Genomic DNA, 72,089 nt, shown 5'->3' on the forward strand with positions numbered 1-72,089 from the left:
GCCTCTTGGACCAGTGTTATTTGCCTCGTAGCGAGCATAGAAGTAGTTCAGCTCGTCTGGTAGGCTCTTGTCACTGGGCAGCTTTCGGCTGGGCTTCCCTTTGTAGTCTGTAATGGTTTGCAAGCCCTGCCACATCCGACGAGCGTCTGAACCAGTGTAGTACAACTCGATCTTCGTCCTGTATTGATGCTCTGCCTGTTTGATGGTTCGTCGGAGGGCATAGCGGGATTTCTTATAAGCTTCCAGGTTAGAGTCCCGCTCCTTGAAAGCGGCAGCTCTAGCCTTTAGCTCAGTGCGGATGCTTCCTGTAATCTATGGCTTCTGGTTGGGGTATGTACAGTTGAAGTCGGAAGTTTACATACACCTTAGCCAAATACATTTCAACTCAGTTTTTCACAATTCCTGACATTTAATTCTAGTAAAAATTCCCTGTCTAAGGTCAGTTAGGATCACCACTTTATTTTAAGAATGTGAAATGTCAGAATAATAGTAGAGAGAATGATTTATTTTAGCTTATATTTCTTTCATCACATTCCCAGTGGGTCAGAAGTTTACATACACTCAATTAGTACTTGGTAGCATTGCCTTTCTGCCTGCAGCTATGGAACCCTGACCTGTTCACCGGACGTGCTACCTGTTACAGACCTGCTGTCCCAGACCTGTTCACCGGACGTGCTACCTGTCCCAGACCTGCTGTTTTCAACTCTCTAGAGACAGCAGGAACTCTCCTGCTGTCTCTAGAGAGTTGAAAACAGCAGATACTCTCAAAGATCGGCTATGAAAAAGCCAACTGACACTTACTCTTGTGTTACTGACTTGTTGCACCCTCGACAACTACTATGATTATTATTATTTGACCATGCTGGTCATTTATGAACATTTGAACATCTTGGCCATGTGCTGTTATAATCTCCACCCGGCACAGCCAGAAGAGGACTGGCCACCCCTCATAGCCTGGTTCCTCTCTAGGTTTCTTCCTAGGTTTTGGCCTTTCTAGGGAGTTTTTCCTAGCCACCGTGCTTCTACACCTGCATTGCTTGCTGTTTGGGGTTTTAGGCTGGGTTTCTGTACAGCACTTTGAGATATCAGCTGATGTAAGAAGGGCTATATAAATAAATTTGATTTGAAATAAATCCCTACTAATAAATCCCCCCCCAAAAAAGAAACATCCCAAGCCCCCCAACCCATTAAACTTTATATCATGCTGAAACAACCCACCCTTGGGATTACTCAGCATGTCCACAACCATTTCAACAGTAACATCTGTTACCCCCAATAACTATTTGGCTGTATCCCCAATAACCTTCAACCTGGAATTTATGCTTTACACAACCCAAGTCATGTTAACCTTTACAATGAAAGCTACGAAGTTAACTTTATTCACTATTAAAGTATCCTTTGTCTCAGCACCTTCATGAGCGCAAGACTTCTGAACAGGTCTCGAAACCATGCAAGGACCAGCAGAAGCACCAACACTGACATTAAGTCCACTTAGTACAGGAGCAGCCATGGAAGCGCCATCATTCCAAACTGTAGTTCCACCAATCTTTTTTACATCCCTTGCATACGATATAGAATCAGTCATGATGTATCTCTGAGCCTCTCTCTGCACGTGGCATCCACTAAATGTTGCACTATGTTCCCCCATCACAATAACAAGACTTAACCTCCACATTGCTCCCACATTCACAGAGAGTTCTATATGAAAGTCACATTAGCGGTTAATTAGCGGTACATTTTTTAGGGTTAATTATAGGAGAATATATTGATAAAAGTTACCGTGTCCCATAGAGATTTGCACGGTTATCAAAACGTCACGTCTGGGTAAACCTACACGAAACACAGACCTTGCATGAGGTAGTTCTAAAATCCCCTACGGAAAAATGAATGGTGCAAAAACGATTGGAACCATTTTCGGGTTTTACCGCTAGGTTTTATGGGTATTATGACGCGTCCACTGTGCCGGACTATAGACAGTACTTTAATTAGCATAGCAACGCCCGAGATATGTAACCACGACACAAGTCTTTGCCAAACGAAATAGCTACATTCGGTAAGATAAACATCAAACACTGCAGGGTTTTGTTTTCTAATCGGTTGAATCGTGTATTAATAGCTAGCTATAGCGTCCTTCAACCTACTCATTCGGCTAGCTAACAGTCAGTAGTAGCTAGCTTGCCAGCCAGCTCTTCTAGCCAGCTAAAGTACTGTTATTCTCTGTTTTTGGCAATTGGCAAGAATCCCAAGATGGTACATGTTAACAGTATAAGTTATATAGTTAGCTGGCTAGTTGTGCATTCACAAGTAGCTTGCTATACGACCAAATTGACAGTAACGTTCTGGCGCGTATTTGATCTAGCAACTGTAACGAGCTAACATGGTGGTGCCAGTGAATCAGTCAGTAAGCTAAAATATGCGATTCATTGTTCGCTAGCTAGCTAACGTTAGCAACTTTGGGAAACAGGAGTATATTGCTGCACTGTCCAGTTTGTTAGACGCCAAAATGCTTGTGCAATGCATTCACCAGGGCCCGGTTTCCCAAAAGTATCTTAAGTTAAAGCTAAGTTCGTCGTTGGGAAACCGGGCCCAGTTCTCTCGAAACATAGTGCTGATATTAACTTACTTCCACTTTCAAGATTTTGTCATATCAGAAGTTATTCCTATGATACCTGCTCTTAAACATGTTCTCTGTCTTATCACCTTGCTAGATATGGCTGAGCCGGAGCTTCTGCTGGATTCCAATATCAGACTTTGGGTGGTCTTGCCCATTGTCTTCATCACTTTTCTTGTTGGGGTGATTCGACATTATGTCTCCATTTTGCTTCAGAGTGACAAAAAGCTGACATTAGAGCAGGTATCAGACAGGTAAGGGTATTGTAAGCATGTAGCCCTGCCTAGATGGTCTGTGCATTGACCGTTTATGAAAAAGTATTTCAGTAGGGTAGGGTTAAAGTAGAAATGTCTTACCGTAAGTTTGTTTTTGACATATTCCTCTCCAATATTCAGCCAGGTTCTCATCAGGAGCAGAATTCTCAGAGAGAATGGGAAGTACATTCCAAAACAGGTGAGATCAATGTTGACCATAAAACACTGACATGCACTGTTTGACTCTTCAAGTGTAGGCTAGTTGCACTCAGACTTTGAGAATTCTCTCTTTTACTTCAGTCATTTTTGATGAGGAAGTTTTACTTCAATAATCAAGAAGATGGATTCTTCAAAAATACCAAAAGAAAGGTTGTTCCTCCCTCCCCAATGACAGGTGAGCATAAGAGAATCACATCATTCCTTCTCATAAAATCCTATTCTCATACCATGATAGGCAGGTATTGGGCCGTGTATCTCTATTAAACCCTGACACATGATATGGAGCATATTATTAGCGCACCAATTACAACTCAGTTTGTTTGCGATTGTACTCTGTAAAGCTACACTAACTGTTTCTTTGTCCAGACCCCAGCATGCTGACAGACATGATGAAGGGCAACGTGACCAATGTTCTTCCCATGATCCTCATCGGAGGCTGGATTAACTGGACCTTCTCAGGGTTTGTCACAAGTAAGTAACATCCTCCTCGCTCACTGCACTGAGACTGGGTTGTTTGGATGATGATTGTCACTAGAGTGCTTCGATATCAACTTTATTTTATGGTACAGAAATTTCCAGGTATTTACTAAGAAATTGCATGGTAAAATTGTTATTACATAGAAATAACCTATAAATAACAGTAGTATATAATTAAGTTAGTTTCTTTGCTATAAGCAGTTTATTCAACATTTGCACAGACTGTGGTTTTATGTAAATTGCCAAACTTACAATGTTCTCTAACTATTTTCTTGTTCCTCACAGCCAAGGTTCCTTTTCCTCTCACCCTGCGCTTCAAGCCCATGTTGCAACAAGGAATCGAGCTACTCTCACTTGATGCATCCTGGTTAGTTGAGGAAATACATACTTGTTAAATTATCTGAGTTCCGTGAAGTTAATATGGTAATATTGCCTCTGAGTCCTTTTGCTAGTGTAAGTATTGATGAAGTATAACCCCACCCTCATTTATGTTTTAAGGGTGAGCTCAGCGTCGTGGTATTTCCTGAACGTGTTTGGGCTGCGAAGCATGTACTCCTTAATTCTAGGACAAGATAATGGTAATTTTCATCCAACTTCATAATTCAGTTTAGTTTTTCCTGCAAAGGTTATTGATGCATGTGTTTCTGTAAACTAGATGTGACATTACATTTTACATTTACATTTGTCATTTAGCAGACGCTCTTATCCAGAGCGACTTACAGTAGTGAATACATACATTTCATTTTCATTTCATGCATTTAAAAAAAAAAAAAATTTGGAATCATAGTTTACAGAATCAAATACTTAAATACTTACAGCAGTATTTGTTATCAAAAGCAATAGACAGAAGGTCATTGACCTGATTTGAGGCAACAACAAATCATTTGGAGAATTGCGACTTCTAGTAGGCAAGCTGTCTTGCCTTGATTTGATAATAGGCATGTTTGCAACCATTCAGTGTCATGTCAGCAGCAAGGCTGGTTATAAATGGAACATGATTCCATAATGTAAACTATGTTGAAGTGGCAGGCCTCCAATTCTTCACAGTCCTGGTTTTGTCACTCTAAAGTGATATGAAATAACAAGAGTGTTGATGCTGGTGTAATGTGACACATGCAGGTGCAGACCAGTCCAGGATCATGCAGGAGCAGATGAGTGGTGCTGCCATGGCCATGCCTGCAGACACCAACAAAGCCTTCAAGGTAGAGTTGTCTACTCTTGATAACATTGACTTACTCTCCATGGTGAATTAAATTCCTACAGGTCCCAGCAGAATCATCTGACAGACAGATGTTTATTTCCCCTTTTTAGGCAGAATGGGAAGCACTTGAGCTAACTGACCACCAGTGGGCACTGGAGAATATTGAGGAGGAGTTGATGAGTAGGGAACTGGATCTGGATGGAATGTTCAGTAAGGAGTTACCAACGGGTATCTTCTGATTGCCAGTTCATTACTGCAGGGAACCTGCCACTGGACAACATTTTAGTTTTACTTAAAGTGGCTGACTTTGAGTTTTTATAGGAAATGACATAGAGAATGATGTCTACATTAATTTCAGTGCCATCATTGTCCATTTAACTTTAATTGGAGATTAGTAGTAGACTAATTAACAGAAAACATTATAGTACCAAGTTCAATTAATACTTTTAACTATTTGGAAGATTCAGTGTCAGCTATGTAAAACTCATTACAAAAAAGGATTATAGTAATGGAAAAACTTAGAAATAATGTATTGTCAAAAACAAAACATTTAAAAGGTGAATGAAAATGTGTTGTATCACCACTTTGAATTATGTTTGACCTTGTAGTCTGATTCTACCTATCTGCGATTTGTTTGGTCATACTTGTTGGTTATTTGTGAGCTTGTCGTAAAAAAAAAAAAGAAGAAGAAAAAAAGGTTTTAATATTATTAGTAACTCAACTCATTTGTAAGAGTTGGCTCTTAGCAACATAAGACAACTAGGCATTGAAGTAAAAACAACAACAATTAAACATGGTCATTGCTGATGATTAAATTCCAGTTAACAATCTTTTATCATTCCTCTTTGAGTTTGTTTGCAGCATCCTGTCATGGCTGACATGAGGCAAATCTAGACATTGGGTGCTGGAAAACTACTGTTTGTGATAGTTTTATGCAATGTGTTATTTTTAATATTTATTTCTCCAATTTATTTTTAACATTTCCCTTGTGCTTTTGTATAAAGACTGTTTTGACTAAATCGCAGTGGAGTTTTATTCCCTCTTAATTGCAAAGAGACACACGGAACCCAGTTGTCATGGCAACGGCTTGGCACCTTTCTGATGACAGCAAACACTGAAGGCATCATTTAGCTATCTGACTGTCGTGAACTTTTAATCTAAGAAAATTAGAAGCAAAGTATTTGCCCTCTACCGTCGAGCTCCAGCAACTTTCTGCGGTTTCTACGAGATATCACAGCCACAAAGTCAAAATTGGTTAGGGTTAGGTTTAAATATGAATTTTAAGAAAATTTATTTAGAAAATAGGGGGGTTAATGACTTTGTGGCTGTGGTAACTAGTGATGACCCCCCCCAGATCACGGAAACAGCAAGTCTCACCAACATTGTGGTGCTCGTGCATCCGCGGTTCTTCTACTGCGCGTTCACGACTCCGGCTCACTCACTGCATGATGGCGGAGGGAGGCGGACCCGAGTCGGGTAGCGCGGCAGACCCCGACCCCGAGTCTGTAGCCACTCAAATACCGACACCTTCAACCGAGAGTCAAAAACAGAGTATCGGAACACTTCTCAAAACAACTCTACGAAAGAGCGACGAGTGGTAAGGAAGTGTTTTGAATGTAACTTTAGCAGCTAGACAATAGCTACGGTAATGTTAGCTAGGCTAGCTACTTTTCAGTTCATGGGAACTAACGTTAGCCAGCTAGCTAGCGAGTAGCATAGGCCTGTCAGAGACGGGTAAACCGGTTCCTATTGCATTGAACGGGAAATCGTTTGATTTGTGGAGTTAGTTGGGCCAGAGTAGACATGTGACTAACATTAACAAATTTACCTTTCTTCTCACCCGATAGTTACTGTAGCTAGTTAACTAGCTAGTTGTACTTAGTTAATAACTAAGGTTAGCTAGCCGGCAAACTATCCAAGCGAAGACATTGCGCAAGTTAACTCTGTCTACTCACATTAGCTTGCTAGCCGGCTAACTAGTTACGACATGACGAGGTGTAGTCAAAAGGCCCCTGTTCAATGCGATAACGAGTGACTGCGAAGTAATGTTATCTAGCTAACGTTAGCTATTTTACAAGCTAGCTAATGCTTTGTCATTGAAACGGGATAACACCCAGCGACTGGCCCTCTCAGATGTTCAGTTGCCAAGGCCACAGGTTTCCAGTTAAGATCTTTGCAAGGTTTTAACTTTAACTAGCCATATCCATACTGAACAACAAGGGACGGGAAACAACCAATGTGGGCTTAGTAGAGCTAGGCTAACCAGACGGGCACTACCAGTACATGCGACTATTAAACACTGAATCCCTGAACACGTTGTCATGAGACAGCAAGCTGCCGGGTCATAACGTTGTGTTTGTTATGGTACATGCATCTAGATAGCTAAATTCACAACATGTGTATTTAGGTTAAGTGAGCAATCGTTTTAGTTGGGATCGATGGCAAGTTTGATATGCTTTTGGGGCAAGGCTACAGACAACTTCGATTGTTTTGGCCTCCGAGTCTTTCTAAACAGGGTAATGTCAGCAGGGTAGGTGTTTTTAGCAACGCAGGTGTACAGTGCCTTCAGAAAGTATTCACACCCCTTTACGTTTCCCACATTTTGTTGTTACAGCCTGAGTTTAAAATTGATTACATTTAGATTTTGTCTCATTGATCTACACAACACCCAATGATGTCAGTGAAATTTTGTTTGTATAATTTAAAAATAATAATACAAAATGAAAAGCTGAAATGTCATGGATGAATAAAGTATTCTACCCCTTTGTTATGGTAAAATTGTATCATATGTTGCATGGACTCATTCTGAGTTGAATAATAGTGGTTAACATGATTTTCGATTAACTAATCCATCTCTGTACTCCACACAAACAATTATCTGTAAGGTCCCTCAACCGAGTAGGGAATTACATTTTAGTCATTTAGCAGACGCTCTTATCCAGAGCGACTTACAATACTGAGTGCATACATTTCATGAAAAATTTTTTGTACTGGCCCTCTGTGGGAATCGAACCCACAACCCTGGCATTGCACACACCATGCTGGCGTTGCAAACACCATGCTCTACCAACTGAGCCACAGGGAAGGCACAGATCCAATCACAGGGAAATGCACAGATTGAACCACAAAGACCACAAAGCACAGATTCAACCACAAAGACCAGGGAGTTTTTTTTCAATGCCTTGCAAAGAAGGGTTATAAACAAAATAAAAAATAGATGCTGAACATCCCTTTGAGCATTGCAAAGTTATCAATTTCACTTTGGATGGTCTATCAATACACCCAGTCACTACAAAGAAACTCAGTTGCCAGAGAGGAAGGAAACTACTCATGGATTTCACCATGAGGACAATGGTGACTTTATAACAGTTAGTTTAATGACTATGATAGGAGAAAACATTGTGGATGGATCAACAACATTGTAATTACTCCACAATGCTAACCAAATTGACAGAGTGAAAATAAGGAAGCCTGTACAGAAGAAAACATTCCAAAACATGCATCCTGTTTGTAACAAGGCGCTTAAGTAACACTGCAATGAATGTGGCAAATAAATGTACTTTTTGTCCTGAATACAAAGCGTTATGTTTGGGGCAAACAACACATCTCTGAGTACCACTCTTCATAATTTCAAGCATGGTGGTGGCTGCATCATGTTATGGGTATGCTTGTCATCAGCAAGGACTAGGGTGTTTTTGGGGGGGAGATAAAAAAGAAACGGAATAAAGCTAAGCACAGGCAAAATCCTAGAGGAAAACTTGGTTCAGTCTGCTTAATGCTTTCCAACACACACTGGGAGACATTCACCTTTCAGCAGGACAATAACCGAAAACGCAAGGCCAAATATTCACTGGAGTTGCTTACCAAGACGACTTTGAATGTTCCTGAATGGCGTAGTTACAGTTTTGACTTATCTGCTTAAATCTATGACAAGACTTAAATGCCTGTCTAACAATGATTAATAATCAACTTGACAGAGCTTGAAGAATTTAAAAAAATAATTATGGGCCTATATTGAACAATCTAGGTGTCTGTTCACATTAGCTTGCTAGCCGGCTAACTTGTTACGACATAACGAGGTGTAGTCAAAAAGCCCCTGTTCAATGTGATAACGAGTGACTGCGAACTAAAGTTAATTAGTTAGCTATTTTACATGCTAGCTAATGCTTTGCCATTTGAACTGGATACCCTAAAAGACTCAGCTCTAATCGCCACTAAAGTTGCTTCGACAAAGTATTGAATACTCTACGTAGTGAATACTAATACAAATGAGATTTATGTATTTAATTTTCAATACATTTGCATACATTTTTAAAACATGTTTTTACTTTGATTATGGGGTATTGTGTGTAGATGGGTGAAAACCTCAAACGATTTCATCCATTTTGTAACACAAAATGTGTAAGTATATGAATACTTTCTAAAGTCACTGTATTTACATACACTAGCATTGGTTTAAACTGTATTGGGTTGCACAAAAACAGTTAGTGGGAAGCGAGAAGTTAAATACAACTCCATTTCAACTTACTGTGCCGGTGGGCAGGATTGTTGGGAATTTGAGGCAAAATATCTAAAGGATGGTATTCATAAACATACTTTCCAGACGTTGGTGTGTTGTAGACCCACTCCCTCTGCTTACCTCATGAGCTCCCAAGTGGCACAGTGGTCTTAGACACTGCAGTACCTGTTTTGAATCCAGGCTGCATCACATCTGGCCGTGATTGGGAGTCCCATAGGTTGGCACACAATTGGCCCAGCATCGTCCGGCGTAGGCCATCATTGTAAATAAGAATTTGTTCTTAACTGACTTGCCTAGTTAAATATAAAAACATGTAAAAAATAAGTCCCCCACAAGTTGTTCCTTTTTTGTATTCATATGATCTACGTGCAGGACTTTTATTTTGACATGAGGTAAGCAGAGTCAACAGACCCACGTTTGGAAAATCTGTTAATACGATCCTTTAGATATTTTGTCTGAAATTCCCCCATTATAATGAACAACTCTTCTGCCCACTGGCACAGTAAATTGAAATGGAATTCAATTTAACTTCTGGCTTCCCATTGGATGTCTTTGTGCAACTCAATACAATTGAAAGCAACGCTAGTGTATGTAAATATACTGCGTTGCTAAATGCACCTAGCCCATAGCTGCCCAGCTGATATCTGACAGACTATGGCTGCATTTACACAGGCAGCCCAATTCTGAATGTATTTTTTTTTTGCCACCAATTGGTCTTTTGACCAAAAAGATCTGGTGTTTTGTCAATAATTGCACAAAAGATCAAAATTGGCCTGGCTGTGTAAACAGAGCCTAGTATGCTGACTCCTGACCTCATTTTAAACACAGCTGAGATGGGCATTGTAAAGGCTTTAGTTGCATTACCATGTGTCTCATTTAAAGTACACCTAGCTAATTTAATCACTAAGTTCTCAATTCTAATAAGGGTTCTTTAGAAATAGTGTCCCTTGCCTGGACTTTGGACCATGTGTAATCCTGCTAACAAGCTTATGCGTTGGAAGGGATTCTTACTTGAGATTAAAGACATCCTAGCTCACTGTTACTATATGTGAATGTGACTTAGAGCGCAAGACAGTTTGTTTTGGAATTGCATAATATGTTGACAGATGAATACTAACCAGGTTTCCATTCAACCTTTTTATGCAAGTAAAGTACATGTCGGATAAATGTCATGACGGGCCTGATGGAAAAATAACGTTTTTTGGTAAACTTTCCAAATGCCGAAAAAACTAAATACGCTAGACAAGGTGGCATCCTTTTTGTGTCAGTAAACTCAATGATGCAAGAAATGTTGGTGTAAAGGTTTTTTTAATGCACAAATATTGACATAACATTCATATCGAAGTAAACTTTGAGTCACACGATGACGTGTGGTCCTCCCACTAAGATGAAATAAGTTATGATCAACTTCAGGGTGGTGAAAGTGCAACGTGTAGAGCTTGATGCTCCTTTCCAATAAATATTGACGGTCTTATTCTGGTGACATGATGCTTTTCTGCCGTTTGAAGAAAAAAACCATCTTGCTCTTTTGTCAATAAAAGTCTCATGTAGGCTTTACGTGAGTTTTAGCCATTGGCACGCACAAAGAGCTGTTGGCTAGAGCGCATGTGCCAATACCAGAGTGGGCACACTCGCTATATAAAGCAAACATTTTTGTGAGAAAACCATCGGAGTTGAAAATGCGATGGAAACCCATTTTAACTACACTGAACAAAAATATAAACGCAACATATTTGGGTTCATGAGCTGAAATAAAAGAACTCGGAAATGTTCTATACGCACAAAAAGCTTCTCTCATGTTGTGCACAAATTTGTTTACATCCCTGTTAGTGAGCATCTCTCATTTGCCAAGATAATCCATCCACCTGACAGGTGTGGCATATCAAGAAGCTGATTAAACAGCATGATCATTACACAGGTGCCCCTTGTGCTGGGGACAATAACACAATGCCACAGATGTGGCAAGTTTTGAGGGAGTGTGCAATTGGCATGTTGACTGCAGGGATGTCCACCAGAGCTGTTGTCGGGATTGAATGTAATTTCTCTACCATAAGCCGCCTCCAACGTCGTTTTAAAGAATTTGGCAGTACGTCTAACCGGCCTCAACCACAGACCACACGTATGGCTTCATGTGGGCGAGCAGTTTGCTGATGTCAACGTTGTGAACAGAGTGCCTCATGGTGGCGGTGGAGTTATGGTATGGGCAGGCATACGCTACTGACAAAAACACAATTGCATTTTATCGATGACAATTTGAATGCACAGAAATACCTTGACGGTATCTGACCAACCGATGCATACAGTGCATTCGGAAAGTATTCAGACCCCTTCACCTTTAACACATTTTGTTACGTTATAGCCTTATTCTAAAATAAAGAAAAAAACGATTTAATCTATCTACACACACTACCCCATAATGACAAAGCAAAACAGACATTTTGGCAAATTTATTAAATAAACTGAAATCACATTTACAAAAGTATTCAGACCATTTACTCAGTGCTTTATTGAAGCACCTTTGGCAGTGATTACAGCCTCAAGTCTTCTTGGGTATGACGCTACAAGCTTGGCACACCTGTATTTGGGGAGTTTCTCCCATTCTTCTCTGCAGATCCTCTCAAGCTCTGTCAGGTTGGATGAGGAGCTTCGCTGCACAGCGATTTTCAAATCAAATTTTATTGGTCACATACACAAGTTTAGCAGATGATTTTTACGGGTGTAGCGAAATATTAGTGTTTCTAGCTCTAACAGTGCTGTATTATCTAACGAGTAATATCTAACAATTTCACAACATATACCCAATACACACACATTTAAGTAAAGGAATGGAATTAAGAATATATAAAATATGTGGATGAGCATTATCAGAGCGGCATAGACACAATAGAATAGAATACAGTAAATACATACGAGATGAGTAATGCAAAATATGTAAACATTAAAGTGACTAATGTTCCATTTATTAAAGTGGCCAGTGACATAGACTTTATATATATATATATATATATATATATATATATATATATATATATATATAGCAGCAGCCTCTGTGCTAGTGATGGCTATTTTAACAGTCTAATGACCTTGAGTTAGAAGCTGTTGTTCAGTCTCTCGCTTCCAGCTTTGATGCACCTGTACTGACCTCACCTTCTGGATGTTAATGGGATGAACAGGCAGTGGATCGGGTGGTTGTTGTCCTTGATGATCTTTTTGGCCTTCCTGTGACATCGTGTGCTGTAGGTGTCCTGGAGGGCAGGTAGTTTGTCCCCCGTTATGCGTTGGGCATACCACACCACCCTCTGTGCGTCTGTAAAAGTTGGTGAGGGTTTTAGGTGACAAACCATTTTTTTTCAGCCTCCTGAGGTTGAAGAGGCTCTGTTGCGCCTTCACCACACTGTCTGTGTGGGTGGACCGTTTCAGTTTGTCAGTGATGTGTATGCCGAGGAACTTGAAGCTTTCCACCTTCTCCACTGCAGTCCCATTGATGTAGATAGGGGGGTGCTCCCTCTGCTGTTTCCTGAAGTTCCACGATCATCTCCTTTGATTTGTTGACGTTGAGTGTAGAGGTCGACCGATTAATCGGAATGGCCGATTTAATTAGGGCCGATTTCAAGTTTTCATAACAATCGGAAATCAGTATTTTATATATATATATATTATTTTAGAACTTTATTTAACTAGGCAAGTCGGTTAAGAACACATTCTTATTTTCAATGACGGCCTAGGAACGGTGGGTTAACTGCCTTGTTCAGGGGCAGAACGACAGACTTTTACCTTGTCAGCTCAGGGATTCAATCTTGCAACCTTACGGTTAACTAGTCCAACGCTCTAACCACCTGCTTTACATTACACTCCACAAGGTTACGCGAATGCAGTAAGAAGCTACGGTAAGTTGCTAGCTAGCATTAAACTTATCTTATAAAAAACAATCAATCAATCATAATCACTAGTTAACTACACATGGTTGATGATATTACTAGTTTATCTAGCCTGTCCTGCGTTGCATATAATCGCTTAGGTACACGTTGATCCAACCATAAACACCAATGCCTTTCTTAAAATCAATACACAAGTATATATTTTTAAACCTGCATATTTAGTTAATATTGCCTGCTAACATTAATTTATTTTAACTAGGGAAAATGTGTCACTTCTCTTGCAAACAGAGTCAGGGTATATGCAGCAGTTTGGGCCGCCTGGCTCGTTGCGAACTGTGAAGACTATTTCTTCCTAACAAGACAGCCGACTTCGCCAAACGGGGATGATTTAACAAAAGCGCATTTGCGAAAAAAGCACAATCGTTGCACGACTGTACCTAACCATAAACATCAATGCCTTTCTTAAAATCAATACACAGAAGTATATATTTTTAAACCTGCATATTTAGCTAAAAGAAATCCAGGTTAGCAGGCAACATTAACCAGGTGAAATTGTGTCATTTTGCGTTCATTGCACGCAGTCAGGGTATATGCAACATTTTGGGCCGCCTGGCTCGTTGCGAACTAATTTGCCAGAATTTTACGTAATTATGACATAACATTGAAGGTTGTGCAATGTAACAGGAATAACGTTTTGTTTTCGAGATGATAGTTTCCGGATTCGACCATATTAATGACCTAAGGCTCGTATTTCTGTGTGTTATTATATTATAATTAAGTCTATGATTTGATAGAGCAGTCTGACTGAGCGATGGTAGGCAGCAGCAGGCTCGTAAGCATTCATTCAAAATAGCACTTTCGTGCGTTTTGCCAGCAGCCCTTTGCAATGCATTGCGCTGTTTATGACTTCAAGCCTGTCAACTCCCGAGATTAGGCTGGTGTAACCCATGTGAAATGGCTTGCTAGTTAGCCGGGTGCGCGCTAATAGCGTTTCAAACGTCACTCGCTCTGAGACTTGGAGTAGTTTTTTCCCTTCCTCTACATGGGTAAAGCTGCTTCGAGGGTGGCTGTTGTCGATGTGTTCCTGGTTCGAGCCCAGGTAGGAGCGAGGAGAGGGACGGAAGCTATACTGTTACACTGGCAATACTAAAGTGCCTATAAGAACATCCAATAGTCAAAGGTATATGAAATACAAATCGTATAGAGAGAAATAGTCCTATAATAACTACAACCTAAAACATCTTACCTGGGAATATTGAAGACTCATGTTAAAAGGAACCACCAGCTTTCATATGTTCTCATGTTCTGAGCAAGGAACTTAAACGTTAGCTTTTTTACATGGCACATATTGCACTTTTACTTTTTTCTCCAACACTTTGTTTTTGCATTATTTAAACCAAATTGAACATGTTTCATTATTTATTTGAGGCTAAATTGATTTTATTGATGTATTATATTAAGTTAAAGTAAGTGTTCATTCAGTATCGTTGTAATTGTCATTATTACAAATAAATAAATAAAATGGTGGGGAAATCGGCCGATTAATCGGTATCGGCCCTTTTGGGGTTTTTGGGCCCTCCAATAATCGGTATCGGTGTTGAAAAATCATAATCGGTCGACCTCTAGTTGAGTGAGAGGTTATTTACCTGGCACCACGCTCCAAGAGCCCTCACCACCTTCCTATATGCTGTCATTGTTGGTCATCAAGCCTACTACTTACTATTGTGTAGTCTGCGAACTTGATGATTGAGTTGGTGGCGTGCTTGGCCACGCAGTCATTGGAGTACAGGGCGTACAGGAGGGGGCTGAGCACGCACCCTTGTGGAGCCCCAGTGTTGAGGATTATCGTAGTGGAGGTCTGGTTTCCCATCTTTCAGGTCTCTCCAGAGATGTTCGATCTGGTTCAAGTCCGGGCTCTGGCTGGGACATTCAGAGACTTGTCCCAAAGCCACTCCTGCGTTGTCTTGGCTGTATGCTTAGGGTCAATGTCCTGTTGGAAGGTGAACCTTTGCCCCAGCCTGAGGTCCTGAGTGCTCTGTAGCAGGTTTTCGTCAAGGATCTTTCTGTACTTTGCTCCGTTCATCTTTCCCTCGATCCTGACTCGTCTCCCAGTCCCCGCTGAAAAACATCCCCACAGCATGATACTGCCACCACCATGCGTCACCGTCGGGATGGTATTGGCCAGGTGATGAGCGATGCCTGGTTTCCTCCAGACGTGACGCTTGGCATTCAGGCCAAGGAGTTCAATCTTGGTTTTATCAGACCAGAGAATCTTGTTTTTCATGGTCTAAGAGTCCTTTAGGTGCCTTTTGGCAAACTCCAAGCGGGGGTGGCTGAGGAGTGGCTTCCGTCTGGCCACTCTACCGTAAAGGCCTGATTTGGTGGAGTGCTGCAGAGATGGTTGTCCTTCTGGAAGGTTCTCCTATCTCCACAGAGGAACTCTGGAGCTTTGTCAGTGACCATCAGGTTCTTGGTCACCTCCCTGACCAAGGCCCTTCTCCCACGATTGCTCAGTTTGGCCGGGCGGCCAGCTCTAGGAAGAGTCTAGGTTCCTAACTTCTTCCATTTAAGAATGATGGAGGCCACTGTGGTTTGGGGACCTTCAATGCTGCAGACATTGTTTTGTGCCCTTCCCCAGATCTGTGCCTCAACACAATCGTGTCTTGGAGCAACGTGGACAATTCCTTTGGCCTCGTGGCTTGGTTTTTGCTCTGTCATGCACTGTCAACTGTGGGACCTTAAATAGACTGGGGTGAGCTTTTCCAAAACATGACCAATTAATTGAATTGACCGGCGGTGGACGCCAATCAAGTTGTAGATACTTCTTCACACGGATGATCAATGGGAACAGGACACACCGGAGCTCAATTTCAAGTCTCCTAACAAAGGGTCTGAATAATTATGAAAATACAGTGTTTCTGTTCAAAAAAAATGTACGTCTAAATCTATTTTCGCTTTGTCGTTATGGGATATTCTGTGTAGATTGAGGAAAAACATGATTTAATCCATTTTAGAATAAGGCTGTTGCGTAACAATGTAGTAAAAGTGAAGGCGTCTGAGTACTTTCCGAATACAGTGTATCTATATTCCCAGTCATGCGAAATCCATAGCTTAGGGCCTAATAAATTTATTTCAATTGACTGATTTCCTCATATGAACTGTAACTCAGTAAAATCTTAGAAATTGTTGGATGTTTCCTTAAAATGTTTTTTTTAATTTTTATTCTGTGATATTTTTTTATTTGGTACATGGGAATTTAACAGCAAAATGTATTTTTACATGCACTACGTCATCATTCACAGACTTATCTGCAAGAAGTCAATTTGATTGAAACATCTCTGGTTTAAAAATGCGCATATTGTTTTTATGCAGATTTTGGAATATTCACTTGATAATCTGTCGCCAATTGGATTAAAACCTAGCAATTGTTAGACATAATTTAGAAACTAGTGGCACAGGTTGTCTGCATGCAAGGCAAGTTTATGTAAAACATTTGTTTTACCGTTATGTGATATACATTTTATCCTGCAAGTTATCATTCCACCCAATACAGTAGCACTTCTTTTTGCAGGTTTCTGATTGATAGTCGGTGGTTCAAGCAGTGGAAGAAATATGTGGGATTTGACAGTTGGGATATGTACAATGTTGGAGAGCACAGTCTCTATCCCGGCCCTGTTGACAACTCTGGCCTGTTCTCAGGTAATGCAGGCATCATATTCACTTCCACAAAATGTCACATTGTATTTTAATCTGTGTGTAGGCCTGTGTGTTTTCTTTTGTCTCTGCTGTGAGCATGATTCTAATAAGTGCAAAACTAGTTATAAACGAGCACTCTAAATACTTGATGTCATAAACTTACCTTGACACTCTCTTTCTTTCTCCTTAGACCATGAGACCCAGATCCTGAAGGAACACCTTATAGATGAGCTGGACTATGTCCTTGTGCCCACTGAGGCGTGGAACAAGTTTGTCAGCTGGTATGGTTGCCTTGAGGGCCAGCGTCCCATCGTCAGAAAGGTGATACCATTTAAAATGTATATTTTCACCCTTTTGCTTTAGTCTCTCTCTTTAACCTTGCTCTTTTTGTCTAGGTGGTTGAACACGGCATGTTTGTCAAGCACTGTAAAGTGGAGGTCTATCTGTTGGAGCTGAATTTGTGTGAGAATGACAACATGGACAATGTGGTCACACGTCATTTCAGCAAAGCTGACACTATAGGTGAGAGAGAACACTGTACTATGAGCCAGAGAACAAACTGACGTGTGAACTAACTAGATATGTATCATCTTCAGCCACTTCTGACTTTTAATTAACTAAATATTGTGTGTGCCCTGTCCAGACACCATAGAGAAGGAGATGCGGTCACTATTTGAGATCCCAACGGGGAAGGAGACTCGACTGTGGAACAAGTACATGAGCAACACGTACGAGCAGCTGAACAAGCCAGACAGCACCGTACAGGATGCTGGTCTCTTCCAGGGCCAGGTAGAGTACTGTCTCCACCCCAACACCCAAATCCACTCACTCACTACTAGGACACACACAGCTAGAACTAGACCCTTTGCCCACTGGCACTTTCTTCATTAGACACACCGCACACGTGAATATTTTTGAGGGGAAGCTGCAGTGGTGTCGTCACTTATAATCTCATTAACAGGGTTCGCTTGAGGTGCTTAACTTCTATGGGCTAGGTGGGACGCTAGCAGTGAAATATCAGGACGGCAAATTCAAAAACAACAAAATGTTATAATTCAACTTTCTCAAACATACAACTATTTTACAGTATTTTAAAGATGCACTTCTCCTTGATTTAACCACATTGTCCGATTTCAAAAAGGCTTTACAGCGAAAGCAAAACATTAGATTATGTTAGGAGAATACATAGACAAAAATAATCACACAGCCATTTTCCAAGCAAGGACATGTCAATAAAACCCAAAACACAGCTAAATGAAGCACTAACCTTTGACGATCTTCATCAGATGACACTCCTAGGACATTATGTTACACAATACATGTATGTTTTGTTTGATAAAGTTCATATTTATATCCAAAAACAGCATTTTACATTGGCGCGTGATGTTCAGAAAATGTATTCCCACCAAAACGTCCGGTCAATGTACATATCAATTGACAAAAATACTCATCATAAACGTTGACAAAATATATAATAATTATTTAAAGAATTATAGATAGACTACCCCTGGATGCAACCGCTGTGTCAGATTTTAAAATAGCTTTACGGAGAAAGCACATTTTTCAATATTCTGAGTACATAGCTCAGCCATCACGGTGAGCTATACAGACACCCGCCAAGTTCGGGGCAACCTAAACTCAGAATTAGTATTAGAAATATTCTCTTACCTTTGCTGATCTTCGTCAGAATGCACTCCCAGGACTGCTACTTCCACAAGAAATGTTGTTTTGTTCCAAATAATCCATATTTATGTCCAAATACCTCCGTTTTGTTCGTGCATACAGATCACTTATCCAAAGGCATAACGCGCGAGTGCGGAACCAGAGACGAAAAGTCAAAATGTTCCATTACTGTACTTAGAAGCATGTCAAACGCTGTTTAAAATCAATCTTTATGGTATTTTTAACGTAAAATTGCGATAATATTCCAACCGGGCAATAGCGTATTCATTCAAGGAGAAAAAGAAGGAACAGCGTGCTCGCGTGACTGCGCATGTCCTATCCCTTTGTTGCCAGGCAGTCCACTCAGAAACTGAGCTCCTATACTCTGCCCAGTGACAGGAGAATGCTCACACCACTTTCTGAAGGCTTTAGACAGCCAATGGAAGCCTTAGGAAGTGCAACGTAACCCCACGGATACTGTAGTTTCGAAAGAACTACAATTCTCAGATCCTCCACTTCCTGGTTGACTTTTTCTCAGGTTTTTGCCTGCCATATGAGTTCTGTTATACTCACAGACACCATTCAAACAGTTTTAGAAACTGCAGAGTGTTTTCTATCCAAATCTACTAATAATATGCATATTCTAGTTTCTGGGCCAGAGTAGTAACCTGTTTAAATTGGGTACGTTTTTCATCCGGCTGTGAAAATACTGCCCCCTAGCCCAGACAGGTTAAAGTACTTGAATTTGGCACTTTGAAATTAAAATACTGGAATACCTTGATACTTTAAAAGTACTTGAATTAAAATGAGAGAAGAACAGAAAATCATCTAATCTGAAAAATATTAGGAAAATGTATTGGTTTTACGAATACATTTCCAGGCAGACTGCCAAATTTGATTTCGTCAGGTGTTTTTCACGCTCTGCTTGTCAGGCTCATTCCACTGCCACTCAGTCAGGCAGGCAAATAACTGACTGACTACGTGCCCCCAAATGTCACATCATAGCTAAAATGCCGGTCAAATGTACATTCAATCCTGCCTTTTGCGCCTATGGGAAATTTCTGGGATCTTTTATTTCAGCTTATGAAACATGTGACAAACACTTTACATGTTGCTTTTTATACTTTAGTTCAGGATAGTTTACACCTTTTTTTTTTTACCACTACATCACTGGACCCAACCAACCCACACCGTGTAAGGTGCAAAAAATGCGTCAGACATTGCGAGCATAGGTGAATCGGCCCTGAAGGTGGAATGACACAGCGCTGCATCTTTCGTAGGCACCAGTTCTACATTGTGACATTGTACTTTTTCTCTACAGAGCTTTTTTGCCTCATTCAAAGGGCGCCCGCGACATTCCGCTTTATCAAGCAGCAGCCGTGCTCCTGCTGTTCTGGTGGCCGTTCACATGCCATTTTCCTCATACAGCCCACCCACCCTTCTCCTGACCGGCTACATTAAAGCTACCAGTCTGAAGCAAGATGGTTTTTCATTGCTATTATGTAGTATTTTCCCAAATTCCCAATGAAAATACAATAGTCATTAAGCTGGAATTGTGTAGAAATGCGAGTAGGAAATGTGTTTTCCCGTAGGCATGTCCCAAAACTCTGCTCGTCACTACTCAAATTACAACATCATCAGTACTGACTTACCACTCATGTATGTAGTGAAACACGTATTATTGAGTAGAACTTGTAAGGTAGTGATTAATAGTAAGTTATCATTTTTCATGAGTTTGTGGCGACATACTGACATTTGGTGGCGACTAGAAACAATTGCATAATAGGAACTATTACAAATTGATGGTCCTTGAAATTAATATTAGTGCTTGAAAAAGTACTTAAGTCCTTAAATTTGACTTGCAACTGTGTACGAACCGTGCATCAGTTTTTCCCTCCCAACAGTTGAAATTTCATCAAGAGGTTGTTTTGCTCTTGGTTATGTTATCCAGCAGCGATTAACTCTAATATTTGAGTATGTTATGACAGAGTTGTTGAAATCAGCTGGGTTCAGCACGGCTCTCACTGGTGTGATGCCCACACAGGTGCTCGTGATTGAATGCAAGAACGAGGACGGCACGTGGCCCAGACAAGCCTCCCATCCAAAGTAAGTCTATCGTTATATGGTTACCCATCCTCTATTCTAGGACTTTGACTAAGGTTGCAAAGCGACACTATATTACTGGATCTTTCGAAGTTTATCAGTAAACTACTAGAATTTTGTTATCTTTCAAGGATTTTATGTTATCTAGCACAAGACGTCTAGTGGCCATTTTGGGTACTTCAGATTATCACAGGGGTCTGTAATATTATCTTTAGCCTATTACATGTAAAATGTAAGAAATAATTACGATTTTTAAATAAAAAAAGAATAGAATGACAAAGCTGTAAACATTATCCTAAATATAAACCATCAACATAGTGAAACCCATTGGTGTTTTAATATGGGGGTTTCAGCATGAAATAACCTTGACATTTTTTTACACATACTGTTTTTACAATGTCAGTATGTATTTGTTTTCAATGTTTTGGCCCCAAACTGGTGACGGGTGTGAAAAGTGAATAGTTGCAGAGTTTATTGAAAATGATGCCATTGTTAATATTTTAATTATTAGGCTATTTTCTTTTGAACCATACTAGATACCGTCTTGAACCGTCTACTAGAAACTCATGGAAAATATCAGACAAAAAAAAGTAATACTATATATGAATACATTTTCAAAAAGTTTTCCAAGTATAAATTATGATAGATTGTCATAGATTTTCTGTTTATTACAAAAATTACAGAAGATTCCCGTAACTTTAGTAAATTACCGGTAGCTTTGCAACCCTACTTGTTGACTAAAATGGCTTAAATTGTCACATTTACTATTTTCTCTGTCTGGTAGGCTTGAGCAGTATACTGTATACCAGGGTATTTGGTAATAGCCACGAGATAGTTTCAACGGTATTGAAAAACCTTCTTTGAAGTGTTAATATTTGTAGCTACTTTTTGAAGTAAATACCTGTAGTCAACTTGTGCAATATGTTAGGAGATAAAGAAGATCATGTTCTTTATTTTATCTGTCACATTATTTTACATTTACATGAAGCTTGCCATAGTTCCCCAGAACAGTTGAGCCAGTCATGTTTGTTTGTAAATTGCACAGTGGGAAAAAGTGGGAGCAGGTGAGTCCAGCTGTGTATTGACAGAGGTTGCTATTTATATAGAAAGTAAAGTGTTTTATTTACTTCAATAGTCTAATCAGGGATGTGCAGCTATAGTTTTCCTTTGCAGAAAATACTTTAGTGCAACACATTTGGCAGATAATAGCTTCATTTTCATCAGATGACAACCGAAGCGCAATAGTATTTGGCTGTCAGCCATCCAAGTAAGTGAGCTTACAATGAAAAAGCAAGGTCTTTTCTGCAAAAACTATGCATGACCATCATATTTCCAATGTTTTATCATATAAAGAATGTAGCGGACTACATTTCCTAAAGTTTTGCTGACAGAGAAAAGTAGGCTGACTACACCAAAATGCAGCAATATATTTCTTATACACTTTAGATTTTTTCCCTCGTGGAAAAACACAATTCCCTTAAGTTTAACTTGCTAGTTATCAAAGTAAGTGACTTAATTAATAAGGTGACGGGGCATCAAATTGTGCTAGCTTTCTGCCGTGTTTCAGAAGTTGATGTCCTTTTGGATGGGTTAACTGTACAGCTGGTGCTGCCATCTTGGTTTTCTGTGTGTTTTTTTTTCTTCTCCTCTCTGTTCTTGGCCTGACTGCTCCCCCCACACAATCTCTCTCGTTCACATTTGCTTGTAAATGTCCAAAATTACATTCAGAGCTGGATTGCCTGTCTTTGCCATTTGTTTATTTTAGTTTGCTCTTGTAAGCATATTTAGCTAGCAGCCCCCATAGAAATGAGCTTTTGTGCTAACTTTGTTAGCATTCTGGTAATAGACATCCAATGGGCTTTTTAGCATTTCAGGCGCCCCCTTGTGTACTAAAACGGTAATACCGTAATTCCTGGGATGAGAGAAAAACTATATGAAAATCTGGATACCACCCAACCCTAATGTTTGAATGCAGAAAATAGTATATATCAAATAATGTGTCTGAAACTTTTCCAGTAAGTCTATGTTCATGTTATTCAGATCCAGTACAGCTACATCCAGGAATTTCACTACTTCTCCAAAGCTCTCTTCCAACTCGTCGGCAACCATCTCCTCAACAGTAACAAATGGGGACAGCAGCAGCAACTCTGGCTATACACTGAACAACAGCACCTCCTCTGGCAATAGGCAAGCAAACTGTATTTTTATCACTATGCCACAATATGCAGTCACTGGGATATCACTAGCCAGTCAGACCAAGTCAATGGAGTCCCATTTACACTACCGGTCAAAAGTTTTAGAACACCTACTCATTCAAGGGTTTTTCTTTATTTTTACTATTTTCTACATTGTATGAAATAACACATGGAATCATGTAGTAACCATATTTTATATTTGAGATTCTTCATAGTAGCCACCTTTTGCCTTGATGACAGCTTTGCACACTCTTGGCATTCTCTCAACCAGCTTCACATGGAATTCTTCTCCAACAGTCTTGAAGGAGTTCCCACATACACTGAGCACTTGTTGGCTGCTTTTCCTTTATTCTGTGGTCCAACTCATCCCAAACCATCTCATTTGGGTTGAGGTCAGGTGATTGTGGAGGCCAGGCCATCTGATTCAGCACTCCATCACTCCCCTTCTTGGACAAATAGCCCTTACACAGCTTGGAGGTGTGTTTGGGGTCATTGTCCTGTTGAAAAACAAATTATATTTCTACTAAGTGCAAACCAGATGGGATGGGGTATCACTGCAGAATGCTGTGGTAGCCATGCTGGTTAAGTGTGACTTGAATTCTAAATAAATCACCGACAGTGTCACCAGCAAAGCACCATCACACCTGCTCCATTCTTCACGGTGAGAACCACACATGCGGAGATCATCCATTCACCTACTCTGCATCTCACAAAGACACAGCGGTTGGAACCAAAAATCTCAAATTTGGACTCATCAGACCAAAGGACACATTTCCACCGGTCTAATGTCCATTGCTTGTGTTTCTTGGCACAAGGAAGTCTCTTCTTCTTATTGGTGTCCTTTAGTAGTGGTTTCTTTGCAGCAATTCGACCATGAAGGCCTAATTCACGCAGTCTCCTCTGAGCAGTTGATGTCTGTTACCTGCACTCTGTGAAGCATTTATTTAGGCTTCAATTTCTGAGGCTGGTAACTGTAATGAACTTATCCTCTCCTGCAGAGGTAACTCTGGGTCTTCCATTCCTGTGGCGGTCCTCATGAGAGCCAGTTTCATTGCGCTTGATTGTTTTTGTGACTGTACTTGAAGAAACTTTCAAAGTTCTTGAAATGTTTCGTATTGACTGACCTTCATGTCTTAAAGTGATGATGGACTGTTGTTTCTCTTTTTTGAGCTGTTCTTGCCATAATATGGACTTGGTCTTTTACCAAATAGGGCTATCTTCTGTATAGGGCTATCTTCCTTGTCACAACACAACTGATTGGGTCAAACGCATTAAGAAGGAAAGAAATTCCACAAACTTTTTTAAATTGAAATGCATTCCAGGTGAAACTGGTTGAGAGAATGCTAAGCGTGTGCAAAGCTGTCCTGAAGGCAAAGGGTGGCTATTTTGAAGAGTCTCAAATATAAAATATATTTTGATTTAACACTTTTGTTTTTGGATACTACATGAATCCATATGTGTTATTTCATGGTTTTGTTGTCTTCACTATTATTCCACAATGTAGAAAATAGTCCAAATAAAAAGCCTTGACCGATAGTGTATGTTTCGGAATATTTGTACAATCCATTGATGTTTGACCTGTTAAACACTGGACTCAACCTTACTGTTTCTACAGATTGGGAGGTTACAATTCATACAGCTCCTCCTACAACTACAGAGAGTCACCATCCCAACCTGGCCTCTGTGGTCTCAGTAACCTAGGCAACACCTGTTTCATGAACTCCGCTCTCCAGGTACCACACACACACACAAACACAAGGTCTGTGTGCAAACTCACATTAGCTTATACTGCACAAAGAATTCATATGGACTCCACAGCAGCTATTGGGTCCTGTAAAACTAAATTAAACTCAGTCCATAGCCGCCTGTGCCTTTTTTTAATAGCTTGGCAATGGCACGCATTACAGCAAAGAAAAGCCTTTTTCAAATAAGTAAACACCAGTCTAAATGAATTGTTTACGAGTTTACCATGAATTGTTTACTTGGTTTAATGTTTGATTTGTTACATTAAATAATTCCGTAATGACACAAAAATTATGGCAATCATCCGTTATTATCTCCAGTAAGAAACTGCTAACAGCTGAGAACGGCTAGCTAACTGGCAAGCACAAAAACAGTAAACGTCTTCGGGAGTAAAGAGACCCCCCCCCAAACCTGACAGTGTGTAAATGCTAACACATTTAATGCAGGAAAGAAATGCATTTATTAAAATGCTGGAATTAAACAAATCAAATGTCACTTGCTTCGTAGACTAACAGTGAAGTGCTTTCTTACAGGTCCATTTCCAACAATGCAGATTTAAAGATGAATAAAAAAATATCAATAGTCACACGAGAAACAAGTACACAGTGACTATCTTTGCTTATTTGAGCTGTTCTTGCCATAATATGGACTTGGTCTTTTACCAAATAGGGCTATCTTCTGTATACCACTCCTACCTTGTCACAACACAACTGATTGGCTTAAATGTATTAAGAATGAAAGACATTTCACAAATTAACTTTTAACACGGCACACCTGTTAATTGAAATGTACTCCAGGTGACTACCTCATGAAGCTGGTTGAGAGAATGCCAAGAGTGTGCAAAGCTGTCAAGGCAAAGGGTGGCTACATTGAAGAATCTCATATAAAATATATTTTGATTTGTTTAAAAAAAAAAAATGTGGGTTACTACATGATTCCATATGTGTTATTTTATAGTTTGTCTTCACTATTATTCTACAATGTAGAAAATGGTAAATGTAAAGAAAAACCCTTGAATGAGTTGGCGTGAGCAGGCAAGCAGAACCTCAAGACTTCCTTATTATTAGAGATTGCACATCAGCTGTTGTTAACAAAGAGACACGTGCCCTCGAGTTTACGAGAAGCTGCCGTTCTGTCCTGCCGATGCATACAAAACCCAGCTAGATTTATGTTAACCGTGTCCTCGTTCAGCCACGACTCCGTAAAGCATAGGATATTACAGTTCTTCAGTTAACTATGCAAATTAGCAAAAGCTGTGTGCTTTAAGGAAATAGAAGCCGGTCTCTAATAAGCTCCCGTTTGGATCAGTGATTTAAGCAAATTAACGCCTGACTATTAATTTAAGTTTCAGGATATGTCTTGCTATAGAGCATATTTCCCTTGTCTAAGACATCCAATTATCCCTTGTCTAAGACTGAGCTGTACTTACCTCTCCAAATCAGTTGATGGTGTGGAAGAGCAGGCCACAGACTCTCAGGCTTAGACAGGCTCTCTGACTCTCACACACACACACACCAAACAAGGTTTGAGCTGTATATTTCCCCTTTATTCACCTCACTGTTTTGTTGCAGTGCCTGAGCAACGCGTGCCCTCTCACTGAGTACTTCCTGAATGACCAGTATGAGGCGGAGATCAACCGGGAGAATCCATTAGGAATGAGGGGGGAGATCGCAGAGGCCTACGCAGACCTGGTCAAGCAGATGTGGCTTAGCCGCAGCAGCTATGTGGCTCCCCGCACCTTTAAAGTGAGCAGCACCACGGATACATGAGACTGAATTTCTATAGGTTACTGCAATGTAGTCCTCTTGTAGTGCACCTTCCTCATCCTCTTTTTGACCAGTAGATTTTCCAATTCAGTCAGTTACCAGTAGATTTATCCAATAGTCAGTTACTAATTTACGAACTCATTGCAGACAGCAATGAGCATGAAACACTCTGTCATAATTACTATAACACGTGTGATTAACAAGCTGCACAGTCTGCTAACCTCCACCCTGTGTTCCCCCTCTATCTCAGACTCAAGTGGGTCGCTTCGCACCCCAGTTTTCAGGGTACCAGCAGCAGGACTCCCAGGAGTTGCTGGCCTTCCTGATGGACGGGCTCCATGAAGACCTGAACCGCGTTAAAAAGAAGCCTTACCTGGCTCTGCAAGATGCAGGGGGGCGGCCAGACGAGGTACACATACGCACACAATCTTGGTGATGCTAGAAAGGAGGATTTCCCATAGCATTGTCATTAAGTCCTATTATGTTTGTGATCACCTCTGTGCAAATCTCTTAACAGTTTTTTTCCCCCCTTCTGAATGACAGATTGTAGCGAAGGAAGCATGGACTAATCATCGCCTGCGCAATGACTCAGTCATCGTGGACATATTCCATGGCCTGTTCAAATCCACTCTGGTGTGTCCAGAGTGTGCCAAGATCTCTGTGACTTTTGACCCATTCTGCTACCTCACACTCCCTCTGCCCATGAAGAAGGACCGCACTATGGAGGTGTTCTTGGTCCGCATCGACCCCCAGTCCAGACCCACGCAGGTAACACACACACATACACTGGATGGGTGCTGCTTTTCCCCCTCAATGTAGTTACACTGTCATTATTATAACAATCTTTTTTTGTTTAATAAGGATTTCACAAAAGGACATGACAAACACAGAGTAATATAAAACCAGACAATGATATCAGACACACCAAAAACAAGAGAACTAATAAATAATAGCACCACTGCTATACCCCATTATAAACTTACTTTAGATACAGTTCACCTTTTAAGGCCCATTTGACCAAGCAATGAAAGGGGCCCCAAGTATATTCAAAGTAGTTTATCCAGAAGCGAGTAAGAAACTCTCTCATAGCCGGCCAGCTGTGCTATGGTACTGGCCCGTTCATCAAAGGGAGGGGGATCTTCTTTCTTCCAATGCCTTAAGAGTAAGCACTTGGCTGTTGTGATGGCCAGGATAAGCCATCTCTTTTCAAAGGAAGTGAAAACATGGGCTCAACAGCTGAAGATGAGGACTAACATATACAGTTTTACTGTGATCAGGAACGTTCATAATTAATAACCTCAAAATCAACTTGTTGTATATTATTCCACCAATCTCTTAGCGCTGGACATGACCAGAGTATATGTGTGTTAGAGGCATCATCACCTTTACATCTCCAACATCGGTCTTCTGGTATTAACTTTGTGGAGTCCAATTGAATAAATGCGTTTACCATTTATTTATACATAGTATTCAAATTAGACATGCATGATTTCCACTCTTCGTGGGATATATGTAGAGCCAGATATTTTGCCCATTTGTACTTTAACCTTATTTAAAGGATCAGACAATTGCTCCTGTAACAGATTATAAATTATTTATTTTATTGGGCTGGCTATGGGACAGGTAAGGGTGCTTCCCAACCATTTTGACAAATAACTTTGTAGCAGGAGGTGTCTCCAATATTCATTATGTGGCAGCTTATATTTCTCAGTAATTTGGGTAAAGCTTAAGAGTTGCTTAGAATGCTCATCAAATAGATCTAACTGATAATTTATTCTGTACCTCAAAAATGTATTACATCCAATTAGGATACTCTTTTTGTGCCACAGAGGAGATTCATAAAGGTCCCTTTTTATCTTACCCCACAAGGTTCTAGTGTTTGTAACAGTGGGGTGATTGTTCAGTTGTGGTCTTACTGTGCCAAAAATTCCAAGCCAGGCCAAAATCTGGTACCAGCCTGGTTTAGCCCCTCCCTTCCAACATGGCAACCAAATACTGATATGTTAGACATTGAAAGTAGTACTTCCTGAAGTTATGGAGACCAGATCCACCTTTTTTGGGGGAAGACTGACTTATATAAAAAAATATATGTTTTATACCTAAACTGCTGAGAGTTACCCCAAAGAAAATCTAGAACATGCCTGTAAATATCTTCAAAGTAATAATCTGGGATATATAGAGGGATATTACAGGTGCCAGCATCATGTTAATAGAATACATTTTACCCCATAATGAAATATATATATTATATGACCATCTAGCAAAGTCCTTCATTTTTAGAAGAAAGGGTTTCATATTCTCTCCAACAATATCCCTGTGGCTGGGTGTTATTAGAATGCCAAGGAATCTGATACTCTTAGTGGACCATCTACACTACCATTCAAAAGTTTCTAAGTGATCCCAAACTTTTGAACGGTAGTGTACATTTCATAATAATATTCTTAAACACAGCCTCAGACAAAACATTAATTAGTTTAAACCTGGGCTAGTTGAATTTCCTTAAAATATAGTGTCTGTGTATGGTTCATGTTCTGAGGTGCCCCTATTGTGTTTCTGTTTTCGCGATGAGGTCTGCAAAGTAAATAAGATATTTGCATATACTCATTGAGTCATTGAGGTGGTTCTCAAAACCAGACCAGTTTTTTAATGGGGACCTAGAAACAGAGTGGTCTTTGTACATACTGCCGTGATGCCTTCGATTTCAGAGTGGACCGCGGTTCACCGACGGAGGTCATACCATCTATGTGTCTTAAGTCAAAATATTTGTCTCTCTCCATCCTTCTCTTTCTCCCTCTTCATCTCTTTTTTTTCTCATCTCCAGTACCGGGTAGTGGTCCCCAAGCTTGGCTCAGTGACAGACCTGTGCAGCGCCTTGTCCCGGCTTTCTGGAATCCCTGCTGAGAATGTGAGAGCTTTACCCTTTATGTGCTGCTAGCTGAATAAGGGCCATTGTACTTTTAGTCTCTCTTTTTACAGTCCCTGCCTGGCATTTGTACACATGTCCTTTATGGTTGTGTGCTCATGATGACATTTTTGTTGTGACTTGATAGGATTAAAATTATCGGTCAGTAGGCTTGGCGATACTCTGGCATATATTTCAAAATTTCAATACAGTAAAAAATTTAAATAGGGGGGATTTGGGGCATCCACGCCTCGTGTTAAGATCAAGCTTCTTGGTTACAGCAGAGACATTCTAGCCTGACTACCAGTCTCTTTAGCGAACAGAGACCTGGCCTTTCTGCCATCTTCAAATATCTTCTATCATTAATGAGCTCGAGGAGATCAGAAGAGTTGATCCTGATTCGATAACCCTCAGCTATTCTCCAATCACAATGATTATCCAAATATTTGGACTATATCACCTTTTTTTTTTTTTACTCTCCACAGAAGAGGTATCAGGTTTGCTAAGCAACCGTTTTTTGTTTGTCCACACAGCACGTCTAAATTCTGAAACTAAGGGTGCATTCGTAAATTCACTCTGGCTATCTACTCCGATTTCAGAGCACTCTCATCTGAGTTGTGCCAGAGTGCAGAATAACTGATGAATTTACGAACGCTCAACACCTGTTGAATATGGCCGGTGTCAGTAAACGTTGGCAAAAAAAGCGTAATTAAATTGTTGGCAGCACCACAGCTACAGTCCCCAATGCTATGGATAACATGAAAACAGCTTAACCAGCTCTGCTAGGGCAAGTAAAATTGTCAGAGTGAGGTGTTTGGAAGTAGCTAGCCAACATTAGCCAGTTAGCTTGGGTGCTTGACTCTCTTTGTGCGGTCAGAACTCTCGGATCAACCCTTCTCCTCGGCCAGAGCGTCCAGTGTGTGCTCTGAAAGCTCCGAGAGCGAAACACGCTGAATTTACGAATGGACAATCTGACAGCACTCTTAAATTAACAAACGCCCAGAGCGCACTCTAGCACTCCAGATTGAATTACAAACAATCTAAATTCATATTGCAATTCCAACCACAAAACCTATTTGCATTGATTTTAAGCCTCAAAATACAACATCTTGCCAATCTAACAGCTAAATATTTGTTTTTGACATTGTTATAATTCTAATTCTATTTTTAAGGTTCCACATGTTGCCATGGAAAATATTAATGTTATTTCTAACAACCAATGAGCAACTCTGCCGTATATCCAGCTGCATATTACATGTTGAGATTGCCGAAATGCCAGTCTCTTTGGCAATGGCATGGAGTGGCAAGGAGTGGAACGTTAGCTAAAGACGGGTGCCCAGACTAGAGAAATTCACACACCAAAAAAAAGAAAGATAGCTTCCGGTAATACTATATACCTCAGTATAGTATAGAAACGGTATGAAAATTTGGATACCACCCAACCCTATCGGCCAGTAAATGTGTAGATTAAGTTAAAATGATTTAATGCTTTGTAGCCTTTTTTCAATTGTGAGGATAACATTTTGTCCCACTGACGGGTCTGATAAAGGGACTCCAGTTGAGAGGAAACCATAAATGCTCCCTCCTGTCTTCCTAGATGGTGGTGGCTGATGTTTACAATCACCGGTTCCACAAGATCTACAGACGAGACGACGGACTCAACCAAATCATGGAGAAAGATGACATATTTGTGTAAGCCTGGTCTCTTCTCTTGCACTGGAAGATAACATATTGAACAGTGGTTGGGTATGAGCAGATGTCAAACAGTATCTTTATTGTCCCAGGGAAATTAGTTTACAGAATAACCACTTACAGTGCCTTCAAAGTATTCACACCCCTTGACTTTTTAACGTTTTGTTGTTACAGCCTGAATTTAAAAATTATTAAATTGAGATGTTGTGTCACTAAGGGCTACACAGATAATACCCAATAATGTAAATGTAATTTTGTTTTTAGAAATGTTTACGAATGAATTAAAAGCTGAAATGTCTTGAGTGAATAATTATTCAACCCCTTTGTTATGGCAAGCCAAAATAAGATCAGGAGTAAAAATTTGCTTAACAAGTCACTTAAGTTGCATGGACTCATTGTGTGAGCAATAATAGTGTTTAACATGACTTTTGAATGACTGCCTCATCTCTGTACCCCACACATACAATTGTCTGTAAGGTCCCTCAGTCGAGCAGTGAATTTCAACCACAAAGACCAGGGAGGGTTTCCAATGCCTCACAAAGAAGGGCACCTATTGGTAGATGGGTAAAAAACAAAAAAAGCAGACATTGAATATCCCTTTTAGCATGGTGAAGTTATTAATTACGCTTTGGATGGTGTATCAATACACCCAGTCACTACAAAGATACAGGTGTCCTTCATAACTTCGTTGCCGGAGAGAAAGGAAACCCCTCAAGGATTTCACCATGAGGCCAATTAAAACAGAGTTGAATGGCTATGATTAAGAGAACTGAGGATGGATCAACATTTTAGTTACTCCACAATACTAACCTAAATTACAGTGTGAAAAGAAGGAAGTGCATCCTGTTTGCAATAATGCACTAAAGTAAAACAAAAAAATGTGGCAAAGAAATGAACTTGATGGCACGAATACACAACACATCAGCGTACCACTCTTTTATATTTTCAAGCATGGTGGTGGCTGCATCATGTTATGGGTATGCTTGTCAGGAGGTTCTTTAGGATAAAAAGAAACGGAATAGAGCTAAGCAGAGGCAAAATCCTAGAGGAAAACCGGGAGACAAATTCACCTTTCCGCACGACGGTAACCTAAAACACAAGGCCAAATATATGCTGGAGTTGTTTACCAAGACAACATTGAATGTTCCTGAGTGGCCTAGTTACAGTTTTAACTTAAATCTATGGCAAGACTTTAAAATGTCTGTCTAGCAACAACTAACTTGACAGAGCTTGAAGAATTAAAAAAATAATAATGTGCACATATATTACAATTCAGGTGTGGAAAGCTTTTAGAGACTTAACAGTTGTCAGTCTTTCTGGGTATCGCTGCCAAATGTGATTCTAACATGTAATAACTCAGAGGTGTGAATACTTAAGTAAATTAGATATTTCTATTTCATTTTCAATACATTTTCCAAATTTTTCCAAAACATATTTGTGCTTTGTCATTATGGGTTATGGTGTGTAGATGGGTGAGGAACATTTTGTTTTTATCCATTTTGGATTCAGGCTGTAACACAACAAAATGTGGAATAAGTCTAGCGGTATGAATACTTTCTGAAGGCACTGTACAATATCCACCACAGATACAAAATGTGTTAAAATCATTAAAAAGGAACACCCTAAGTGTGCTACTGTATCATTCTCCATGTTTGTGGTCCAGGTATGAGGTGGCGGAGGAGGACAGGGAGAGGATGAACCTGCCTGTGTACTTCAGAGAGCGCCACTCCAAACACACAGGCGGCTCCACGGGCACCATGCTGTTCGGCCAGCCCCTCCTCATCACTGTTCCCCGGCAGAACCTGGCCGCTGACATGCTCTACGAGAAGGTGCTGGAGAGGATTGGGTGGGTACGCTGTCTGTCTGTGGGCCTGCTTTTGTTTCCACTTCTGCTCATATGTACAGTATGCAGCAAATAGACTTGAGATATTGAACATGTACTTAGTGTGCTAAATGTGGGAATAGCACGTGGCAAAACTTTAACGTGCGATATTTACCCACTGTTTTCCCGTTCCAGGCGCTACGTTAATCGCGCTCAGAGCTCCACCGGTGAGGGGAGGGCGAACGCCTCTGCCTCCTCGGCCAGCTGCAGCCTGGCAGCTGAGTGCGCCGCAACATCCTCCAATCACAACACTGCAGGGAGTGGTAGCCCCCTGTCAGAAGGGCCGTCCTGCAGCTCCAGCAACGGCAGCAACCACTCCGGGACCTCCAACAGGTCCAACGGGAATGGTGTGTGTGAGGGTAAGCAACAACATGGATCCGAGTGCCCCAGCAGCAGTAAAGGCAGCACCGTTATTTACATCTCATACACCTATTGGTTTCCTTATTATCCCATGATAAATTATGTGTACTAAGCACATTTTAGTTTTGCATTCATGTACAAGTGCAATATTTAATTGCCACGGGCTAACATGGCTTGTGTGAATCCGATATTGGGATTTCAGACGTGTGTGTGTGTGTGTTGGTTCCAGGTGAGGAGGAGGCCATGGATCACCAGGTGAGCCCGGAGCCAGAGAACGGACAGTCGGGGGAGGAGGAGGAAGCCTCAGACCTGGAGAATGGCCCTAAAACCAAACAGTGCTCCAGCACCCCGCCCAAACTCTTCTCCTTCAGCATGGTCAACTCCTACGGAACGGCCAACATCAGTCCACTGCCTTGTGACGGAAACTTCCTCAAACTCAATAGTTAGTATTCAGTCTTGCCTCTGGCTTTTCAGTGTTTTGACCAGTTACAAGAGGAGAAAATGTCTTGAAATAAATGTTTTAAACTTTTTTAGTTAAAGTCAGGTGGTTAAAATATGTTGGTTGAGTTGCCATTAGAAAACCGGCTTTCGATGTGTGTTCAGGGCTGACCAAACCTCATCTCCTCCATAGCACATTCCACAGTGGCGATTGACTGGGACTCGGACACAAAGAAACTGTGTTACGACGATCAGGAAGCAGAGGTCAGTACAGTTTCAGTTGACTTGGTTAGGTTGACCTGAAGCCCTTTTATTAATGTCAAAATTGGGATGCCAATCTGTCTATACAGTGTGTATCTGTCTGTGTGACTCAGTCCTCTATCCTCTGTGTGTACTGTAGGCCTATGAGAAGCACGAGAGCATGCTGCAGGCCCAGAAGAAGAAAGCCACAGTGGCTCTGAGGGAATGCATGGAGCTCTTCACCACCATGGAGACACTAGGAGAGCATGACCCATGGTGAGACCTGGCGCAAGAGAAACAGGCCTTCATTACTCTACTCACTAAATCATTGAAACCACTACTTTATAATGTTGTTTTGTGTGTTTTTGTCTGTTTCACTGATATCAACGATGCCTCACCTTGTCCTAACAGGTATTGCCCCACCTGTAAGAAGCACCAACAAGCCACAAAGAAGTTTGACTTGTGGTCGTTGCCTCGCATCCTGGTGGTCCACCTAAAGCGTTTCTCCTACAACCGCTGCTGGAGGGACAAGCTGGACACTGTGGTGGACTTCCCTGTCAGGTACAGACAGCACTATGCCAAGAGGTGGAACTGTTCTGACAGATACGTGTCCTCTTTTAGTTTAGTTTATTTGCACACATAGAAAGAGTTTGTAACAGTAAAAGTCCAGCTATTGGGGATATAAAACTGTGATGGGCAGTAGGTGCCTCTTTTTTAGAATTTTTTCAAACAATGATGGGGATAGCTTGGCAAAATCAGTTGGGAGTGAGTGCCAGATTATAGAGCCTCTGTAGGTAATTCAGAATTGGTTGTTGAATGTGGGTGACGTAGATGTTGTCTGTTTCTTGTTGAGTACTTATTGAATTTATATGTGGTGGTGAATTAGAAGAAAGGGGGTAAAACTGATTTTAAAGAGCCGTAAAAAAAAGGGGCAACTTTTAAGAGTTAATTTTATAAATATTCAGGAGTTCTCTTTTTTTTTTTAAGTCATATGCAGTATGGTCTAGGGAGGGGCATAAGTAATCCGAGTATTCGAACCAAGTCAAAACTCAATCTTTACCAGATATTTAAAAAAATACTGAAACTATTTTGTCAATGTTGTCTTGAAGACAACTTTAATTTGCTTTGACTCTAGTGTTCCATTTGTACATGTGCGTTTGCGGGACACAGCAATAAGTAAGCTAAGCATCACAAAGTTCTGCTCCCTAAATTCCCTTTCCCCTCCATGTCCGACTCACTCAATTGTGTTCCGAATGCTGCCCTACACATGCGTGCTGTGTGCGCTTACAGAAATAAATGTCTATAAAAATGAATCTAACTGATGGGATACACAAGCTACATTCCTTGACAAATGACGACAGTTTTACAAATTCAAAATGGACTGGTTGACTGAAGTAGGGAAATATGTGTTCCAACATGGGGATGAATTATGATTGTATCAGTTTTGGAATAATTGCACCCCCCCAAACAACATAAAGGTTCCACAATAAAAATAATCAAAAACATTAGTTTGATAAAGACTGAGCATATTTTCATCAGAATCATTAATACTCACCACACAGATGTCCTGGCCATAATTCATTCCCATGCAGTGTTCAATGTAGAATTGTTCATCTATTTAGAAATTCCAAGGAACAGGCATAATAAACTCAATTGAATGTCTGTATATCGAAAAGAAGACCAATTTTGGTTTGTAACCCTGACAAATGTCTTTCAACTTGCCGTTTCAAATGATCACTCTTTGAGAAAAACTATTCCAGACCCGAGATCCAAATGACTTCGCACTATTTCATTCTGTTATACACGTTTTTGTTTTTTTCCAAGTACGCAGATAAAAAATCTGCCCCGTACTCGAACAGTGCAAAAAGGTAAAATGCCCATCCCTAGAATGGTCTCTAAAACCGGCAGATGTTATTATTCTTACAGAGTGTTTCTGCAGGTGACAGATTTAATAGTAGTTTGGTATGGTGTGCTGGCCCATATAATGTTAAGTAACTGATGAACAGGAAGATCATTATGTAATAGAGACAGAGAAGTGCTTCTGTTTATGAGATATCTAATTTTGCCAAGTATCCCTGCATTTTTGCTGATCTTGGGGGTTGTTTTTGTGTTTCCATGACAATTCATCAATCAAAACACCAAGAATGCGTGTTGTACTGGCTGGATCAACAGGTATATTATCAAAATAGACACCTATATAGTCTCTCTTGTATTTTCTGCTCTTTGGACCAGATAGTAAAACATTTGTTTGTTTTAGATTCAGTGATAATTTGTTGATTTTTAAACCACTCTTATTCATAAATTATTCACATTAAGATGGGACATTGTCTGTGCTCTTTATTCTTTGTACTTTGAGAGGTCAAATTATGAAAGCATCCTTTTGATTTTGTAGTCAACTTTTATGGACCGACGGTATTGACAGCTTTTACACTAGAGGGTGCTGGTTTGCTAGATATGTCAGAAAAAGGTCTTTGTCCATTTGAGGAAATCATGGTCACATATTTGTGAAGTGTGTCTTAACTGTCAGGGAATTTGATGTCACGCTCCAACAGACAAAGAGCATATATGGTTATAATTACATCCGGTAATAACTGCTCACAAGGAAATTTCACAATCACAAAAAAGCCCTTTCAACTAAACCAGTTTTATTTTTTGTATGTATTTTCCATTAGCAGAATACCCAAGTTATTCCCCAGGTGGTGACATGAAGCCAGTGAAATGCTGTGCCGTGGTATAAAAGCAACCTGTGTGGAGGTTGTCTCGCTGAATGCCTGGGAGCCTCCCTGTTTTCACTGACCCCTTCTGAGTCCCATTATCCAGCAAGAAGTAGAACTAAATGTTGCTGACATAGACAACCACTGCTGCGTCCAAGAACCTGACTCATGCTTACTGAGGATGTTTGAGACAGACGGAGCCATCTGTTGTACCTCACCCCTCTCACCATCATATCAGCTGTAGTACTGGCTGACCATCATCCCCCCCCCACACTGGGTTCAGTGCTGATGACATGTCCAATATGAATCACATTTGATATAATAAAAAATGGCTTTCTGTACAGCCCTGTGCTTATGTTTCTAGCTGTCAGTTATTAAGTTATTGTCTATGGGTGTAAAAGGCAGGTTTTGCTGATGACATGTCTTCTCTCTCCACACAGGGACCTGAACATGTCTGAGTTTGTGTGCGACCCCAAGGCCGGCCCCTATGTTTATGACCTCATAGCAGTCTCCAACCACTATGGAGGAATGGGAGGAGGCCACTGTGAGTAATGTTTGCCTCTGCTAGCAACACCCTGGTCAGGTCCATCCTTATTGCAGACCTAGATAATGAGATACACAGTACACGCATACTACCCCACCCACATTAATGACACAATCAGCTCTCACTTTGTTACATTTCAAATTACTGTTTACCTGGGAAATAGTGCTGAGCGATTAGTGCTTTTTGAGGTCGGTTCAGATTCGATTATTTAAAAAATCACGGGTTTCGGTTTGAACAAAAATGTAACATTAACCCACATAATGCATAGTGCATTTAAGTGCTGTAACACAGAATCAAACAATTAATAAAAGTCCCATGGTGGTAGTGACTGCCCATTTACTGTTTATCACTTATTAACCATCATTTAGTCACATTCTATTTGTTTGTTTTATTTGATGACTTTATTTAATTCCAAGTCACCTCATCTCTATAGAGCTGCTGCCTGACAAAAATCACAATTTTATTAGTTCTTCAATGTAAATAAGGCATACTTTTATGACTGCTGAATACCATCTATTGATCACTTAGATAGTGTATCTCCAGGTAGATGGCTCGCAAAGCAACTGCTTTCTACCCCTCTCGATCGCATGTGTTTGTCTCTTCTCTCCCTCTGTGTCTGTCCACAGACGAACAAGTAGGCGCGCAATGGATTATGGTCATTGTAGTTAATTACCATGTTACCTGCGCTAAACTATGTAGAATATTGGCCTGTTGGAAACTACAACTCCATACTACATCGCACAGTTTGGGCTTGATCTGATTTATCTCTGGAGAAATTGTGCATTGAACTCATAGAAAGAAAAAAATGAATTAAACTGAGCCACAGTCCCCTGTGGCTCAGTTGGTAGAGCATGGTGTTTGCAACGCCAGGGTTGTGGGTTCGATTCCCACGGGGGACCAGTACAGGGGGAGGGGAAATTTCAGTTTGCTCAAACCTTTTCGTGTGTTTTAGCCAAGCTCTTGTTTGGTGACTAACCAGGCCTGCTAGTGGAAACCAGTTCATCAGATATTCATCCTAGCTCAACTTTAGTCCACCATGACCATAGTTTTATAATGTTCCTCCAATATCTTGTACCTACAGACACAGCCTACGGCAAGAACAAAGCTGATGGGAAGTGGCATTACTTTGATGACAGCAGTGTCTCAGCTGCCTCAGAGGATCAGATTGTGGTGAGTGAGCCACCTCAACCCTTACTTTCATGTGTAACTCTGTATATGGCTTTTTAGAAAATCTGATTATGTATATACATTTCTATGACGTGGGACTCGTTATTACCCGTTTGAAAGCTATACACCGAGTATACAAAACATTAAGAACACCTCTTTCCATGACAGACTGACTAGGTAAATTCAGGTGAAAGCTATGATCATTTATTGATATCACTTGTTAAATCCACTTTAATCAGTGTAGATGAAGGGGAGGAGACAGGTTAAAGAGTTTTTTTTTTTAAGCCTTTAAGCCATGTGCGCTGAATACAACAGGTGTAGACCTTACAGTGAAATGCTTGCTTACAGGCTCCAACCAACAGTGCAATAAAACTTTTTTTTTTAAGTTATTAGGTGAACAATAGGTAGGTAAAGAAATAAAAAGACAGTGAAAAATAACAGTAGTGAGGCTATATACAGACACCGGTTAATCGGGCTAATTGAGGTAGTATGTACATGTAGATATGGTTAAAGTGACTGCATATATGATAAACAGAGAGTAGCAGTAGCATAAAAGAGGGGTTTGGCAGGTGGCGGGACACAATGCAGGTAGCCCGGTTAGCCAATGTGCGGGGTCACTGGTTGGTTGGGATAATTGAATGTATAGTTAAAGTGACTATGCATATATGATAAACAGAGAGTAGCAGCAGCGTAAAAGAGGGGTTGTTGGGGGACAGACAATGCAAATAGTCCGCGTAGCCATTTGATGACCTGTTCAGGAGTCTTATGGCTTGGGGGGAAAATCTGTTGAGAAGCCCTTTTGTCCTAGACTTGGCACTCCTGTACCTCTTGCCATGCGGTAGTAGAGAGAACAGTCTATGACTAGGGTGGCTGGAGTCTTTGACAATTTTTAGGGCCTTCCTCTGACACCGCCTGGTATAGAGGTCCTAGATGGCAGGCAGCTTAGCCCCAGTGATGTACTGGGCCGTACGCACTACCCTCTGTAGTGCCTTGTGGTCGGAAGCCGAGCAGTTGCCGTACCAGGCAGTGATGCAACCAGTCAGGATGCTCTTGATGTTGCAGCTGTAGAATCTTTTAAGGATCTGAGGACACATGTCAAATCTTTTTAGTTTCCTGAGGGGGAATAGACTTTGTCGTGCCCTCTTTACGACTGTCTTGGTGTGTTTGGACCATTCTAGTTTGTTGGTGATGTAGACACCATGGAACTTGAAGCTCTCAACCTGCTCCGCTACAGCCCCGTCAATGAGAATGGGGGCGTGCTTGGTCCTCCTGGCCATGCAGTCCCAGGATCCTTGGCTTAGTGATGAGCTTTGAGGGCACTATGGTGTTGAATGCTGAGCTGTAGTCAATGAATAGCATTCTCACGTAGGTGTTCCTTTTGTCCAGGTGGGAAAGGGTAGTATGGAGTGCAATAGAGATTGCATCATCTGTGGATCTGTTTGGGTGGTATGCAAATTAGGGTGAGTCTAGGGTTTCTGGGATAATAGTGTTGATGTGAGCCATTACCAGCCTTCCAAAGCACTTCATGGATGTGAGTGCTACAGGTCTATAGTGATTTAGGCAGGTTGCCTTCGTGCTCTTGGGCACAGGGACTATGTTGGTCTGCTTGAAACATGTTGGTATTGCAGACTCAATCAGGAACATGTTGAAAATGTCAGTTAAGCACATGCCTGGAGCACATGTCCTGGTAATCCGTCTGGCCCCGCAGCCTTGTGTATGTTGACCTGTTTAAAGGTCTTACTCACGTCGGGTACGGAGAGCGTGATCACAAAGTCGTCTGGAACAACTAATGCTCTCATGCATGTTTCAGTGTTGCTTGCCTTGAAGCGAGCATAGAAGTTATTTAGCTTGTCTGGTAGGCTCGTGTCACTGGGCAGCTCGCGGCTGTGCTTCGCTTTGTAGTCTGTAATAGTTTGCAAGCCCTGCCACATAAGACGAGCGTCGGAGCCGGTGTAGTACGATTCAATCTTAGCCCTGTATTGATGCTTTACCTGTTTGATGGTTCGTCGGAGGGCATAGCAGGATTTCTTATATGCTTCCGGGTTAGAGTCCCGCACCTTGAAAGCAGCAGCTCTACCGTTTAGCTCAATGTGAATGTTGCCTGTAATCCATGGCTTCTGGTTGGGGTATGTACGTACAGTCTCGATGCACTTATAAAGCCAATGACTGATGTGGTGTACTCCTCAATGCCATCGGAAGAAGAACAGGATGTGGTAGTAGGTGCCAGGCACACTGGTTTGTCAAGAACTGCAACTCTGCTGGGTTTTTCATGCTCAACAGTTTCCTGTGTGTATCAAGAATGGTCCACCACCCAATGGACATCCAGCCAACTTGACACATCTCAATATTAGGAAGGTGTTCCTAATGTTTGTTATACTCAGTCTGTTGTTCCATGTGTCCAGTGTTTATTATTTAATAACGTCAGCATTGATGAAAGCTCCCATTGACTTCCTGTCCTTTGGTGTTGTCAGTGTTGCTGCAGTGTAACACTATCCCCACCTCTCCCCTTCACAGACAAAAGCAGCCTACGTGCTATTTTACCAACGCAGAGATGTGGGCGACGTCCCTGCCAAGCCTTCGCCTTCTGCCTCTCTGGGGGGTGCCACCGCTGAAGCAGCCGATCACATGGATACCAACTGAGCAGCGCTGATGCTCAGGGACATGCACTGAAGCAAAAAATAATGACAAAAGAGATACTTTGATGCACACACCAAGCTACTTCAGTGACATAAGACTTCTCAGTCAATATTATTAACTCCCCCCAGCCCTGTGTTTTATTTTATTTTATTTTGCTCATACATCGTCACAAAGAGCCAAAAAGCCTTGTTGGATGCGTGACCCGCGAGACTTCCTCCCGGAGCTGGTGGCCTGCTGATGTATGAAACCTAGTTTACTCGTTTGGAAAGAATAAGGGGAATAGAAGGCAAAGAATCCTCTCACTGGACAAACAGAATGTTAGATGTGCCCTGAAATGCATAGGTATTATTAATACAAACTTTTCTCTTACCCACTAGAAAGGTACAAAATAAAAAAGCCAAATGAGCATCTTGTTTTTACCAAAGTGTTCCAAATTGTACATCGTAAAGAACTGTACCAACTTCACTGACAGACTGGGGGAAAGAGAAACCTGTCCTTGAGTTGTCTCTGAGTGGTATCTGTGATGATAACCCTCCAGTGCAGGGGTGAATTTATGCAAAGTTGTATTTAACATTGAGATATGCACACAATTCAACACATGACACTGATGGATCCTGTGACCTTCTACCTCCTGTGAATGGATCCAGTTAGAAAGTCACACTGGATGTGTTCCCTCTACACACTCACAGAAACATACACACTCAGGCCCTCTCATTTTAGTCTTCCTCTGGGTTGGCTTGCAGGGCCTGTGTCCACAGTAGATAGTGTTTAATTGATCAAGGTCCTGTTTACTGGGCCTTGATGTAAGCCGTGGCAGAGGCTATTTATTTTCATAGACATGAGTTCAGTCAGACCTTAGCGCCTGCTCTTTATGAAGCCCAACATGCTAACTCTCTCATTCATACACTGCCCTCTGTATTTATTTGGACAGTGCAGCTAACATATGTAAATTTGCTCTATTTTCCAGCCTTTTTGATTTGAGATCAAATGTTTCATGAGGCAACGGTACAGAATGACACTGATTTTTTTCGTACATCTGTTTTATCATTTAGAAATGAAAGCACTGAGTCTAGTTTATTTCCACAAGTGCACAAATTCATTTATAGCATGTTAAAGTAGTCAAAAGTGTAGTATTTACTGGAGTAGAGAGCCAAATGTACAAATGTTTGCTTCACTGTCCAAATAAATATTGTGGGTAGTGTACCCCTTTCTCTCTGAGAAGTCTCATCCTGATAAAGGTGTGCTGCTCCCCCTCGTCACACAAAAGCAACAGCGGCCTTTTAATCCTGCAACCTGTTTAAAAAGGAGGCACTTTTAGTTTTACTTTAGTCACATCTGGAATTTTAAATATGTACGACATGTGGTGAGGCCCTGACCATTCGTACATTTCTGGATAATATTACTGTACTTTCAAAGAAAATTTGATTGCTGACTGAATGGACCCCCTCGACTGCCCCGCTATGACTTATCCTTAGGCTACCTGTCCTGTATGGTATTACAGTCCTGCATTGAAATTGCTTTTGTTTTTTCTTAAAAGCACACTGCGTGATGCAAAATGTGATGTGTATGAAAGAGGTGCTAAATTTATGAAACTTGAAATTGTTGCTGTTCATAAGGCTCCTATCCGTTAAATAGAATTTGGACAGCAATAACTTAAAGGCGTCCTCAGTGTGTTTAGGACTGCAGGCATCTGTGTTCTCCCACCAATGGACTTTCAGACAACCAATCAGCTGTTAAATAAAATATGTTGGTGACGTGACAGCTTGCTCATCAATGGATGGAACAAGGACTCCTACAAATCGGTCTGCTTGTATGTTGTTGGACTGTTGCTACGTAGCTCTATATTCTTAACTGACACTTTAATGTGTCCCATTGAGTAGTAGTAGTAGTCTTCAGTAATAGCTGTTCAGCTTGTGAGGGCTAGTGGTGGCAACACAATACATGATGGCAGGAACCAGTGTCTCTGATACCACTTACCCCAGATTCAACACCCTGACCTTACCGTAATATTTCTCTACGTTGCCAAGTGTCTTGTAAAGGTTCATACAAGTCGCCAGTAACCGGAGCTGTACAGTATATGGCTCTGCCAGTAACTACTTCATGGATCAATTTCCCATAAGATAAATTCTAGCTCTGTGGCATTTGTCTTGTTCTTTTTCCATGTGGCACAACAGCATGTAAATGTCTTTGGGACTGCAGATGTCATACTTGCTGGTCAGTCCATTTCTGATTATGCCCTCATAAGATGATTACATGATTAATATAACCATATTTATGCCAATGAATAGACAATCTTTATATATCTGTAATTATTATTCTATAGTAAATGAAAAAGACATCCAGCTGTCCAAAACAGATTTGATTTTAAAGTTTATTTTCTTTACAATCATCATGAGAAACTTAGCCATTTGAGCTTCAATTTGCTGTCAAATATCTTGAATAGATCTAAATATCAAATCAAAGTTTGTTTCCATACACAAATTTGCAGATGTTACCGAAGGTGCAGCGAAATGATTATGTTTCTAGCTCAAACAGTGCAGTAATGCCAAGCAAAACAATACACATAATCCAAAAAAGTAAAATTAAGAAATATAACGAGCAATGTCAGAGTCCGGAATATAAATATATATATATATATATGACAGTATCAGAATAGAAAAGGTGTGTACAGCAGTAGTTATATAGAATGGGCCATGACTATAATACAGTATGTACATATGAAGTGGGTAAAACAGTATGTAAACATTATTAAAGTGACCAGTGTTCTATGTACATAGGGCAGCAGTCTCTGAGGTTCAGGGTTGAGTACCGGGTTGTAGCCAGCTAGTAACAGTTACTAAGGTTCAGGGCAGGGTACTGGCTAGTGGCCACTGTAATAATCACACTATTTCAAAAATAGGTACATTACTGTTCTAGTATTAATCATATTGCCAATATCTGCAATATACATTTTTAATGGAGAATTACTTGGAATGAAAATACAATAAAGACTGGAAGCCTAAAAGGGTGTCTTGTTTGGGCTGGTTGCTTTTCAGAACAGTAAGAATTGGAAAAAACGAGCTATTGCATCACAGACATTCTTGCTTAAATTACTAGTGTATTGCGTAAGTACATACAGTTATTCACCATATCCTTAGGCAATAATGTGATGCAACCTGAAATTGCATCCATTTCCTTGGTGTTTTTTTACAGAATTACTTCCTGGAGTCGTTGAATGGACTAAACAAATGGCATTCAAAGCATCTAAGCAAATAAACATCTTTCAGGACAATTTTCCTTACTGTGATGTGGTTGTCTCACCTAGCTATCTTAAGATTAATATGCTAACTGTAAATTGCACTGGGTAAGAGCATCTGCTAAATGACAAAAATGTAAATATCCGGATATCCCCCCCCACTCAAATGGTGCTATAAATTCTCAAAAATAAAGTTCAAAATCTACTGCCTGTTCACACAGCCACACTGGTAGCCTTTTTTGGTTGTGTTCCAGATGGGAACTGGCGAGGTAATCCTGCTATGATTCATTGACATACTTATTTCTAGGTCAGCCTCAATGATTCAGAATGTCATTCACCGGACTACCTGAACAGCCTTATTTTGCCTGTCAGAATGACTTGCACTTCCTCGCCTGGCTATTCTGAGAGAGAAAAAAAATCCCCTTCTCTTTCAGCCTTTTTGGCTCAGGTGCACATCTAGAATCAGCAGCTTCCCCTCCCCCAATCCTTACCTTAACCATAAGTGGGGAAAATGTTAACTGACAAAAGATCAGCATTTAAGGGCAGCTACAGCACATTTTCGCTCATGCCACACTTTCACATTTGACCTGAGCATTAATCACATGAAACTCCTGTAAAAGACTGAAGACAGACAACACAAAAGGTAAAATCATTTATTGGGCAACTTCTTACATTGAAACACAGTTGTGCTTTACATGGGCCAAATGCAACTTATGTTAAGTCTTTTACATTTCATCAGACATCCCTCTCACAAAAGGCTTGGTTTCAATGGATGCCTTCATTTAATAAAAGTTCAGAACACAGCAGCATTTTGCATATGAGAGCACAGCACATGATTTGAAAAGATAATGGGTGTGCTGCTGTCACACAGAAGCTAATCTTGTAAGGAGGAGGAAGTATTTGTTGAATGGGGAGCTGTTGAAAGTTGTTTCTTTTTTTAGTTATGGCCAAGCACATTTCCCAAAGTGTGACAATACTTTATAATTTGAAAAGCCATTAAACTCATTGACATGATTTCCACTCCCCACCATTGCTTCTGTGTGACCAGCACTGGAACAGTTTAGTTAGCTGTATTGAGAAGCTCCTTGATGTCACCCTCAATGTTGCTGGTAAGGAATCTCCTGCCATAACGCTTGAATGGCTCTCCGGCTGGCCCAATGAGGAACTTCTCAAAGTTCCAGGCGATGTCAGTCCTGCAGACGGGACTCCAGATGATGCACTTGGGGTCATTCATTAAGGCCATGGGCTCATCACTTGGGAATGGCAGCTTCTCCTTGAGGTACACAAACAGGGGGTGGGCGTCCTTCCCATTCACATCCACTTTCTCAAGGAGCTGGAACTTCGGCTCAAAGCCATTTCCCGGACGGACATACTTTAAGGACATCAGGATCTCTTCGTTCTTGCAGTTCTCCTGCAGGAGTAGATGGGAAGAATATGTAACATGTACAGAAAAGTGTTAGATGTTTGATCTCAAAAGTGGCCTAATATCAAGGTGAGTCCATTGTCAAAAGCCATACCTAGAACCCTAAATAAATTGGATGGACACCATCTAATGTCATCATTGATAGTGCCCATCTTTCCCCTTCATTGGGAATTGAGACCAGGCCTATAGCTACATGTAAGGACACTGAAGCCCAACCTTGGTATTTTTTTCCCGACCCATGGCAAAATTAGTAGAATTGCGTGAAATTACTCATTCAATTGCCTTTGCTACTGCATCCAAAGTGATAATGGCTGGGTCATTTTTACTTGTTTTTGCTGTTTTCAAAATAGAATGACTTTTTAAATTGTATAGAAATGGATTAGTCCTAAATTAGCTTACATTTTCTAAAACTGGATGGGGGGGCTATGATGAGAGCATACAGTGACATTAGCCCATATTTAGAATGATAAGAAAATGCATCCCCTCTTACCTGATGTCCGAACTGATTGCAGGGCACCCCCAAAATCACTAGCCCCTTGTCGGCGTACCGTTCATGGAGCTCATTCATCTGGGTGTAATCCCTGGTGGTCGTGCCTCAGAGAGACGCCACATTCTCGATCAGCACCACTTTACCCTGAAGAGACGAGAAATTAAACAATTCTCCTGTAAGGAGCTTTGCTGTCAGGTCGTAGAACATCTTACATACAGCCATTTACCTCGTAAATGTCACTCCCCGCTTCTGTCTGCGAAAATGCTCTATTGGACTTTTTATACAAGGTATCAACACGGAAATGGGAGGTACTTCATGAACATTTTAGGGACGGTCTAGAAATATTGGGATATTTTGTATTAAAATCGCACGAGTATGCGTTATCCAGGACAAACAACTATGTACACTTGAATAATACAGTGCGATACAAATGATAACGACACCCCTTGGACGTCTAAAGTAGAGACAAAGATTTTTATAACTAAACCAAGATAGACCACAGCTTGTCGTTTCCATTGGGAACAAATGAGTCATAGTGGGCAGAACAAGCAAGGAGGTGGGCAGAGCCAAGCACGCGCAAGCGATATCCTATTGGCGCGTTCTAGTATATTTATCTGCATATTTCCGTTAGGTAACGCTTACTATGTGAAGTGCGCATGTGCAATAGCTCCATTCGCCTTTGCACTCCTAAACAGCGCAATTAAAAAAATAACTTTGCAAAGGGTGAAGTCTACAAAACTTTGTCAGTTCGTTCATAACATATTCTCGTTTTGGGAACAGAAAACTGTATTGAGATGAAATGTTTAATTGATGAGAAGATTTGCAGAATGTCGGCCAAAACACATCTGTTCCATCTTCTCCCACGGCCCCCAGTGGGCTTCCTCTCACTACCATATTTGGTAGTGAGTGGAAACGCCAACCGGGTGCCTCGCATTTACACATCCAGTCAAATATCTGTACCATTGTTCTTTCTGTGTTAGAGACCGAGTAGACGGCTAGAGGTTCACTGGTTTCACAATATTGCTACTGTCTTGACTTTATACAAGGTCCCTCACTGCATTGCTGGGAATCTGCCCTGTACTTTGAAGAGTTGCTCTCACCAATTCTTACAGTACTATCATTCTCTAAAATCCTTCCTAAGTAAGTAAAATGAACAAATTATTGCAGGCCACGCTTCCGTGAAACATCTGTGTAATTTACAATCTATCAGTTTAGAGAGTTAGCTAAAGTTAGCGAATTAATAATTGAGTAACACGATATTCGTTTTATACTTGCGGCTACTCAACCTCTACGGGATTAGTGTGTGTGTGTGTGTGTGTCCCACCCCCGGGACGGTTGAGCTAATGTAGGCTAATGTGATTAGCATGAGGTTGTAAGTAATTAAAAAAAAATCCCAGGACATAGACATATCTGATATCGGCATAAAGCTTAAATTCTTCTTAATCTAACTGCACTGTCCAATTTACAGTAGCTATTAGAGTGAAAGAATACCATGCCATTGTTTGAGCAGAGTGCACAATTATGAACTTGAAAATGTATTAATAAACCAATTAGGCACATTTGGACAGTCTGATACAACATTTTGAACATATATGCAATGCTTCATTGGATCAGTCTACACCGCTGCCATCTAGTGGCTAAAATCGAAATTGTGCCTGGGCTGGAATAATACATTATGGCCTTTCTCTTGCATTTCAAAGATGATGGTACAAAGAAACAAACAAAAAGCTCATGTTTTTCTCTTTGTAATATCTTTTACCAGATCAAATGTGTTATATTCTCCTACATTAATTTCCACAAACTTCAAAGTGTTTCCTTTCAAATGGTATCAAGAATATGCAAATTCTTGCTTCAGGTCCTGAGCTACAGGCAGTTAGATTTGGGTATGTCATTTTAGGTGAACATTTTTTAAAAAAGGGTCAGATCATTAAGAGGTTTTAACCGAATTTAGCCACTAGACAATTTCTCAACCCAACAATAGCAGAGTGGCTAGCTAGCTAGTTCCATCTATGTACTTACGAGAACAAATTGGGTCAATAACATTGCGGACTATAAAATGGCTAACTAACCATGAACTTTATCATCATGTCATCATCCAATCATTTATCTTTTTTTGTAAAAGGGAAGGTGCCGGAAACAAAAAGTGAGCGCAAGAGGTATAGGATCAATATCATGCCAAATTTATTGTGAACACACAGCATGCATTTTATATTTGTGTATCATGATCTGTACAAATAAGAACCAATCCACAAATGTAAATCACCAATCCACATATCTAAATCACTTTTCACAAATGTAAATCACTTTCCACAATGTAAATAACTTTCCACAATTATAAATCACTATCCACAAACGCAATTCATTATCCACAAACAAACACCTTTTATTTGTATTTGTAAATCAATATATCACATTAGATTTTTTTTAAGAACTGCAGATATGCAGGTCATTTCCAAGGGCCTTAAGTGAAATGACTGCCATAAAGATTGGCACATAGGAGAGATATGCGCAAACATGGCAGATATGGCAAACCTGCAACTCCATATTTGGAAGCGCTTAGGTCACCTGACTTTTGGCGGGGATTTGACGACAAGAAAATACAAAAAGTTCTCATGCGTAGAAAGCGATTTGTAGTCATAGAAAAAAAGTTTGTATCCGTAGAAAGCGATTTCTATACGTCGCTGGTAGCCTCTCGTTCGGCCATGTTGATGCTTGCCTTTCAAGGCTGCAGAAATTATAGTATGATAACCATAATATGTTAATCATAGTACAGTCCCTTGCCGAAAGTATTTATCCCCTTGGCATTTTTCCTATTTTGTTGCCTTACAACCTGGAATTAAAATAGATTTTTGGGGGGTTTGTATCATTTGATTTACACAACATGCCAACCACTTTGAAGATGCAAAATATTTTTTTTGTGAAACAGACAAGAAATAAGACAAAAAAACAGAAAATTTGAGCATGCATAACTATTCACCCCCACAAGTCAATACTTTGTAGAGCCACCTTTTGCAGCATTTACAGCTGCAAGTCTCTTGGGATATGTCTCTATAAGCTTGGCACATCTAGCCACTGGGATTTTTGCCCATTCTTCAAAGCAAAACTGCTCCAGCTCCTTCAAGTTGGATAGGTTCCTGCTGGTGTACAGCAATCTTTAAGTCATACCACAGATTCTCAATTGGATTGAGATCTGGGCATTGACTAGGCCATTCCAAGACATTAACATTTTTCCCCTTAAACCACTCGAGTGTTGCTTTAGCAGTATGCTTAAGGTCATTGTCCTGCTGGAAGCTGAACCTCCGTCTCAGTCTCAAATCTCTGGAATGCTGAAACAGGTTTCCCTCAAGACTTTCCCTGTATTTAGCCCCATCCATCATTCCTTAAATTCTGACCAGTTTCCCAGTACCTGCCGATGAAAAACATCCCCACAGCATGATGCTGCCACCACCATGCATCACTGTGGGGAGTTGTATGGCATTGAAGCTCGTCTGGAGGATAGTTAACACAGTGTCCAAAGCAGGGCCAGAAGTATACAGAATGGTGTCGTCTGCATAGAGGTGGATCAGAGAATCACCAGCAGCAAGAGCGACATCATTGATGTATAAAGAGAAAAGAGACTGCCAGAGATCCAGACAACAGGCCCTCCGATTTGACACACTGAACTCTATCAGAGAAGAAGTTGGTGAACCAGGCGAGGCAGTCATTTGAGAAACCAAGGCTTTTGAGTCTGCCGATAAGAATGTGGGGATTGACAGAGTCGAAAGCCTTGGCCAGGTCAATGAATACAGCTGTACAGTATTGTCTTTTATCGATGGCGGTTATTATATCGTTTAGGACCTTGAGCATGGCTGAGGTGCACCCATGACCAGCTCGGAAACCAGATTGAATAGCGGAGAATCTAAAGCCAAGGTGTGTGGAAACACATATTGTAGGCTACAATATGAGGAGGAAATTATAGTCCTAAAAATGCTTTCCAGATTCACTGACTCATGCCACGTTTACATTGTGACGTATTTCATTACCCTGTACGTCATTTTCATGGAGTCTTGCCCGGCTACAGAATGGACAAGTGTAGTGTTTGTAACGTAAGGTGGAGGAGAGCCTGTCTCGTCAGAGATCGCATTTACTTTCGGAGATTGAACAATATTACCTTTTTATTTAAGGTGATAATAAAACATGTTTTGTTTAGTTTTGTAAGCGGTGCGTAACTGGCTACAGGGAAGTCAAGCGCAGGAGAGCAGAAATGGGTAACAGCCGGAGGACTTTAATGATGCAAAAACCAAACTGCACCCAGAACAGCAAAATCCGGGTTGAAATAACCCGTCGCACACCAGTCTGAAATGTACAAAACACTTACAACAAACAATTCCACACACAGACATGGGGGGGAACAGAGGGTTATACAGTGGGGCAAAAAAGTATTTAGTCAGCCACCAATTGTGCAAGTTCTCCCACTTAAAAAGATGAGAGAGGCCTGTAATTTTCATCATATGTACACGTCAACTATGACAGACAAAATGAGGAAAACAATTCTAGAAAATCACATTGTAGGATTTTTAATGAATTTATTTGCAAATTATGGTGGAAAATAAGTATTTGGTCACCTACAAACAAGCAAGATTTCTGGCTCTCACAGACCTGTAACTTCTTCTTTAAGAGGCTCCTCTGTCCTCCACTCGTTACCTGTATTAATGGCACCTGTTTGAACTTGTTATCAGTATAAAAGACAAATGTCCACAACCTCAGTCACACTCCAAACTCCACTATGGCCAAGACCAAAGAGCTGTCAAAGGACACCAGAAACAAAATTGTAGACCTGCACCAGGCTGGGAAGACTGAATCTGCAATAGGTAAGCAGCTTGGTTTGAATAAATCAACTGTGGGAGCAATTATTAGGAAATGGAAGACATACAAGACCACTGATAATCTCCCTCGATCTGGGGCTCCACGCAAGATCTCACCCCGTGGGGTCAAAATGATCACAAGAACGGTGAGCAAAAATCCCAGAAGCACACAGGGGGACCTAGTGAATGACCTGCAGAGAGCTGGGACCAAAGTAACAAAGCCTACCATCAGCAAGGGCATTGAAGATGAAACGTGGCTGGGTCTTTCAGCATGACAATGATCCCAAACACACCGCCCGGGCAACGAAGGAGTGGCTTCGTAAGAAGCATTTCAAGGTCCTGGAGTGGCCTAGCCAGTCTCCAGAACTCAACCTCATAGAAAATCTTTGGAGCGAGTTGAAAGTCCGTGTTGCCCAGCAACAGCCCCAAAACATCACTGCTCCAGAGGAGATCTGCATGGAGGAATGGGCCAAAATACCAGCAACAGTGTGTGAAAACCTTGTGAAAACTTACAGAAAACGTTTGACCTGTGTCATTGCCAACAAAGGGTATATAACAAAGTATTGAGATAAACTTTTGTTATCCACCAAATACTTATTTTCCACCATAATTTGCAAATAAATTCATAAAAAATCCTACAATGTGATTTTCTGGATTTTTTTTTCTCATTTTGTCTGTCATAGTTGAAGTGTACCTATGATAAAAATTACAGGCCTCTCTCATCTTTTTAAGTGGGAGAACTTGCACAATTGGTAGCTGACTAAATACTTTTTTGCCCCACTGTATACACGTCAAGTGATGAGGGAATGTAAACCAGGTGTGCGGGAAGACAAGACAAAACAAATGGAAAATGAAACGTGGATCGGCAATGGCTAGAAGACCAGTGACGTCGACCGCCAAATGCCGCCCGAACAAGGAGAGGAACCGACTTCGGCGGAAGTCGTGACAAGTTTCTTCAACTTGTTTCTCTAACGTTATCGCAAGTCAAACTAGCTTTCCCTGCAGAGCAGCTAGCTAGCTAACAGCTAGGCTAGGTTGAAGATCCCGTTGTAGCTAGCAACCTCCACCTAATAATTATCATCAAAAACAAACATCATTACCATCCTCTTCGGTCCTGGACTGAACAAGATGCAAAGTTAGAAAAATGTCCAAGGGTGTGCAGTCCATCTCACAATGGAGCCTTCAACTGCAAGGGGGCATTGCGTTTACACTCCATTGTGGAGGTCCCCAATGAAATGCATGACATCCGGTGCAACTTAACATAGTGCTTATGGGTAACGCCGTATGTCCACCAAATGGCATGAGTTTTGCAGTATGTTGTTTTTTCTGGACTAACATTTTCTGTACTTGATGCACATGTCCTTCGTAAGGCTGCAGAAAGGTTTGCAACATGGAGAAGGTCATTTTCGCTGTCTCTGGGTTCCCTGCCATGTTCGACCAAAGCGCCAATTTCTACCGGGACCTCCATGCTAAAAATGCTGCATGGAGACACAATGCCAAAATGATTGGATTACCTGCTCAGTTGAATGTGAATAATTAGCTGTAAAGTGGAAGCTAGGTGCCGGCAATTTCTTAGCTAAGCTATCTATACTGAACAAAAATATAAACACAACATGTAAAGTGTCTGCCATCTGCCCTGTACAGTTGAAATCAGGATTCATCTGTGAAGAGCACACTTCTCCAGCCTGCCAGTGGCCATCAAAGGTGAGCATTTGCCTACTGAAGTCGGTAATGACCCTGAACTGCAGTCAGGTCAAGAGCCTGGTGAGGACAACAAGCACGAGATGAGCCCCAACGCAGCTTTGAGGACTGCTCCATTGACAATTAATGACTTCCGTCGGAACGCAAAGAGTTTGATGCATCTGGCCTCATTTACATTTCCCATAAGCACCATTATGTTGTGCCAGATGTCATGCATTTCAATGGGGATGTCGACAACAGAGTGGAATCCAAACACCCCCTTGCGGTTGAAGGCTCTGTTGCGAGACAGACACTGCATATTTTGATATTTTAAAAACTTTGCATCGTCTTCAGTCCAGCCAGAGTCTATCGAAGAACAGGAAGTTATCAAACCACAGAAGAAGATGAAAATATGTGGTTTTCACTGATGTCTTTATGGGATAGCTATCAAATTGTAAACCATTACACATTCCTATAAGTGAGTACTATTTTAATAGTAATGTTAAGTAATACAATGTGTTAAGCCAATTATATTATATGAGTGTTGCCTCCAGTTTAATTTTATTGTGATGGTAATGATGTTTGTTTTTGATGATAGTTGCTTACTACTGGTTTCTTCAACCTAGCCTAGCTTTTAGCTAGCTAGCTGCTCTGCAGTGCAAACTAGCTTGACTTGATATGAGGTTAGAGAAACAAGTTGAGGAATAAGTAACTAAACAAAACATGTTTTATTATCACCTAAAACAATATATTGATCCTGCCTTGAATGAACAGGTCATGTTTTGGAATCTCCCAAAATAAATGCGATCTCTGACAAGAGACAGGCTCTCTTCAATCTTACATTACAAACACTACAGTCGTGGCCAAAAGTTTTGAGAATGACACAAATATTAATTTTCACAGTCTGCTGCCTCAGTTTGTATGATGGCAATTTGCATATACTCCAGAATGTTAAGAAGAGTGGTCAGATGAATTGCAATTAATTGCAAAGTCACTCTTTGCCATGCAAATTAACTGAATCCCCATAAAACATTTCCACTGCATTTCAGCCCTGCCACAAAAGGACCAGCTGATATCATGTCAGTGATTCTCTCGTTAACACAGGTATCAGTGTTGACGAGGACAAGGCTGGAGATCACTCTGTCATGCTGATTGAGTTCGAATAACAGACTGCAAGCTTCAAAAGGAGGGTGGTGCTTGGAATCATTGTTCTTCCTCTGTCAACCATGGTTACCTGCACGAAAACATGTGCCGTCATTATTGCTTTGCACAAAAAGGGCTTCACAGGCAAGGATATTGCTACCAGTAAGATTGCACCTAAATCAACCATTTATCGGATCATCAAGAACTTCAAGGAGAGTGGTTCAATTGTTGTGAAGAAGGCTTCAGGGCACCCAAGAAAGTCCAGCAAGCGCCAGGACCGTCTCCTAAAGTTGATTCAGCTGTGGGATCGGGGCACCATTAGTACAGAGCTTGCTCAGGAATGGCAGCAGGCAGGTGTGAGTGCATCTGCACGCACAGTGAGGCGAAGACTTTTGGAGGATGGCCTGGTGTCAAGAAGGGCAGCAAAGAAGCCACTTCTCTCCAGGAAAAACATCAGGGACAGACTGATATTCTGTAAAAGGTACAGGGATTGGACTGCTGAGGATTGGGGTAAAGTCATTTTCTCTGATGAATCCCCTTTCCGATTGTTTGGGACATCCGGAAAAAAGCTTGTCCGGAGAAGACAAGGTGAGCGCTACTATCAGTCCTGTGTCATGCCAACAGTAAAGCATACTGAGACCATTCATGTGTTGGGTTGCTTCTCAGCCAAGAGAGTGGGCTCACTCACAATTTTGCCTAAGAACACAGCCATGAATAAAGAATGGTACCAACACATCCTCCGAGAGCAACTTCTCCCAACCATCCAGGAACAGTTTGGTGATGAACAATGCCTTTTCCAGCATGATGGAGCACCTTGCCATAAGGCAAAAGTGATAACTAAGTGGCTCGGGGAACAAAACATCGATATTTTGGGTCCATGGCCAGGAAACTTCCCAGACCTTAATCCCATTGAGAACTTGTGGTCAATCCTCAAGAGGCGGGTGGACAAACAAAAACCCCACAAATTCTGACAAACTCCAAGCATTGATTATGCAAGAATGGGCTGCCATCAGTCAGGATGTGGCCCAGAAGTTAATTGACAGCATACCAGGGCGGATTGCAGAGGTCTTGAAAAAGAAGGGTCAACACTGCAAATATTGACTCTTTGAATCAACTTCATGTAATTATCAATAAAAGCCTTTGACACGTATGAAATGCTTGTAATTATACTTCAGTATTCCATAGTAACATCTGACAAAAATATCTAAAGACACTGAAGCAGCAAACTTTGTGAAAATTAATATTTGTGTCATTCTCAAAACTTTTGGCCATGACTGTACACTCAAATATTTTTTATAACTAACCCAAGATAGACCAGAGCGTTTCCAATGGGAGCAAATGAATCATAGTGTGCAGAATATGCAAGGATGTGGGCAAAGCCAAGATCGAGCTAATGAGATCCTGTTGGCTTTTCTAGAATTTATTTGCATATTTTCTTTAGGGAACGCTTACTCTATGAAGTGCAATGTGCAATTATTCAGTTCACCCTTGCACTCCTAAACAACACACCTCTTTAAAACTTTGGCAAAGGGTACAGTCTACAAAACGCAATCCACTCTGTTTGGAACCGATTCTAGTTCTGGAAATAGATAACTATAAAGCGATCCAACGCTTCATTGATGAGAAAATTTGCTGAATGTCGGCTAAAATCCATCTCACTCCATCTTCTCCCACAGCCGGCCACTGGGCTTCCTCTCGTCGCCATGTTTGGTAGTGAGTGGAAAAGCCAACCGCACATTTATACATCCGGTGAAATATCTGGCTTATTGTTTTATCTATGCTACACTTGTCTGTTTAGTAGTGGGGCAAGACTCCGTGAAGATGACATAAGGTGTAATGAAATACGTCACAATGCGTATGTGGCATAATGTGAATGAGGCTTCACCCAATGATGAGCAGCTCACTCGCCGGTTATGGCCGATGTGTTTGTGCCAAAAGCCTATATCTCTCTTGTTTTACTTTGTAAAACAACGTTTGGAAGTTTATCGAACCCACGCCAGTGTTGTGGGTTCGTTTCCCACGGGGGCCAGTACAAAAAAAAATATGTATGAAATGTATGCATTCACTACTGTAAGTCGCTCTGGATAAGAACGTCTGCTAAATGACTAAAATGTAAAATGTAAAATGTGTATAGCCTATAGCAGAAAGATTAGTCTTCTCTTTTCATCAGGAGCCACACGGCCACCATTGGTCTCAAACATAGGTTACAATGTTGCGAAAAACATCTGGCTCAAATTAAGCACTGCATCCAGTTTCTTTCAGCCTGAGCCTGTGTGAACAGGTAGTAAGTTACATTCAAACCAAACCATATTTGAGGAACGCTCAACTCCGTTCTCTGATATCGAGGCAGAGTTGAGTTTTGAGAACTGGTCGCGGAATTTGCTTGCAACAACATTGAGTCACCATCAGATGATTCTTGTAAATGTGTCAATTCTGAAAACACGTACCTGTACCTAAGTTTGTCCTGTACAACTGCGGTCTATCTACAGGGTGCTGAAATTAATATTTGAATAAAAACTTTTATCTAATACAACCACCAACTTTTTCACCATTTGTGTTACTCAACTCAGCACGAATGTGCATGTGCCAATTGAATCTCAGCTTACGTAGTAAGTAGTACTAGCAACACAAATGAGGAAAAGGTCAGTGGTTGTATTCGCTGAAAGTTTTATTAAAAGTATGCATTTTAGCATCCTGCGAAGGACCACTGTTGTACAGGAAAAACATAGGTAGCTACAGGTAAGCGTAGCTTACATAGCAACATGAAGGTGATTCCATGTTGTTGCTTGCAAATCTCACGACCAGCTATCAAAACTCAGTTCCACCTCGATATAAGAGAATGGAGTTGAGCGTTTCTCAGCTAACCAAACCATTGCCCTGTGGGCAGACCCAGCACCAGGATAAAGTTAATAAGGGGGCAGTTGAAATTGGCAAGGTGGCAAACATTTTTGGGGTTCTTGCAATGGAATTATATTGAATGACACTTATATAATCATGCTATACCACAATAAAGATAAAGTTCAAATGCAGAGATTCCGAGATCATTGAGTGTTTGAAATCTGTAGCCTCTGCTGCGCTGTATCAGCACAATGGACAGCGCCATACAGCTAGGCCGTTTTGGTAATGAATATAGGCTACAAGTTATGGCAATTCACATTACAAACAACCTATGTGAATGCAGCAGTACACACAGCTGTCTTACCAAAATAGTGCAAACTAAATTCATGAAGTAGTAGCCTAGTTATTCATGCATGCAAACAGTTCAGCAACACGTGGTGATATGGCACAATACATTTTTGTGAATCAAATTCGACCCACGTAATCATTTAAGCAATGCCAGCCTACCATAAACATGTTTCCAAAACATACAGTTCCATTTAAAGCAACAAAAACCAATAGGCTACCAAGAAGACCATAATATAACGTAGCCTATCTATTTATATATACTGTATGTAGCTATACCCAGGGGCGTCATTTGTGTTTTTGCATTGGAATTTTATTAAATGCTGCTTATACCATAATAAAAACAAACTTTAAAAAATGCTTTTGACCAAGAAGTGACAGGTTCAATGGAACGAAATATCAAGACCATATCTTACAATGTTCTTGTAAGATCCCCCTCAAATACCAGTTGGGTTAGTTGAGCTTTCTTCGGGTGTATTACGCCTCTTCTCTGCTGACTGAAAATGTTTGTCGAAGTGGATCATTTGTTCTCGCATTTAGCTGTGGACTCCCCAAAAGTCAGTCCATGTTTCAGTGCAGTAAGCACGATCGGGATAGCGAAGAGAGGCCCAGAAAATCATTGCAGGATATCAAGTGGGGTCCATTTGTCCTCATTGGATCCAGAGCGGGCGACTTCGGTCTGCAAGAACTGGCGAGCAACACTAAACTCAGCTTCCACCAAAACACACCAAGACAGTCATGAAGAGGGCACAACAAAACTTACTCACCCTCAGAAGACTGAAAAGATTTGGCATGGGTCCTCAGATCCTCAAAAAGCTCTACAGCTGCATCATCGAGAGCATCCTGACTGGTTGCATCACTGCCTGATATGGAAACTGCTCTGCCTCCTACCGCAAGGCACTACAGAGGGTAGAGCGTATGGCCCAGTACATTGCTGGGGCCAAGCTTCCTGCCACCAAGGACCTCTATACCAGGCGGTGTCAGAGGAAGGCCCTGTAAATTGTCAAAGACTCCAGCCACCCTAGTCATAAACTGTTCCGTCTACTACCGCATGGCAAGCAGTACCGGAACGCCAAGTCTAGGTCCAAAAGACTTCTTAACAGCTTCTACCCCCAAGCAATAAGTCTCCTGAACAGCTAGTCAAATGGCTACCCAGACTAATTGCATTGTGTGTGTGTGTCTCCCTGTTACGCTGCTGCTACTCTCTGTTTATTATCTATGCATAGTCACTTTAACTGTACCTACATGTAAATACTACCTCAATTACCTCTACTAAGCTGTACCCCCGCACATTGACGATGTACTGGTACCCCCTGTTTTATAGCCTTGCTACTGTTATTTTACGGCTGCTTTAATTTTTTACTTAACACATATTTTTCTTAAAACTGCATTGTTGGTTAAGGGCTTGTAAGTTAGCATTTCACTGTAAGGTTGTATTTGGCGCATGTGACAAATAAAAATTGCTTTGATTTGATTTGAACTGTTTTGCTTAGATCCAGAAGTGGTTTCACCTTATTCATATCTAGAAAGTAATGGCTCTCTGGGTCAAGGGCACACAGGGCCTACACCAGTTGGCTGTTGCATTCGCTGAATCTTTCAGACATTTCACCAATGACAGCATCCAACGTGCTGAAGAACAGTCTTATACACTCAGTCTCTTCTCCTCTGTCCTGCTGGCCTACTGTACTGTCCACCACGTACTGCTGGAAATGTGTACGTACATAACATTGTCGTTTGCTTGGAGCTGGTGGTGCGTCAGTGCCACTGGCTCTGCACTGTGCCCAAATGGCTTCAAACCCACTGTCGCATCTTAACATCTCGACAAACTCCAACGCACTGCGGACCACTTTGACTCCAGTGTAAAGATCCGTTGCTTTTGCCTGGAGTAATTGGTTTGGAGGATCAAGAAGACTGAGGATTCTGTGGAGCATGGTGGCTGTAAACTTAAAGCTGGGGACCGTCACTGCCTTCAGAAGCCCTATTGCCTCCACTCTTACTTCTGTGTTGTACAAACGCATGTGTTTTCCCCTGCTTTTATGGAAACCCAAAGGAGTCCTACCTAACCACCCAGTGGCTTTCTATAGCCCCCCTACACACACTGCGGTGCACCCTGTTCATTGCGCTGACACGGCGCAGCGGAGATACAGATTTTGCACCAACCTGTCACTCAATCTCACTCACATATCACACTTTCACAAAATGCATGAAGACATGGCTAAAGGTCAATCAGATTTGTGAACATAATCCCTAGCTGTGTATTGCCGCTTTCCATGTTGTCTGTTGTCTGTAGCTTGTGAGGTGTGGAAACACTTTGTTGTTTTTATGGATTTTGTCTTGTTGCTTTTTGTTCTATGTTGCTCTGTCTGTATGCTACATCTTGCTTGTCCTATGTTGCTCTGTCTGTATGCTATGTCTTGCTTGTCCTATGTTACTCTGCGTGTGCTCACTGTTCAATGATTGTCTATATTGTAATTGTTTTTAATAACCTGCCCAGGGACTGCGGTTGAAAATTAGCCGGCTGGCTAAAACCGGCACTTTTACTGAAACATTGATTAATGTGCACTGTCCCTGTAAAAATAAAATAAACTCAAACTCAAACTCAATCATTAAACTTTTTTGCTATTTTATATAGAGACATACAACTAAAACTGTGGGGGATAAAGTTTGAACTGAAGGGCTAAGCCCCCTTTAGTCCCCTTGTGGAAACGGGCCTGCCTGTGGATGACCTCTTCATTTGTCTCATTCCATTTTCCAGAAAATGATGCGCAAGAAGAGACGCCCCTCTGTGGAAAAAAGTGAAAGTGCTGCTCCACAAGGGGGGGCAAGTAAGTAATTTCAGTCCTTCAGGCTCTCAAACAAACAAGGAAACCAGACTGTGTCTATTGACTTTGTATGTCTCATGAGAAATACACAAACTAGCTAGTGTCAGTCAGTTCATTAGGGATACATCCCCATCTCATTCAGAACCCAAGAAAAGTAAGACCACTGGGCATCAGTCCAAGGCCACTACCCAGGAGGACACCAATAATGACTCTGTCTTTGGTCAATTTCTGTGTGTGGGCTGGTGTCATCTTGAGAAAAGGCAGTATATCCAATGAAATTGGTAAGAAAGACACACACCCTCAATAGTCATTCATCAACATATTGACTAATTATTGTTCTTAACTGGCAATTGGTGGATAATGCATCATTATATTGCTTTGTAAGCTGTAGAACAAATGGTTTTCCTAAAGAGACTCCAGCAACGACTGAAAAAGAGTCCCAGATACCCCGGTGTGAGTATGTTTCCAAACTGTCTTTGGCATTGCACATTCTATAAAGCGTGATGCCTGATCTTCTGACCTTGATGTCTAACAGATTGTCCAGGAGTTCATCAAAGGACTGGAGCCTCACATTGAGGATCCTGAGAGGTTCAGGAACTGTCTCCTCCCTGTGTACCATGCCTGGCCGATGGGACCTGCAGGTAACGCCACAGATCACACAGACCCAAGGGGAGCAGGGCACCTGGCTCTCTCAAATTCTCTGAAATGTTTGCTCAGTGGCAGTAGAGAATTAGAAAATTGTTCCATGGAAACATCACTTTGTGTCCTGTCTGTGGTCCAGCTCTGTCAGCTCATTTCAGGAGAGTCTGCTGTGCATGCTGCTGGGGATTGAGATGCTGCAGGTTTGACAGCCTCTCTCGATGCAAAAACACATTGGCCTAAGTAGTGTTGGGGTCTTTTTCTGTCATCGGCCACTGGATGTGAAATTCAAATATGACCACAATTTTGTAAAGCCTTTCCTGTTTTCTTTTTGTTGTAGACTTGTCATTAACACTATGACAGCAGATCTAACCTATACTCTACACTAATTCCATCTGTATATTCCCACTAAGTAGCAAGGCTAGACTGACTTTCCTCAAACCTCACTGTAACCTGTCACTACAGGAGTATCAAGGCATAAGGCGAGACCCAAATGCAGACACAGGAGGCAGATGGTTGGAGTCTTACAATGTTTATTAATCCAAAGGGTTAGGCAAGAGAATAGTCGTGGACAGTCAAAACCAGATCAGAGTCCAGGAGGTACAGAGTGGCAGACAGGCTCGTGGTCAAGGCAGGCAGAATGGTCAGGCAGGCGGGTAAAAAGTACAGAAACAGGCAAGGGTCAAAACCGGGAAGACTAGAAAAATTATAATGCAAAAAGCAGGAGAACGGAAAACCACTGGTTGACTTGGAAACATACAAGACGAACTGGCGCAGAGAGACAGGAAACACAGGGATAAATACATTGGGGAAAATAAGCGACACCTGGAGGAGGGGGTGAAGACAATCACAAGGACAGGTGAAACAGATCAGGACATGACAAGGAGTTAGCAGGTAAGCTGATGCAGCTGGTTTCCATTCCACACACACACACACACACACGTCTGTCCATTTATTGTTGTTTCTGGCTAAAGCTCTCATTGGGGATTCAATAAGGCTAGAATTACACTCTGTGTTGGATCTGTTCAATAAGTAATGGGTTGTTCACAGCTCAGGGCTGTAACAATTATGCTATTGACTGATTGCCTCTGTACTTACAGTTATTCTGAGGCTCTTAACAAATGAGATCAAATGGCTTGTTGATTGATAGCTGCCTTTAGAGCTAGAGTACTTTCTGGCCTTTGAAGGTGGTTGTTCATCTATTTAAACATACGTGTACATTTGCTTTGTATCTACAAACTGCTCCTTTACTTCAAAGATATCCCAAAAATCAATACATTACAACAATACAGAGAATATTTCACACCTCATAATGTTCATTTGACTTAAATGTGTGGTGTCTCTGTGGTCCTGTGTGTCAGGTGTGTGTGGCTGTCATGGCCACCCTGTCTGCTGTCCAGCTGGAGGACCTGCCGTTGTGGTAAAGTTCATCCTGCACTCCATCTCCTCCTTAGATGCCCTAGAGGTCAGAGGTCACACACAGTGGCATCACTGTCACTGCAAGTAGTCTTGCACTTTTCTTTCTAATAACAAAAACAAAGACTACACCTATGCTCTGTAAACACAAAGCTTTGAACAAATGAAAAGTGCCTCACAAATAGTTTTTTTGTGACCACCACACAACATTTTCCCCATGACAGACCCCAATCTGCTTTATGATGATGATGATGATGTGTTTGTCTCACTGAGTGGTGCGGGGTTCTCTGTGAGGTATCAGGTGTTGTGTGACCTGCGTAAGAAGCTGGATCTGGAGCTGTGTGTTCTCCCTCCAGTGCTGCAGGCCTCTCAGATCCGCATGAAGAACAAGGGACAAAGGGGCTGCTCTAACAAACTTAAACACCAACACACTCCCATCACCTCAGAGCACCAGTGTATACTATTATGAATCCACAGAACACTCGACCTTCACTCAGATTATACATTTGCAATTATTCAAAACGGCAAGGCCACTTGTCTTAGTTTCTGGTCTCATTTTGCCACCAGGTCCTGCAACACCTCAGCATCCAGCAGCAGTCAGGACAGTGTTGGAAGGCATCAAGTTTTTTATTTTATTTTTTATTTCACCTTTATTTAACCAGGTAGGCCAGTTGAGAACAAGTTCTCAATTACAACTGTGACCTGGCCAAGATAGAGCAAAGCAGTGCGACACAAACAACATGGAGTTACACATGAGATAAACAAACGTACAGTCAAAAACACCATAAAAAAGTCTATATACAGTGTGTGCAAATGTAGTAAGATTAGGGAGGCAATAAATAGGCCATAGTGGTGAAATAATTACAATTGAGCAATTAAACACTAGAGTGATAGATGTGCAGAAGATGAATGTGCAAGTAGAGATACTGGGGTGCAAAGGAGAAAAAAAGAACAATATGAGGTTGAGGTAGTTGGGTGGGCTATTTACAGATGGGTTATGTACAGGTGCAATGATCGGCAAGCTGCTCTGACAGCTGATGCTTAAAGTTAGTGAGGGAGATATAAGTCTCCAGCTTCAGTGATTTTTGCAATTCGTTCCAGTTATTGGCAGCAGAGAACTGGAAGGAAAGGCGGCCAAAGCAGGATTTGGCTTTGGGGGTGACCAGTGAAATATACCTGCTGGAGCGCGTGCTACGGGTGGGTGCTGCTATGGTGACCAGTGAGCTGAGATAAGGCGGGGCTTTACCTAGCAAAGACTTATGGATGACCTGGAGCCAGTGGGTTTGGCGACGAATATGTAGCGAGGGCCAGCCAACGAGAGCATACAGGTTGCAGTGGTGGGTAGTATATGGGGCTTTGGAAACAAAATGGATGGCACTGTGATAGACTACATCCAATTTGCTGAGTAGAGTGTTGGAGGCTATTTTGTATATGACATCGCCAAAGTCAAGGATCGGTAGGACAGTCAGTTTTACGAGGGTATGTTTGGCAGCATGTGTGAAGGATGCTTTGTTGTGAAATTGGAAGCCGATTCTAGATTTAATTTGGGATTGGAGATGCTTAATGTGAGTCTGGAAGGAGAGTTTACAGTCTAACCAGACACCTAGGTATTTGTAGTTGTCCACAAACTCTAAGTCAGAACTGTCCAGAGTAGTGATGCTAGACGGGCGGGCAGGTGCGGGCAGCGATCAGTTGAAGATCATGCATTTAGTTTTGCTTGCATTTAAGAGCAGTTGGATGCCACGGAAGGAGTATTGTATGGCATTGAAGCTCGTCTGGAGGTTTGTTAACACAATGTCCAAATCAGGGCCAGAAGTATACAGAATGGTGTCGTCTGCGTAGAGGTGGATCAGAGAATCACCAGCAGCAAGAGCAACATCATTGATGTGTTCAGAGAAAAGAGTCGGCCCGAGAATTGAACCCTGTGGCACCCCCATAGAGACTGCCAGAGGTCCGGACAACAGGCCCTCCGATTTGACACACTGAACTCTATCTGAGAAGTAGTTGGTGAACCAGGCGAGGCAGTCATTTGAGAAACCAAGGCTGTTGAGTCTGCCGATAAGAATGCAGTGATTGACAGAGTCGAAAGCCTTGGCCGTCGATGAATACGGCTGCACGGTATTGTCTTTTATCGATGACGGCTATGATATTGTTTCAGACCTTGAGCGTGGCTGAGGTGCACCCATGACCAGCTCGTGGAAAAGCTACGGTGGGATTCGAAAGACTTTAGAAAGGCAGGGTAGGATAGATATAGGTCTGTAACAGTTTGGGTGTAGAGTGTCACAAATGTCAACCAATCGGCATTCCCCAATGCACCGTGAAACCTGTGCCGCGCGGCAACAAAAGCAATGACCATAAACGCACCCAAGCAGCACAGGAAAAAAGACATCAAGCTATGATGAATAAAAGAAAACCTTTACCAGACGATAACTATCATCCTTCAAATATAAAATAGGGACAAGTAGTTAAACAATCACCATCCTCCTGAGTTCGCCCTCCCCCAAAAAATATTATATATACACATGTAGCAACATACACAACTGTAAAGCTATCAGCATGCTGGCAATTAGGCGGACAGCCAGTGAGTACCTTATCCCTGCCTCTGTATCACTAATGCTAGCATACAACTCTAACAATAAACAAGCCAGCAAACATATTAGTAGCTAAAATTCCCTGAAGTAATATAAACAACATACATTACTACATACACTCATGTTGGAGTCATTAAAACTCATTTTTCAACCACTCCACAAATTTCTTGTTCACAAACTATAGTTTGGCAAGTCGGTTAGGACATCTACTTTGTGCATGGACCAAGTAATTCTTCCAACAATTCACTGTATCACAATTCCAGTGGGTCAGAAGTTTACATACGCTAAGTTGACTGTGCCTTTAAACAGCTTGGAAAATTCCATAAAATTATGTCATGGCTTTAGAAGCTTCTGATAGGCTAATTGACATAATTTCAGTCAATTGGGGGTGTACCTGTGGATGTATTGCAAGGCCTACCTTCAAACTCAGTGCCTCTTTGCTTGACATCATGGGAAATCAAAATAAATAAGCCAAGACCTCAGAAAAAAAAATGTAGACCTCCACAAGTCTGGTTCATCCTTGGGAGCAATTTTCAAATGCCTGAAGGTACTACGTTATTCTGTACAAACAATAGTACGTAAGTATAAACACCATGGGACCATGCAGCCGTCATACCGCTCAGGAAGTAGACGCGTTCTGTCTCCTAGAGATTAACCTACTTTGATGCGAAAAGTGCAAATCAATCCCAGAACAACAGCAACCTTGTGAAGATGCTGGAGGAAACAGGTTCAAAAGTATCTATATCCACAGTAAAACGAGTCCTATATCGACATAACCTGGAAGGCCATTCAGCAAGGAAGAAGCCACTGCTCCAAAACCGCCATAAAAAAGCCAGACTACGGTTTGCAACTGCATATGGGGACAAAGATCGTACTTTTTGGAGAAATTTCCTCTGGTCAGATGAAACAAAAATAGAACTGTTTGGCCATAATGGCCATCCGTATGTTTAAATGTGAAGGGGGAGGCTTGCAAGCCGAAGAACACCATCCCAACCGTGAGGCATGGGGGTGACAGCATCATGTTGTGGGGGTGCTTTTCTGCAGGAGGGACTGGTGCACTTCACAAAATAGATGGCATCATGAGGGAGGAAAATTATGTGGATATATTGAACCAACATCTCAAGACATCCGTCAGGAAGTTAAAGCTTGGTTGCAAATGGGTCTTCCAAATGGACAATGACCACAAGCATACTTCCGAAGTTGTTGCAAAATGGCTTAAGGACAACAATGTGTTTGTCAATGGCCATCATCAGTGAATCCATGTGACACACACCTGAGGAGAGTTTGGAGAGTCTCGTTGTCTTTGGGTCCTCTTTGGTTCTCTCTGTCTCCGCTCGTAGTCCCCCACTCCTGGCACAGGAACTGCCGGGCTAGGGTTGCTAGAGGCAGAGACTGTTATATACTGAACAGATCCTCATTGAAAACAAATGCAACTTTTCAGAATATAATTACATCTTTGGAATTGATTGGATTGAAATGGAATTGATCCTGATACAGTCCATTTTACTGTTGCATCAATCCTATAGACATTGATTTAGTGTGTGTCTTACCAGTCTGCTCCCTGTATGTAGCCTGGTGCCCTCCTCTCTCAGCCACAGTGGTGAGCAGCTGGGAGAGACACAGAGCTATGCTGAGGCTGGGCACTGTACTGCGGAAGTTCAGCAGGTACTCAAAGCTGTGTCTGAAGACCAGAGAGATAAGGGAGAACCGCTTTACCATACTTGTCACACACACAACACTGGCTGTGATCTGACAGGGAATGTTTCACCTCTCAATTGATGAGCTGGTCCAAGGTCAGTTCCCTCTTTCAGGCGGTCAGCCAGCACTCCCAGAGCTCTCTTCAGCAGGCAATGGCCATTGGGTGTCAGTATACCACAGACACTGGAAAGGGGAATTTACTTTATAGGGGAGACCCAACCATCTTGTAACCTCATTTATTGTAGCTCTTCTCCTGCTATTGTGGTTTCCATGCTCCCACTGGCTGTAAGGTGAATAATACTATTCTGAGTGTTCATGGTGTTTTTGTTCCCTTCTCCTCCTCTCTGTAATATTTACCTGGAGCACACTGATGATGTTCTGAAGGCAGTGGAGGAGATAGCTGGAGAGGGCATCCCTGAGCTCCTTAACGCAGCAGCCAAAGACGCCAGCTCTAGAACTTAGCCCACGCTCAACAGGTAGGTCCTGGTACATATGCGTTCAACTACCACTATCTCTCCTGACCTCTATAAGCCCATACGAGTGGTTACAGGTGACCCCCCCCCCCCCCATAAGTGGATGATGGGAGAGCTTGAGAAGGCTGTGAGGAAGATTCCCCGTCAGGCACAGTGACAGCACTGAGGTATACCAGTTACACAACTGGACACATACACAGACAGGCACAGAGGAACTGCCAGTGGAGCAGAGCAGATGCAAGCTAGCTGGCTAGTGGGCGCTAGTAGACGTTGTGCAGTGACTATAATACGCTTGTGTGTGACTGCATACATTCAGCAAGCATTAGTGCATACTCTGTGTGATTTCTAATGGGACATTTACCAATTTCTGCGTCCAGGTGAAGAGTGAGAAGCTGCTGACATGGAACCTGGCTGTCAGAGACTTCCACACCCTGGTCAACCTAGTCAAAGTACTGATTCTGTTTGCACTAGGAGCTTGTCATGAGTGGGTTAACCCTTATTCAAACACATGATGTGTCTAGTATGTGTAATGATTGTTCAGTTCACTATGGAAGATGTATTGCTGGAAATAGCATTTAAATTACTGTGCCCACGCCAAACGAGAAGTGTGTAAACATTCCCCCGGGTGTTCTGCCTCTCCAACACACACTCTGGCTGGAGGGAGATCAAGCCATCTGTCATGCTCTACTGGCTCCATGCCGCATGTGTGCAGGGGTGTGTGTGCATGTGGATGGGCTCTCTGCTGGCTGGGTTTGGGTGTTGAGAAGCTAGAGGTAGTGTGTGTATTCTAATGTGTTGCCTCCATCTTCTCCTTGCCAGATGTTTGACAACAGACCTGTGCTCAATGTGTGCCTGAAGGTGAGTCTCAGTACATTGACACTGGCTCTCGCTGCCTCAGTGTCAGACAGATTCCATAACTATTATATTACCTGTCTTTTTATGTTGTTGTTGTTACTAGTATGGCCGTCTTTTCCTGGAGTCTTTCCTGAAGCTGGGGATGCCATTGTTGGATTTCAGTTTTAAAAAGCACAAGATACAATACAAAATACTGAGGGGAAAAATACTAGAGAGAATGGTTTATTTAAAATTCAATAAGGCAACATTACACGGTGTTAATAGCAGCTAATGCTGAATTATTTGACACAATTTACAATAGTCATCAATACATAATACACAAGAAATCCATCAACACAATAAAATCTACACTACCGTTTAAAAGTTTGGGGTCACTTAGAAATGTCCTTGTTTTTGAAAGAAAAGCACATTTTTTGTTCATTAAAATAACATCAAATTGATCAGAAATACAGTGTAGACATAATGTTGTAAATTACTATTGTAGCTGGAAACGGCAGATTTTTTTTTAATGGAATATCTACAGAGGCCCATTATCAGCAACCATCACTCCTGTGTTCCAATGGCACGTTGTTAGCTAATCCAAGTTTATCATTTTAAAAGGCTAATTGATCATTAGAAAACCCTTTTGCAATTATGTTAGCACAGCTGAAAACTGTTGTTCTGATTAAAGAAGTAATAAAACACTTTTTTTCGTTACTTCATGATTCCATATGGGTTATTTCATAGTTTTGATGTCTTCACTATTATTCTACATTGTAGAAAATAGTTAAAATAAAGAAAAACCCTTGAATGTGTAGGAGTGTCCAAACTTTTGACTGGTACTGTATGTGTAACTGATAGACGCACAAACACACTACATGTTAATGTTTTTAAATGTATGTAAATTGCAAAGTCTTTTGTCTGTAATGTCTTTTTCTTTATGTGTCGGACCCTAGTAAGACTAGATGTCACCATTGGTGTTGGCTAATGGGGATCCTAATAAATCAAATCAAATAGATGCCTTTGTGTTGCAGGGTGAGGAGATCCTCTCTCAACGCTCAAAGGGGAGTTATGAAGAGGAGGAAGGCTCGCTGCTGCCTCAGGAGCAGTCAGAAGATGAGGTACTGGCCATAGTGAACTTATGAAGCTACTGAGTTAAATGTCATTTCTAAAATAATTTCTCTCTTTGTTACATATTTGATTGAAACACTATTCTAAATTCCCACAAGGAAAACAGACACAAGCTTTTATGTGGCATTTTATAATCTTTCATTTTCTGCAAGCTTTGTCTATTGAAATCAAATCAAATTGTATTTGTCACATGCGCCGAATACAGTGAAATGCTCACTTACAAGCCCTTAACCAACAATGCTGTTTTTAGAAAATACCTAAAAAAGAAAGCGTAAGGGATAAGAATAACAAATAATTAAAGAGCAGCAGTAAATAACATTTGTGGGGCTATATACAGGGGGTACTGGTACAGAGTCAATTGGTCAATGTGCAGGGGCACCGGTGTCGAGGTAATTATGTACGTAGAGTTATTAAAGTGGCTATGCATAGATAATAACAGAGAGTAGCAGCAGCGTGGGGGCAATGCAAATAGACTGGATAGCCATTTGATTAGCTGTTCAGGAGTCTTATGGCTTGAGGGTAGAAGCTGTTTAGAAGCCTCTTGGACCTAGACTTGGCGCTCCGGTAATCTCAAGAAGAGTTTGATTTGTAGAGGATCCTTATGTAGTGAATATTGAGGTTTACAGACAGCTGTAAGGGAAATGGGAAGCTGTGTGTAACACTGGGCTGATAAGATACATTGTACTGTTTTTGTTCCTAGCTAATCATTACTGGCTAGATCCAGAAAACAACAGTGAGGCATGTTCAGGCGCACTGAGCCATGTTGTTAGACAGTAGCATTCTAGTCTACACTAAGGGGGGTAGAAAGTAACAGTGAGTGGGCTAACCCTTATTCAAATACCTATATGTACAATACGTACAATACAGCATCCTTCTAAAACACTGCTCAGTTTGTTTATCACACATAGCTACTTCCCCAGCTTCCTCTGCTTGCAAAGTGAGATGGTTTCCTGTCTATCCTCTTTATAGCTTTTCTTTTTCGCCGATACTGAAAGAAGGAAGAAGGGAGTAACTGTCACTCTCTTGACCTTTGTGTCAACAAACTCTAACCTTGCATAACCCATATCCCTTTGCCCCCTCAGATAGGAATAGGTCAGGGAGAACCAAGACAGGATTCCTAGTGCGTTGCTGCCATTGAGAAAATTGACATTAGGGGATATCTGTGGAAGGAGGGGTCACTATGTTAGTGGATGTTCAAAACGATGCAAACAGCATTAGAGTGCTGCATTTTTTTCAAACACAAATGTCTGAGGCTGAGAAAGGGTATCTTTTGAAATTATGACGTTTCGGAAAGCTGTTGAGTGCAGAAAGGGGGTTAGAAGGATTACTTTATCCTATCCTAGGTATTCCTTAAAGAGGTGGGGTTTCAGGTGTCTACGGAAGGTGGTGATTGACTCCGCTGTCCTGGCGTCGTGAGGGAGCTTGTTCCACCATTGGGGTGCCAGAGCAGCGAACAGTTTTGACTGGGCTGAGCGGGAACTGTGCTTCCTTAGAGGTAGGGAGGCGAGCAGGCCAGAGGTGGATGAGCGCAGTGCCCTTGTTTGGGTGTAGGGCCTGATCAGAGCCTGAAGGTACGGAGGTGCCGTTCCCCTCACAGCTCCGTAGGAAAGCACCATGGTCTTGTAGCGGATGCGAGCTTCAACTGGAATCCAGTGGAGAGAGCGGAGGAGCGGGGTGACGTGAGAGAACTTGGGAAGGTTGAACACCAGACGGGCTGCGGTGTTCTGGATGAGTTGTAGGGGTTTAATGGCACAGGCAGGGAGCCCAGCCAACAGCGAGTTGCAGTAATCCAGACGAGAGATGACAAGTGCCTGGATTAGGACCTGCGCCGCTTCCTGTGTGAGGCAGGGTCGTACTCTGTGAATGTTGTAGAGCATGAACCTACAGGATCGGGTCACCGCCTTGATGTTAGTAGAGAACGACAGGGTGTTGTCCAGGGTCACGCCAAGGTTCTTAGCACTCTGGGAGGAGGACACAATGGAGTTGTCAACCGTGATGGCGAGATCATGGAACGAGCAGTCCTTCCCCGGGAGGAAGAGCAGCTCCGTCTTGCCGAGGTTCAGCTTGAGGTGGTGATCCGTCATCCACACTGATATGTCTGCCAGACATGCAGAGATGCGATTCGCCACCTGGTTATCAGAAGGGGGAAAGGAGAAGATTAATTGTGTGTCGTCTGCATAGCAATGATAGGAGAGACCATGTGAGGATATGACAGAGCCAAGTGACTTGGTGTATAGCGAGAATAGGAGAGGGCCTAGAACAGAGCCCTGGGGGACACCAGTGGTGAGAGCACGTGGTGCGGAGACAGATTCTCGCCACGCCACCTGGTAGGAGCGACCTGTCAGGTAGGACGCAATCCAAGCGTGGGCCGTGCCGGAGATGCCCAACTCGGAGAGGAGGATCTGATGGTAAAAGTAAATCCGGAACACTCCAATTAGTATGATATGTTACGTTTGGTATGGTTTTGTAAGACAGGTGGTTACAAAAGTGGGGTGGGTGGGTAGGGACATAACACAAATGCCTTGCAACCCAAAGGTTGCGAGTTTGAATCTCATCACAGACATCTTTAGCTTTTCAGCTAATTAGCAACTTTTAACTACTTATTACTTTTTAGCTACTTTGTAATGACTTAGCATGTTATCTAACCCTTCCCCTAAACGTAACCCTTTTAGCTAACCCCTCTCCATCCCGACCATAACCCTTTAACCAAACTCCTAAACTGAACCCTAACCTTAACCCTAGTGCCTAACTCCTAGCCTAGCTAACATTAGCCAACTAGCTAACATTATCTACCTAGCTAGAATTCGTAACATATCATACGTTTTGCAAATTTGTAACATATAATACGAATTGTAATTCGTAACATATAATACGAAATGGGGGAAGGACATCCACAAATTAACACATTCATTATGAAACATATCATATGCTGTATGGAGTGTCTCGATTTACGTACAGAATAATAAAAAATGCTCCGAAACCAAGTTGCAGCAGGCCTGGCTACAACTCTGATGATAGAGCTAAATGTACGCAATTGTTTTGCATGGAATAATCAGAAATATGTAGTTCTGACTACGCTCTTCAAGAGGTGATGCTATTAAAACCAAATAGTTATCATATATAATGTGACGTACTCAAATACATACAATATACAAGTTAGTCTTGTTCCCAGTATCACAAGCTTGATTGATTACCTGAAACTGTAGTAGATAATGCAATGGGCTCATTTGAGTGGTAAGGCGAAAACAACCAACTGTAGACGGAAGTTGAAGAGTGAAGTTGGGGGAGGTGAAAGTAGTACACTAACCACATTTCCATCCAGTTTTGCTAGTAAAGTCATACATTATAAAAAAAATCACGACAGCTGTGGTGGAAAAAATACGTTTCGGTAGAATTTGATAAATGCCAACAGAAAATTTGTTTGCTCGACATGGTGGGATCTTTTTGTGTCTAAAATTAATATTGCGAGAAATGTCGGTGGAAACTCCTTTATACACAAATATTAATATAATAACCATCATATTGAAGTTAACTTAGTCACATGATATGGTGATATGGTCCTCCCACATGGTCCTCCCACGACTCAG

The 72,089-nt window shown here is 41.5% G+C and overlaps 2 protein-coding genes, 1 long non-coding RNA gene and 1 pseudogene across 5 annotated transcripts; 3 read left to right on the plus strand and 1 right to left on the minus strand.

Moving 5' to 3' along the window:
- The first annotated feature begins 1,899 nt into the window (after nt 1-1,899).
- LOC106583189 (ER membrane protein complex subunit 3) lies at nt 1,900-5,781 on the plus strand. The gene is made up of 9 exons (XM_014167094.2): nt 1,900-2,053; nt 2,709-2,865; nt 3,007-3,064; nt 3,166-3,259; nt 3,451-3,555; nt 3,847-3,928; nt 4,060-4,139; nt 4,681-4,763; nt 4,873-5,781. The coding sequence occupies exons 2-9, from the start codon at nt 2,711-2,713 to the stop codon at nt 4,999-5,001; spliced, it is 786 nt and encodes a 261-aa protein (XP_014022569.1). The 5' UTR covers nt 1,900-2,053; nt 2,709-2,710; the 3' UTR covers nt 5,002-5,781.
- A 276-nt stretch (nt 5,782-6,057) lies between these two features.
- Nucleotides 6,058-42,659, plus strand: LOC106583188 (ubiquitin carboxyl-terminal hydrolase 4). Its single transcript, XM_014167093.2, has 22 exons — nt 6,058-6,359; nt 16,731-16,858; nt 17,046-17,176; nt 17,251-17,377; nt 17,499-17,644; nt 20,562-20,623; nt 22,661-22,807; nt 24,431-24,548; nt 26,130-26,303; nt 26,575-26,733; nt 26,868-27,092; nt 29,146-29,229; nt 30,824-30,918; nt 32,582-32,764; nt 32,936-33,159; nt 33,390-33,602; nt 33,792-33,862; nt 33,999-34,114; nt 34,250-34,399; nt 36,993-37,096; nt 38,178-38,266; nt 40,778-42,659. The coding sequence occupies exons 1-22, from the start codon at nt 6,103-6,105 to the stop codon at nt 40,901-40,903; spliced, it is 3,129 nt and encodes a 1,042-aa protein (XP_014022568.2). The 5' UTR covers nt 6,058-6,102; the 3' UTR covers nt 40,904-42,659.
- Nucleotides 42,660-44,774: 2,115 nt separating this feature from the next.
- LOC106583190 (glutathione peroxidase 2-like) lies at nt 44,775-46,545 on the minus strand (annotated as a pseudogene). 2 transcript variants are annotated; one of them, XR_001323460.2, is made up of 3 exons: nt 46,275-46,545; nt 46,049-46,192; nt 44,775-45,546 (listed from the first exon to the last, which is right to left on the minus strand). The product of XR_001323460.2 is annotated as a glutathione peroxidase 2-like, transcript variant X2 (transcript). The 2 variants fall into 2 exon arrangements; XR_001323459.2 differs by having other exon boundaries at nt 46,049-46,465.
- An 18,935-nt stretch (nt 46,546-65,480) lies between these two features.
- On the plus strand, nt 65,481-68,494 carry LOC106583151 (uncharacterized). The gene is made up of 3 exons (XR_001323452.2): nt 65,481-66,540; nt 67,357-67,395; nt 68,406-68,494. It is a non-coding gene; the product is annotated as an uncharacterized lncRNA (long non-coding RNA).
- Nucleotides 68,495-72,089: the final 3,595 nt, after the last annotated feature.

The sequence above is a fragment of the Salmo salar genome, chromosome ssa22 (genome assembly GCF_905237065.1).
Source record: "Salmo salar chromosome ssa22, Ssal_v3.1, whole genome shotgun sequence".
NCBI lineage: Eukaryota > Metazoa > Chordata > Actinopteri > Salmoniformes > Salmonidae > Salmo > Salmo salar.

Bases quoted from the DNA above. Each gene is read 5' to 3' on its own strand.
- LOC106583189 (XM_014167094.2), top strand. From the start codon at position 2,711: ATGGCTGAGCCGGAGCTTCTGCTGGATTCCAATATCAGACTTTGGGTG. The intron at 3,065-3,165 runs GTGAGATCAATG...CTTTTACTTCAG, and splicing joins GGAAGTACATTCCAAAACAG to TCATTTTTGATGAGGAAGTT. The intron at 4,764-4,872 runs GTAGAGTTGTCT...TCCCCTTTTTAG, and splicing joins ACACCAACAAAGCCTTCAAG to GCAGAATGGGAAGCACTTGA.
- LOC106583188 (XM_014167093.2), top strand. From the start codon at position 6,103: ATGACCCCCCCCAGATCACGGAAACAGCAAGTCTCACCAACATTGTGG. The intron at 33,160-33,389 runs GTAAGCAACAAC...TGTTGGTTCCAG, and splicing joins CGGGAATGGTGTGTGTGAGG to GTGAGGAGGAGGCCATGGAT. The intron at 34,400-36,992 runs GTACAGACAGCA...CTCTCCACACAG, and splicing joins GTGGTGGACTTCCCTGTCAG to GGACCTGAACATGTCTGAGT.